This window comes from Somniosus microcephalus, chromosome 20 (genome assembly GCF_052327205.1).
Source record: "Somniosus microcephalus isolate GS21.2 chromosome 20, FLI_Smic_1.0, whole genome shotgun sequence".
NCBI classification, from domain to species: Eukaryota; Metazoa; Chordata; class Chondrichthyes; order Squaliformes; family Somniosidae; genus Somniosus; species Somniosus microcephalus.
Window position 1 is genome coordinate 52,476,963 of NC_141006.1, and position 72,089 is coordinate 52,549,051.

The 72,089-nt window shown below is 41.5% G+C and overlaps 2 protein-coding genes across 2 annotated transcripts in view; both read right to left on the bottom strand.

Moving 5' to 3' along the window:
• Positions 1–12,739: 12,739 nt before the first annotated feature.
• LOC147103241 (14-3-3 protein beta/alpha-1-like) lies at positions 12,740–45,256 on the bottom strand. Its single transcript, XM_085962682.1, has 5 exons — positions 44,748–45,256; positions 24,256–24,379; positions 23,592–23,755; positions 15,643–15,738; positions 12,740–14,467 (listed from the first exon to the last, which is right to left on the bottom strand). The coding sequence occupies exons 1-5, from the start codon at positions 45,048–45,050 to the stop codon at positions 14,408–14,410; spliced, it is 747 nt and encodes a 248-aa protein (XP_085818808.1). The 5' UTR covers positions 45,051–45,256; the 3' UTR covers positions 12,740–14,407.
• Positions 45,257–63,941: 18,685 nt separating this feature from the next.
• The window catches only part of LOC147103242 (transcriptional regulator ZNF706), a 14,328-nt gene continuing 6,180 nt past the window's right edge, over positions 63,942–72,089 (bottom strand). Inside the window, exons 3-4 of the mRNA XM_085962683.1 lie at positions 70,655–70,773; positions 63,942–65,364 (exon numbers count right to left, since the gene is read on the bottom strand). Of these exons, the coding sequence (XP_085818809.1) occupies positions 70,678–70,773 (96 nt within the window). The 3' untranslated portion in view covers positions 63,942–65,364; positions 70,655–70,677. The remainder of the gene's footprint in view (positions 65,365–70,654; positions 70,774–72,089) is intronic.

Here is a 72,089-nt window from a genome sequence, read left to right on the forward strand (position 1 = left end):
AGGTATTTGGGAATTATGTCCGGTAAGTAAGGGACACTCGGTAGTACCGCTACACCTTTAAGATTGTTTCACCCTAATACCTTTTTGCTGCTATTTCCACCTCTTCTGTTGCTGCTATATTATTCTTTATCAATATTGCAACTCCTCTGCCTCGCTTTGTAGGTCTATCTTTGCAAAACATTTTCTCATGCACCAGTGGTGCAAACATATGCTCGGCGACGGTGGAGGGGAATTGAGAACCAAGGCTGAATGCAAGAAATACACCAGGAGCATGATGCCTGGTATTTTCTGACCAAGAAGCACTACGGGAGCAGGAAGGTTGTGCCACTGGTGTGTACAAGTCTCATTAGACCATCAAAAACCGGTTAGTGAGAATGTGTCCTCCCTGCCTCTCATTCTGGGTGGTTTGTTCCAATACATGATCATTGTTGTGCAAAAAGTGACCTGTTTTTTGCTCTCTTGGTTAATTTTATCCAGGTGCATTTTATTTTGTATTTTAGTTTAAAGGTTTGAATCTTTTACCACCTATCAACAACAACAAATATCTCCTTACCACCTATCCCATCATTCAAAGGAATGTTACTGTGATTTGCAACAGCTGGTAGGATGGGCATTCCTTCTGGAATTCTTCTCCCCCTCAGCAAGCTAGAGGACAAGGATGATTTCCCAAAGAGGATCAGAGGGAGGTCTACCTGTGCCTGAGGTGGGTTGCATAGGGCCCATCAGAGCTACTTGAGCATATCAAAGGAGAGTACTTTCACCGCCTATGCTTGACCAGGGAGTCTTTTATCCAGATTGGGATTGTACCTCAAAGTGTCATCTTGTTGTACCAGTAGAGTGGTCTTGAGATACTGCAAGTTGAAGGAGCACTTGCACTGTGAGATACATGTGCATAAGCTGCATGGTAACCTCGGTGTCCGTAAGTGACTGAGCAGCATGCAGCTAGGCTGTTTTATGAAGACCTGAGGTGTTAGGGCTTGGAAGATGTGAATGGTTGTATGTTGCATTTTGAAAGTGCGCCCAACTGAGGTATGGGTATAGATAAGGTGCAGTGAAAGAGCTGTAAGGTTGTATGAAAGCTTGGAATGGACGAGCAGTAAATGTAGCTCAGGTTGACAGGCAACACTTTGTGATATGCAATCTTGCACAGTCTATGAAAGACACGGTATTGCTGAGTAGTCTTATCTTGCCACATTCCTTTAAGTGTGCCATTTTCTTGCACATCTGTTGCTAATCCTGACGGTCGCATGCAGTGTTGAGCCTGACTACTACCTTTGGTCAGGAATAATGTATTATGTCCTTTGGGGAGGATGCCCTAAAGTGGTGAATAAAGTGCAACCCTGCTTGCTCCCAGTTGATACAATTGCATATTCAATTGGTCAACCATCGTAAGAATATAAGAATTAGGAGCAGGAGTCGGCCATACGGCCCTTCGAGCCTGCTCCGCCATTCAATAAGATCATGGCTGATCTTCAACCTCAACTCCACTTTCCTGCCTGATCCCCATATCCCTTGATTCATCTAGCATCCAAAAATCTATCTCCACCTTGAATATACTCAACGACTCAGCTTCTACAGCCCTTTGGGGTAGAGAATTCCAAAGATTCACCACCCTCTGAGTGAAGAAATTCCTCCTCATCTCAGTCTTAAATGGCCGACCCCTTATCCTGAGACTTTGCCCCCTAGTTCTAGACTCTCCAGCCAGGGGAAACAACCTCTCAGCATCTACCCTGTCAATCTTCTTCAGTATCTTATATGTTTCAATCTAGATCACCTCTCATTCTTCTATATTCCAGAGAGTATCGGCCCAATCTACTCAATCTCTCCTCATAGGACAGCCCTCTCATCTCAGGGATCTTTCTAGTGAACCTTCGTTGCACCGCCTCTAAGCCAAGTATGTCCTTCCTCAGATAAGGAGACCAAAACTGTGCACAGTACTCCAGGTGTGGTCTCACCAAAGCCCTGTACAATTGTAGTAAGACTTCCTTACTCTTGTACTCCAACCCCCTTGCAATAAAGGCCAACATGCCATTTGCCTTCCTAATTGCTTGCTGTATCTGCATGCTAACTCTCTGTTTCCTGTACGAGGACACCCAAATCTCTCTGAACACCGACATTTAATAATTTCTCACCATTTAAAAATATTCTGTTTTTCTATTCTTCCTACCAAATTGAATAACCTCACATTTCCCCACATTATACTCCATCTGCCGCCTTATTGCCCACTTACTTAACCTGTCTATATCCCGTTGCAGGCTCTTTTTGTCTTCCTCACAGCTTACTTTCCCACCTAGCTTTGTATCATCAGCAAACTTGGATACATTGCACTCGGTCCCTTCATCTAAGTCATTAATATAGATTGTAATTAGCTAGTGCCCTGAAGTGCCATCGATAACTCAAAGACAAGGAGTTTAAAGATTCAACTAAAGGCTTTTAATCACTGAGAACTTTGCAGGTCTTTACACATCGGGTTCGCCTGCTAGAATGACTCATACAGCTCTTGAGACCTTTTATATGGCAAGAGACAGGGGCGTAGCCAATACACACAATAGGAAAAAGGGGGCGGTACACGCACAATACAAAGCAGGTAAAACACGGGGGGTGATGAAGACATATATTTCATCACATGCCCAAGCACTGATCGTTGCAGCACCCCACTAGTTACAGCCTGACCCATTTATCCCTACCTTCTGTTTTCTGTCCATTAACAAATCCTCTATCCATGCTACTATATTACCCCCAACCCCATGAGCCCTTATCTTGCGTAACAACCTTTTATGTGGCACCTTATCGAATGCCTTTTGGAAATCCAAATATACTTCATCCATTGGTTCCCCTTTATCTACCCTGCTAGTTACATCCTCAAAAAATTCTAATAAATTTGTTAAACACGATTTCCCTTTCATAAAACCATGTTGACTCTGCCTGATCGTATTATGATTTTCTAAGTGCCCTGTTACCACTTCCTTGATTATGGATTCCAGAATTTTCCCAATGACTGATGTCAGGCTAACTGGCCTGTAATTTCCTGTTTTCCCTCTCCCTCCTTTCTTGGATAGCAGGGTTACATTTGCTACCTCCCAATGCGCTGGGACCATTCCTGAATCTGGGGAATTTCGGAAGAGCACAACCAATGCATCCACTATCTCTGCAGCCACCTCTTTTAGAACCCTAGGATATAGGTCATCAGGTCCAGGGGATTTGTTGGCTTTTAGTCCCATTAGTTTCTCAAGTACTTTTTCTCTACTGATATTAATTACTTTAAGTTACTCACTCTTATTAGCCCCCATGGCTCTCCACTATTTTTGGTGTGCTTTTTGTGTCTTCTACTGTGAAGACAGATACAAAACATTTGTTTAAGGTCTCTGCCATTTCCTTATTCTCCATTATAATTCCACCTGTCTCAGCCTCTAAGGGACCAATGTTTACTTTAGCTACTCTTTTTTACATACTTGTAGAAGCTCTTACAATCTGTTTTTACATTTCTTGCTAGTTTACTCTCATTCTATTTTCTCCTTTTTTATAAAGGATTTCTAAAGCTCTCCAAATCCTCGGGCTTACTACTATTCTTCGCAACATTATAAGCCTCTTCTTTTAATCTAATACTATCCTTAACTTCTTTAGTTAGCCACGGATGGATCACTTCTCCTGTGGAGTTATTATTTTTCAATGGAATGTATATTTGTTGAGAATTTTGGAATATTTCTTTAAATGTCTGCTACTGCTTATCTACCATTATACCTTTTAATCTAATTTCCCAATCTACCTTAGCCAACTCGCCCCTCATACATATGTAATTGGCTTTATTTAAGTTTAAGACTCTCGTCTTGGATTTTAGTATTTCACTCTCAAACTCAATATTAAACCTGTCTCACTACACAATACAAGATCTGAAATAGCCTGTTCCCTGGTTGGTTCCATGCTGTATTGTTCTAGGAAACTGTCTCAAATGCATTCCATGAACTCATCCTCCAGACTACCTTTGCCAATTTGATTTGTCCAGTCTATATGAAGATTAAAGTCTCCCATGATTATTGTATTACCTTTGTTACAAGCTCCTATTATTTCTTGATTTATACTCTGTGCAATGGTATAGCTACTGTTTGGAGGCCTATAAACTACTCCCACCAGTGATTTATGCCCCTTGTTATTTCTTAACTCCACCCATACTGATTCTACTTCCTGATCTTCCAAGCCACGATCCTTTCTCACTAGTGCATAGGTTTGGGTGCTGTACCATTTCATGACTCGCCTACAGAATCGGTTTTGTGCCTCCACACTGATTTAATGTGAAAATGATTTAGATGGTCCAGTGACATTGTGCATTGATGTAACAAACTCCATTCATTACATAGGATTACATACGATATACGGCACAGAAACAGGCCATTCAAGGTTCAATACAGGTTTAGCATAACTTCCCTACTTTTCAATTCTATCCCTCTAGAAATAAACCCTAGTGCTTGGTTTGCTTTTTTTATGGCCTTGCTAACCTGTGTCACAATTTTTAGTGATTTGTGTATTTGTACTCCTAGATCCCTTTGTTCCTCTACCCCACCTAGACTTGCACCCTCCAAGTGATAAGTGACCTCCCTATTCTACCAAAATGTAATACCTCACATTTATCTGTGTTGAACTTCATTTGCCAATTATATGCCCATTCTGCAAGGTTATTAATAGAGTCATAGAGTTTTACAGCACAGAAAGAGGCCCTTCGGCCCATCGTGTCTGCGCCGCCCATCCATCCCTGTCCAGTCTAATCCCATTTTCCAGCATTTGGTCCATAGCCTTGTATGCAATGGCATTTCAAGTGCTCATCCAAATGCTTCTTGAATGTTGTGAGGGTTCCTGCCTCCACCACCCTTTCAGGCATTGAGTTCCACATTCCAACCACCCTCTGGGTGAAAAAGTTCCTCCTCAAATCCCCTCTAAATCTCCTGCCCCTTACCCTGAATCTATGTCCCCTTGTTATTGACCCCCCCACTAAGGGGAAAAGTTCCTCTTTATCTACCCTATCTATGCCCCTCATTATTTTGTACACCTCAATCAGGTCCCCCCTCAGCCTTCTCTGCTCCAAGGAAAACAACTCCAGCCTGTCCAGCCTCTCTTCATAGCTGAGGCGCTCCATCCCAGGTAACATCCTGGTGAATCTTCTCTGCACCCTCTCCAAAGCAATCACATCCTTCCTATAGTGAGGCGACCAGAACTGCACACAGTACTCCAGCTGTGGCCTCACCAGCGTTTTGTACAGCTCCATCATAACCTCCCTGCTCTTATATTCTATGCCTCGGCTAATGAAGGCAAGTATCCCATATGCCTTTTTAACCACCTTATCTACCTGCTCCGCTGCCTTCAGGGATCTATGTACATGTACACCAAGGTCCCTCTGACCCTCTGTACTTCCTAGGGTCCTACCACTCATTGTGTATTCCCTTGCCTTATGTCCTCCTGTAACTTGTTGCAGTCCTCCTCAGTATTGACTCCCCCAATTTGGTGTCATGTGCAAATTTTGAAATTCTGTTTTTGATTCCTAAGTCTAAATCGTTAATGTAAATTGTGAACAGCAGTGGTCCCAGCATTGATCCTTGTGGAACACCACTACCCACCTTCTGCCACTGCGAATAGCTACCCTTTACTCCTACTCTCTGCTTTCTGCCCTGAAGCCAGCCAGCTATCCATCCATTACATAAGAACATAAGAACTAGGAGCTGGAGTAGGTCATTCGGCCCTTCGAGCCTGCTCCGCCATTCAATGAGATCATGGCTGATCTCCTGCCTCAACTCCATTCACCGGCCCTATCGCCATATCCCTTGATGCCCTTACTAGTCAGAAATCTATTGATTTCTGTTTTGAATATACCCAATGACTGAGCCTCCACAGCCCTCTGAAGTAGAGGACTCCAAAGATTCACCATCCTCTGTGTGAAGAAATGTCTTCTCATCTCAGTCCTGAATGGCCTACCCTGTATCTTGAGGCTGTGGCCCTTGGTTCTAGACTCCCCAGCCAAGGGAAACATTCTCCCAGCATCCATCCTATCAAGCCCTGTAATAATTTTGTATGCTTCAATGAGATCCCCTCTCATTCTTCTGAATTCAAGAGAATACAGGCCTAGTTTACTCAATCTCTTCTCATACGATAGTCCCACCATCCCAGGAATCAATCTCATGAACCTTTGTTGCACTCTTTCTATGGCAAGTATATTCTTCCTTGGGTAAGGCGACCAAAATTGTACACACAATTGTCTCACCAAGGCCCTATATAATTGGAGTAAGACTTCTTTACTCCTGTACTCAAATCCTCTTGTAATGAAGGCCAGCATACCATTTGCCTTCCTAATGGCTTGCTGCACCTGCACAGTCAATTTCAGTGACTCATGTACAAGGACACCTAGGTCCCTTTGAGCATCTGCATTCCCCAATCTTTCACCATTTAGGAAATACTCTGCCTTTCTGTTTTTTCTACCAAAGTGGATAACTTCACATTTATCCACATTATATTCCATCTGCCATGTTCTCGCCCACTCACTGAGCCTGTCGAGATCCCCTTGAAGCCTCTTCACATCCTCTTCCCAACTGACACTGCCATCTAGCTTTGTATCATCAGCAAATTTGGAAATGTTACATTTAGTCCCCTCATCCAAATCATTGATATAGATTGTGAATAGCTGGGGCCCAAGCACCGATCCTTGCAGTACCCCACTAGACACAGCCTGCCATCCTGAAAAAGATCCGTTTATCCCTACTCTTTGTTTTCTGACTGTTAACTAATTCTCAATCCATGGTAGTATATTACCCCCAATTCCATGTGCCCTAATTTTGTTCACCAACCTCTTGTGTGGGACCTTATCGAAGGCCTTCTGAAAATCCTGATACACCACATCTACCGGTTCCCCTTTGTTTACTCCACTAGTTACATCCTCAAAAAACTCCAATAGGTTTGTCAAGCAGGATTTCCCTTTCATAAATCCATGTTCACTCTGCCCAATCTTACTATTAATTTCTAAGTGCCCAGTTATTGCATCCTTTATAATAGATTCCAGCATTTTCCCAACTACTGATGTGAGGCTAACAGGTCTGTAGTTCCCCATTTTCTCTCTCCCTCCTTTCTTAAATAGCAGGGTTACATTTGCTATCCTCCAATCTGCAGGAACCGTTCCAGAATCTATAGAATTTTGGAAGGTGACAACCAATGTGTCCACTATCCCAATGGCCACCTCTTTCAAAACCCTAGGATGTAGATCATCCAGTCCTTGGGATTTATCAACTTTTAGTCCCATTAGTTTTGCTAGTACTTTTTTTTACTAATAATAATTTCTTTAAGTTTCTCATTCTTGTCACACCCTTGGTTTTCTCATATTTCTGGGAGGTTTTTTGTGTCTTCCTCCATGAAGACAGAAACAAAGTATTTATTTAATTTCTCTGCCATTTCCTCATTCCCCATTATAAATTCTCCCGTCTCTGGCTGTAAAGGACCTTTACCTTCACCAGTCTTTTCCTTTTCACATACCTATAGAAGCTTTTACAATCCATTTTTATATTTTTCGCTAGTTTGTGCTCATATTCCATTTTCCCTTTCTTTATCAATTTCTTGGTCCCCCTTTTCTGGTTTCTAAAAAGATCCCAATCCTCAGGCTGACCGCTTTTTCTGGCAACTTTATAAGCTCCCTCCTTTGACTTAATACTAGCTTTAATTTCTTTTGTTAGCCATGGTTGGATCACTTTTCCTTTTGGGTTTTTATGCCCTAGAGGAATATATGTTTGTTGCAAATTATGCATTATTTCCTTGAATGTTAGCCATTGTATGTCCACCTTCATCTCTTTTAGTGTAGTCTCCCAATCTACCATGGCCAACTTGTCTCTCAGACCCTTGTAGATTCCTCTGTTTAGATTGAAGACCTTAGTCTCAGATTGGACTACATCACTCTCAAACTTAATGTAAAATTCAATCATATTATGGTCACTTGTCCCTAAAGACCCCTTTACCACAAGATTATTGATTAGCCCTTTCTCATTACACAGTACCAGATCCAGAATAGCCTGTTCCCTGGTTGGTTCCTCCACATACTGATCCAGGAAACCATCTCGCATGCATTCCAAGAATTAGTCCTCCACACCATTAGTGGTAATTTGATTTGTCCAGTCAATATATAGATTAAAGTCCCCCATGATTACCGTATTGCCCTTGTTACATGCACTTCTACTCTCTTGATACTGTGCCCTACATTGCCATTACTGTTTGGTGGCCTATACACAACTCCCACCAATGTTTTCCGCCCTTTGCTGTTTCTTAGCTCCACCCAAACTGATTCCAGTTCTACATCACGATCTGCCAAGCCAAGATCTTTTATCTCTACCGTACCGATCTCATCCCTTATTAACGGCGCTATGCCACCTCCTTTTCCTTTCCATTCGGCTACTTGTCCCGACTCTGCATTCTCTAACCTTGTTCATCAGTCTATTATGGGGTACCTTATCGAAGGCCTTTTGAAAATCCAGATAAATTATATCTACTGCATTACCATTGTCTACTCTATTACCTCTTGAAAAAATTCAATAAGGTTGGTCAAGCAAGACTTTCCCTTTTGAAATCCATGTTGAATATTCATTATTATATTTTTGGTTTCTAGATGTTCTATTTTCTCCTTTAGTAGGGATTCCATTATTTTTCCTACCACCAATGTTAAGCTGACTGGTCTATAATTCCCTTGACATGTTCTTAAATATCGGTATTATGTTAGCTATCCACCAGTCCTCTGGCACTATACCTTTTCCTAATGAATTACTAAATATGCGTAGTAATGCCTCTGCTATCTCTTCTAGATTTTTTTATAATGCATGGATGCAATCCATCCGGACCAGGGGTTTCATCCTCTGAGTTTGATTAATTTATTTAATATATCCCCTTTTTTTATTTTAAATGCACTTTTCTCATTACTAATCGTATCATCCAATGTCATGTCCACCTGCTCTATCTCCCTGATACTGAAGCAAAATAATTGTTTAATATTTCTGCCATCCCTCTATTGTTACCTGTTGTATTATCCTGACTATCCCTTAAAGGCCCTATTCCCATCCCAACCTTCCTTTTTTTTAAAAAATTAATGTGTCTATAAAATATTTTAGTATTTTGTTTCATGTTCCTTGAGAATTTAATTTCATAGTTCCTCTTTGCCCAATTGTTTTTTTGACTTCTCTCCTAATCTTTTCTTATTCTCTCTTATCATGCACGCTCCTGCTGTCTATGTACATTATTCTCCATATGCCAAATTTTCAATCTCAGCCAGGCCATCAGGATGAAGTATCATGCAGAGGGGAAGCAGTTCTCTCCAGTAGTAGTGAGCTAATTGGAGTATGAGGTCATCTAGGAAATTGTCAGGCACATTCTAATGTTCAATAGGAGAATAGCATCATCTGGGAGGAAGTTGCAGAACAGCAGCAGTGGAATGAATCTATGCCTAGTAAGCCAACATACTGGACCACATTATGCCATCTCGTAAAATATGTTTTTGTTAACAGCACTCTCAGATTTTAAGGTAATTATTCTTTAATTTAAAAAGTTAGGAAAATATAAAGCATATTGTTCCTTTTAATTTTCCCAATAGAAAAAGTATTAAACACAAATGTTAGCTTTGTTGTTAAACTCATCTGCCCTGATTGGACAAGTTCCAGTAGTTCTCAGGCACAGCACCCGAACTCAAAAGAGGAAACTAGTCGAATCCGTCATATCCTGCACAAGTGTGACAACTCTCAAAGATATGAATTGTCAGAGTTTATAAAATATTATTGAAAGTCTGGTGTTTGACTCAATTACTTATATAGGCCATATTTGGCACACAGAACAAGGGGGGAAAGATTGTTTTCAGAATAGTTAGTAAATTCAAGTATAGCTTAAAAGATTTTTATTTTGAATTCCAGATAAAGACATTGGTTAATTTCCTCAAGCAGAGGCAGTTAATTTTAGATGCAAAGGACAACATAGCATAATCAGACCTCCCAAGTGAAAAGTTCATGTTGAGGTTGTGCAGAGAAATTGCAGGTTTCAGATGAGCAGTTGCATGTTTCTGGAATGCAAGTGTTGATATGTTCATGACTAACCAGTAGGTGTCACTATTGTATTGTTTCTATCCATGATCAGGAGCCTGGCATTTAAATTGATAGTTGTAGCACATCTTTCCTTTGCTTATTTTTTAAAATATATTGTCATAATGTAATCATATTTTGGTGCACATAATTTTTGATATGGCATACTTTAATCATTCCTATTGAGATTTTTTGACTTGCATCATGGTGCAGTCTGAATTACCCCATACACACACACACACAAACTAAAAATAGCTTGCCATATCCATCTAAAAGTTGCCCCCATTTTTTTTTTACTCAAATGGAGATGTAACTAAAATTTGATGAACCAAGATTGTTGGAGCATGCATGAGATTCTGGGAAATCTGTTGTTTGCTATCTAGTGCAATTTCTTCAGGTTTTTATGTCCTCAGCAACCAACAAGATTTTTAACGGGCTAGACATCAACCTATATCAGCATCGTACAGCAAAATAAAACAATCTGGTATAATTCATATTATACACCTGCAAATTAAAAAAGAAAAATGGGGAAATGAAATAAAAGGGGCTCTGCTCTGCCCTTGGCTGGACCTTTGAAGAGAGATTCAGTCCTGAACTAATACAAGGGAAGAATTCTCCTTCCCCCTCCAGCAAAAAACCTCAAATTATCCCTTGTACAAATATCTATAATCTCTTGTACAAGACCTCTACAATTTACAAATTATAGAGGTTAGTAAATGCAGATAAGCCTAAATGCCATTTCTTTAAATGAAGCATCAAGAACTGAATTTGTTACAAGTCCCATTTAAAACCTAGAGACTAGCTAAAGCTGGTTTTGGAAGCCATGATAGTTTGTCAAGATTCTGATAAAGGGTCCTACAGGGAGCATAAAGTTTAGTATTTTGATATTAGTGGTGTTTTTGTTTAACTATGACTAGTAGAAAGGGATGAGGAGCACGGATACCCATCCTTTGAATCGAGAATCCTGCCTGAACCAGAACAGATTTGTTATTCACAGGTGCCTTTATATGCAGTTATTACTAGTGATATGTATTGATGTTACTTACAGCCTACCTACCCACTTGATTCAATTCTGCAGTTTAGGGGGGGGGGGGGGGGGGGAAAAGAGATAAGATTTTGTCCTTCAGCCAGATGGAATGTCAAATTTCACACGAGATTTGGTTGGATGTAATCCATTCATAAGATATATTGTGTGCACATTTCAGACATGGTTTGTGCTTATATTTTTAAGATAATTGTACTTTTGCACAATAAAGAACACTCACACTGAGCCTACACTTGGAATATGCTACATGCATGAAGGGAATTCCAGCATTACTGTCTTGGCATTAATGTAGCTGGTCTACATTTTCCTACAACTTACCTGTGGCAATTCAGAGATAAGCATTAGGTGGTTTTGGAAGCCTACTGAAAACCTTACCTGCAAGAGTATCACCTATACCATGTGCAATATAATATGTCATGAAGTGTAATAAACATATTAATCTAGTGAAATGGCATCTGATTGATGTCCACCCTAGACACAGAATTAAAACTGGTACCTTTTGAGGGATCACTCAAGTGACTACCATGTTAATCATAACAAATTTTGGCTAACTGGCCTGAGTTGCCTAAATTATAAAAATAGTGAGGCTTAAAATGTTCACCACTTCCCTTTGTGAAGTTACACCACCTTAGTCATTGATACTGAGCTAATTGAAAGGTTTAGGAGGGGGAAAAAGTCACTGATGAATTGTAAGAGCTGTCCCTGTAATTTCTCCTGTTTGCAGCCTTATCCAATCCTACAGGGAGCATAAAGTTTAGTATTTTGATATTAGTGGTGTTTTTGTTTAACTATGACTAGTAGAAAGGGATGAGGAGCACAGATTTCTAAGATAGCAAAGAGAACCAACTCCATTTTTAAAGTGATGGGTTTAGTGCAGCAGTTTTCTATATGGCACATTGACTGGATATTGGTCTGGTCATCAATTGACAGAAATACTGTTTGTGGTAACAGTGGGAATTCAGCAATCCAACAGTCAACCAGTGAATTTGATAAGTTTCACAGTCGCATTTCATATTCCCGCTCTCCATGCAGACACTATTTTGGGTCAAATATTATGCTCATTAAAGTAAGAGTTGTTAACATTGGAAAATGAAAACACTACTGTTTCTTGCACTCGGTGTAAGCATCAAGCATTAAAGTACAGCACAGACAGACAGCAAAGCTCCTTCTACTCTGCCTTCACCCAGTCTCTGAACAATTTGGGGGCAAATTTGTGCTGTACATTTACATACACTAGGAACTGGATTGAGACTGCTAGAACTCATTTCACACAAGTCCTTACAACAAGCAAAGAGCAGCCTGCATCTTTGCTAAATTCAAACACAAATGTCAGATTTGGAAGGTTGGGCGAGTGTTCTAACTCCGCACATCACCGGTTTCTCTTCTCTCCTACACACCCAATAGTTTCTTATTTGTATAACGGTAGTACTGCTAAAGAAATTGTATCTGACCTTTATCCAACTAGTACAGAGATCAGAACCATGGTAGAAGCGTACCGTAATAAATTTTTGTTCCATATAACAGTACTATTTGCTATGACTGCCTTACTATGATTGTGAAAGGTTAACAGTTTCAAGAATGAATATGACCAGAACTAAATAGAAAAACAAATCCATTTGTGAAGAATGTTTTATTTGCATTGCATATTACTTTCAGTTACCAGCTTCAAACTTTAAAAACAAAATAGGGTAAATCCTTCATTAAAATTTTACATACATATACATATATTTTATATATATATGTATATATTAAAATACAGCAGAGTGCTGGATTAAATACTGCCAATATTTTCATAATGACAAAACTACTGTCAAACCTGACATACCATAGGTCCCTTCAAGTTCTTTTAGTCCAATTTGTTTTGTCAGTTTTCGCCTCAAATATTTCATAGTAGAAAATAACAGCACTTTATAGATCTTGAACTGAATCAATAACTAATAAAACAAGTTACTTTTTAAAATAAAGGGCACAGAGTATCTAACACTGCATGAGCCAGTAAGAAATATACCAAACTACTGTAAGCTACAGGAAAAGGTTCAGTTAACATTTTGCATTTTTACCAAAACACCACAGATTTTGACAGGAGTCAGGTATTCAACAGTAATTTCTCCCTTTCATAAACCTAGCTGAAATTGGATTTCATTCTTCCATTATTCCTCTCTGGTCTATCCTTAGTCCTAAACTGGTCAAGTTTACTGATGGACAGATCTGGAGTACAAGAAGGGTGACAGATTTAGTAGGATTGGAAGAGAAAATCAAACGGTTTTGGCTGGTTTAAGAATGAGACTAGAAATCGACTCAGCTGGGTTAGGAAAGATCACTAACCTACACAGTTAGGATTACAAGGTCCGTTATTACCAGAAAGGAGGGGTGGAGTTACTTAGAATTCTATTTCATTGACACTTGCTTTTAATGTACAGTTTTTAAACAAACATTCCCCATTTCTCCAATTCTTCACCCCCCCCCACCCCTCAAACCAATCCCACCCAACAAAAACAAGACTAGTAGCTGCCATGCAACTTCCTTTTAGTAGGAATGAAAAGCAGTACAAAATTTTACTATAATGGGGTTCCAACAAGGCATTAAAACAATAGAGAAAACTCATTGTACAATGAACTCAGAGCAACAGACAGCTCTGGGACTTGAACCTTGATCAGCCAGCTCAGAACCCAAAACTTAAAATGCTAGATTACCAAGCAGCTCCAAAAACCTCGTTTTAATAAATATTGATCCACCTTCAGGACCATGACACTCAAAACTGAATACACAATTTCTTTGGGCAACAATGTGCTTATATCTGGCATACACCATCTGGTGTATGTCAAAGTATGCACATACCAAACTCGAAATGCCAAGCAACAGTCTTTAAGAGTCAATGGCCATATATAAAGTGCTACTCAAACACTTTCCATTTTGTGTTTTGGATTTTAGTAATTTTCCAGTCTCCGTTCATTAAAAATAGCTGCTCTTGGCAATCATGAACTTCCTTTGCAAACCAAAAAGGGCCTACGTCAACTTATTCACAAATGCGCCGCAAATTTAATCTCTGCTGTCTGTGTAGCAGGTGCCCAACTGCACACTACAAAGTCAGAACAATTAGCAAAAGAAAGCTAAGGAATGGCATTTGTTCCAAGCTGCAGATTTTCATAGGCTAAATTGTGGCATTCACATGTGCATCTATTCAGTATTGGTGATTGAGAAATTCCTTTTTTGGAATGGTCAGTGGAACACTAAGGAATGAAGACATGTAAAAGAGGATTGGACAGCAGGTCCCTCTGTGCAGTTAGTTCTCGCCCCCTTCTCCACCATCAGCATCATCTGCCGCGTTATCGGATGTCCATAACTGCAAGAAAAGAATCAACATGTTAACAATCTTTTAAGGCTACATTAAAAAAGTACTTTCACACAGTACTGTATATACAACTAGAATTCAAACTAACTGCTTCTTGTCCCAGGTGATTAATTCTGTGAATACCAAATGTCCTTTTTAATTGTCGGGAAACATATCTCCAAGGCTGCAAAAAGAATACATACACTTTGCAATAGTTCAATACTTGGGGCCTTCAATAGACCTAGGAAGTCAAGTCTGTTTTTATAATTTATTATGGATATCTTGCAGTGTTCTGATTTCTGATAATGCTCATGTATTTAAAATAGAAGGGATAGGGTGTACCATGAAAACCAAACAGTACATGAAGAATACATTTTAATAATAAGTATATCTGTTGCAACTTACATTCATATAGTGCCATTAACAGAGTAACTTCTCAAGGCACTTTAGAGGAAAAAGAGGAGCAGGAGGATTAGAAGAGGTAATTGAAGGTTTAGTCAATGAGAAGGGTTTGGAGAAGACTTCTAAATATGTGAGGAAGGAGATAAAGAGTCAGCTTTGGGTCAAACAGAACAGCAAGTTTGCACGCAGTCCAGTTCGATGTGAGCGAGCTGGCAGGAGGCGAATGGAGTCAATGGCGAGGGTGCAGATTTTTTGGTGGGAGCTAAAAACCCTTTTTGGTTTTTCCAATGTTCAATTCAAGGAAATTCTACCATGCTCAACCGTGCCAAACACCAGAGAGAGAGAGAGAGGTTATAGGTACTTTATATATAGGACCAGGCAAAAAAAAGTTTTAAAAAATTTAAAAGATGCTTAAGTATATGTTTATGCACTTCTACTTCTTCTACTCCTCCTTGCATTAGATTTCTGACCAAGAATTTACAAGAACTGAATTGTACCATTCTTCCAGAAACTGTCCAATGTTCCAAACTGCTGTAAAAGCTAGATCAGTTTGGATAACATCCTGTTGGAGATTTTCCATTCCTTAGAATGGTTCAAAAATGTAAACATTTCTACCAGTATTCTTAACAATACTACTCTTAGTTACATAAAAATATTGAAAAACAGGAGCATGTCTTACTGGTTTTTAAAGACAGACAGTCTAGATTTTATATGCCTCATTCTTCATTGTAAGCTTAATAACCATACTTTGAAATATTGCTCCATTGTTGCACCATTTTACTCACCGTCAGGTTATCTCTGAGTAATTGCATAATGAGTGTACTGTCTTTATAAGAGTCTTCATTCAGTGAATCCAGCTCTGCAATAGCTTCATCGAATGCCTGAAGACACCACAGAACAAAAAATAATTAGATCTATTGGAACACCACAATCAGTTATAGAAGTTCAATATATCTTTGCAAAAAAGTTGATGAAAAAGGACATTACAACTTAATGGCCTAGAAATTGCGGTCGGAGGCGTACCTCTGGAGTATACTTCCGACCCGCGAAACATTTACGAAATTACCTGCTGGCGCCAGGCTGCAAAGAGTTGCAGTCTCAGGCCTCGAGGTGGAGGGCAGCGTGATGGCCCACGGCTCCCAGGGACGTAGGCGTTCGGAAGCTTACCTGGGATCACGTGGGCCTGGTCCTCCAATGAGAAAGGAGAATTCCATTGCAATCATTTACAAAGGGAATTCCATAATGATATGCAATGGAATCCCCAAGTCTAATGATTAGACAATGTACAGAATTGCAATTTTATTCATAAGTTCCTTCACTGCACCAACCGCAATAATAATTTATTACGACTGTAATCCGGGCCAATATTTGCATAAACTCATTTAATAAAGTGTATGTGCATAACTTTGGATCTTTAAATGTTTTATTTAAGCCTTAGATATCCCCTTACGCTGATGCAAGCAGGCCCTACTCCTGCTTGCATCAACTGCAAGACTTACGTGGGCAATTGCTGACCAGTCGCTGGGCAAATAGCCCAACTCTATGCCAGCGATTGCTTTTGCGGAGTCCCCGTGGATTGCGTACGTTGACAGGCCGCAAATTTCGGATTTCGCACATGCGCAAGCAGAAATCCAGAACTTGCGGGGCATTTCAAAAGGATTACAACGGCGTACTCTGAGTACGCTGTCGCAGACACCACAATTTCAGGGCCAATAAGTGGAAGAATAAGCCATTTTGGAGTGAAATGCTGTGCTTTGGGATGCACACTGAAAAAGAAACATCACAATGTAAAACATTGGAATTCTATATTTAATTACTTCAGTGAAAATTCCTGGACTTTTAAGTAATGTGGAAGGGGAACACCCAGAAGTCATGGTCCATGTAGGAACTAATGACATAGGAAGGGAAATGGCTGAGGTCCTGCAGTCAAGAGTTTCAGGAGCTAGGGAGCAAGTTAAATAGCAGGACCTCAAAAGGTAGTAATCTCTGGAATACTTCCAGTGCCACATACTAGTGAGTATAGGAATAGTAGGATAAAACAGGTCAATATGTGGCTGGAGAAATGGTGCAGGAGGCAGGGCTTCAAATTCCTGGGGCATTAGAACCCTTCCAAAGGGACCGCTCCCTCCGCGACACCCTGGTCCACTCCTTAATCACCCCTAACAGCCCTTCTCCTTCGCCTGGCACCTTCCCGTGCAAGCGCAGGAGATGCAACACATGCCCTTTTACCTCCTCCCTTCCCACTGTCCAGGGCCCCAAACACCCCTTCCAGGTGAAACAGCGATTTACTTGTACTTGTTGCAATTTAATATACTGTATTCGTTGCTCACTTAACTTGAGGAGAGCTAATTTCAGTGAGTTAAAAAGGGATCTGGCCCAGGGGATTGGAATCAAAAATTGGTAGGCAAAACAGTAACTGAACAATGGGAGGCCTTCAAAGAGGTGATGGTTCAGAATAGGCACATTCCTACAAGGGAGAAAGGAAGGGCATCCAAAGCTTCAGCTCTCTAGATGACTAAAGATACAGAAATTAAAATGAAACAGGAAAAAAATGATAAATGTAAGGTTCATAATACAGTAGAGAACCAAGCAGAATACAAAGTACAGAGGAGATCTACAAAAGGGAATCAGAGGAGCAAAGAGTGTATGAGAATAGAATAATAACCAACATAAAAAGGGAACCCAAAAGTCTTTTATAAACATATAAATAGTAAAAAGGGTCATCAAAGGAAGGGTGGGGTCAATTAGGAACCAAAAAGGAAGTCTTCTTGTAGAGGCAGAGGGCATGACTTAGGTACTAAATGAGCACTTTGCATCTGTCTTCACTAAAGAGGATGCTGCCAATGTAGCAGTAAAGGAGGAAGCAGTAGCGATGATGGATAGGATTAAAATAGATAAAGAGAAGCTACTTAAAAGGTTGGCAGTACTCAAAAGTAGAAAAGTCACCCGGTTCGGATGGGATGCATCCTAGGTTACTGATGGAAGCAAGGGTGGAAATTGCAGAGGCTCTGGCCACAATCTTCCAATCCTCCTTGGGCATGGCGGTGGTGCCAGAGAATTGGAGAATTGCAATGTTACACCTCTGTTCAAAAAAGACGAATAAACGCAGCAATTACAGGCCAGTCAGTCCAACGTTGGTGGTGGGAAAATTTGAGTCAATAATCCAGGACAAAATTAATTGGGCTAATAAATGAAAGCCAGCATGGATTTGTTAAAGGCAAATCATATTTGACCATCTTGAACGAATTCTTTGATGAAGTAACAGAAATGGTTGATGAGGGTAGTGCAGTTGATGTTGTGTATATGGACTTTCAAAAGGTGTTTGACAAAGTACCACAAAATAGACTTGTTAGTAAAATTAAAAAGGGACAGTGGCAGCATGGTACAAATTTGGCTACGGGACAGAAAGTAGAGAGTTGTGAATGGTTGTTTCTCAGACTGGAGGGAAGAATACAGTAGACACCCCCCAGGGGTCAGTATTAGGACCACTGCTCTTTTTGATATATATTAATGAGCTGGACTTGGGTATACAGGGCATAATTTCAAAGTTTGCAGATGATAAGCAACTCCAAAATGCAGTAAACAATGAGGAGGATAGTAACAGACTTCAGGAGGACAGATAAGACTGGTAAAATGGGCAGGCACATGGCAGATAAAATGCAGAGAAGTATGAAGTGATGCATTTTGGTAGGAAGAATGAGACGAGGCAATATTAACTAAATGGTACAATTTCAAAGGGGGTGCAGGAAGAGAGACCTGGGGATGTATGTACACAAATCTTTGAAGGTGGTAGGGCAAGTGGAGAAGGCCGTTAAAAAAAATACACAAGATCCTTGGCTTTATTAATAGAGGCATAGTACAAAAGCAAGGAAGTTATACTAAACCATTATAAAACACTGGTTAGGCCTCAGCTGGGAGTATAATGTTCAATTCTGTGTACTGCACTTTAGAAAGGATGTCAAAGCCTTAGAGTGCAGAAGAGATTTACTAGAATGGTACCAGTGATGAGGGACTCATATGTCAAGAGATTGGAGAAGCTGGGGTAGTTCTCCTTATAGCAGAGAAGGTTAATAGGTGGTTTTGCGAGAGCAATAAGGAGAAACTGTTTCCAGTGGCAGAGGATCGGCAACCAGAGAACACAGATTTAAGGCAAAAGAACCAGAGGCAACAGGAGGGAATAAAATTTTGCAGCGAGTTGTTGTGATCTGGAATGCACTGCCTGAATGGGTGGTGGAGCAGATTCGACAGCAACTTGCAATGGGGAATTGGATAAATACTTGAAGGGAAAAAATTTACAGGGCTATGGGGAAAGAGCAAGTGAGTGGAACTAATTGGATAGCTCTACGTGAGTGGGACTAATTGGATAGCTCTACCAAAGAGCCGGCAAAGGCACGATGGGCCAAATGGCCTCCTTCAGTTCCATATGATTCTAAGATAAACTACTAAACTTACCAACACTGACACACAGGAACTTTTCTAATGAAAATAGTTTACTACAAATTTCATAGCACATGCTGTTCATAAATAGCAAACAATCTGCTTGAAACAGGAGTAAGCAGCTGTTTGTGCACATCAGTGGCAATGATAATCACCATCAAATGTTAATCCTGACTCAGTCAACTGAAACTGAACCAAGCTCACAAACAAAGGCATGCTAGGAGAAAAGACATTTGGTTCATTATTACCACTCCTTCAAAAGAGGCAGTGTATAATTTGTACTGCCACATGATCGACACGTTATTTTATCTCCTGAAGGGAGATAACTGACAAAAACAAACTCTGAAACTTCTTTAACCCCCCCCCCCACAATTGACAAACGCTATTTTGTGTCAGCATTGGCAAATTTGTGAGTTTACCTTGTCCCATAATTATAATCCATTTAAATTCAAGAACCTCAAATATTACTATTTGGCTCAGCTGGTCGCACTCACAGTCAGAAAATCATGGGTTCAAGCCCCACTCCCGGACTTGCGCACTGAATCTAGGCCGACACTTCGGTACAAAAATGAGGAAAGTGCTACACTGTTTGAGGTTGAATCTTTCAGACAAGACCTTAAACCAAAGGCCTGCCAGTTCACGTGAATGCAAAACATTTCAAGGCACTGTTCAAAGAAGAGCAGTGCACTCTGATGCCCTAGACAAAATTCCTCCTTCAACCACCCCCACACACAAAAAATGTAACTGGCAATTCATCCAATTTATTGCTTGTGGAACCTTGCTGAAGGCAGTCAGTTGCTGCAGAACAGTGACTACAATTCAAAAGTAATTCACTCAATGTGAAGCATTTGTAGGACATGGTGTTATATAAATGTAAGCTCTTTCTGTCTTGCATTATTCAATTGTGATTGATTACATTCTGTAGCTGTCTTTTCCATAGCCCTAACCATAGAATTTGACCAATTATTACAAATACCTTTAATAATAATAATCGATCTCCTCTTAGTCAGGTATTTATCTAGTTCCTTTTTTAAGAGTTAAATAGCATTAACTATTTTTATCAAAGGAAATATATTGTACAGATCTACAACCCAATGGGAAACAGACAAAAAATTCTAAGCTTGCTTGAAGTTTGCCACTTATGTAGTTATTTTCTACTGAGATTATCACACGGTCAACTTACCCATGTCTTCCAGAGGACCCAAATCAACCATGACAGAACTGGACAAAATAGCAAAGCAAGCAAAACGCTTAAAATGAATTAACATCTAAATTTTTGTTAAGTACATCTCTGCTCCAGCAAGTTAAAATTTCAATATTCCCTACCTCCATCTCAAACCACATACCATAGTCAGTTTGTCTAAACAGGAAAAAGTCAGAAGCCCTCTCTCGATTTTTATTCAGATTGATACGAAAGGGTTGGGCATATATAGGTATTATTAAAATTGGTATGTCCCTTCGGTCTATTGTTGATCCTAAATTTGAAGCCCAAGAAACAAAAGTTCGCCTTGAAAATGATAGGATTTAAGATTAAAAATCAATATGCAGACAGCATCGTATGCTCAGAGAACTTAGTTGCTTTGCCCAATTATTTCTTTCAAATCAGACGATCATAAAATTGAATGGCGATTATGAAGGGGGGGGGGGGGGGGGGGGGAAAGACGATCCAATTAAAACCAGTTAGATTTTTCTCAAGTGAGGCAGAGAAATGTTCCAGACTTGATACATAAACCTTTCTACACTCCAAAGATAGGGTTTCTAACATGTTCAATTAACCAGAGATTTAAAATTTAAACTGGGCAGATAACAAGAAATTCAATTAAGTTAAAACTAATATTACTACCCAAATTGAAATACAATTAATCCACCTGAAGATTCTGCATAGAGCCTAAATGAGCAAAGAGAAGGTCACTACATGGATTTTCAACAAGCATGCTGTGGAGGTGGGAGGAAACTAGTACATAGCATTTGCAAATGTCCCAGAATCCAAGATTTTTGGACTGTAGTCTATAAATCAATCTCCAATGCTGGCCCTGTACACATTCCAGGAAATATTAACTAGCTTTGAGTAAATCAGCAAATCACTATTGCTGCAATATTGCTAAAAGATTAGTTACTTCCAAGTGGATATTGACAAATTACCATGTGTAATGGAATAGCTGGCTTTTAGTACACAATGTCAGCTAGAAAAGGATAACAACAAAGTTACATTGCATCTACAGCACAGAAACAGGCCAGTCAGCCCAAGTGGCCTATGTCGGTGTTTATACTCCACACGAGCCTCCTCCCACCTATCTTCATCTAACCCCATCAGCTTACTCTTCTATTCTTTTCTCCCTCATGACTTCCCCTTAAATGCATCTATGCTATTTGCCTCAACTACTCCTTGTGGTAGCACATTCCACATTTTTACCAATCTTTGGGTAAAGAAGTTTCTCCTGAATTCTTTATTGAATTTATTAGTGACTATCTTATATTTATGGCCGATAGTTTTCGAATCCCCTACAAGTGAAAACATCATCTCTATGTCTACCCTATCAAACCCCTTCTTCATTTTAAAGACCTTATCAGGTCACCTCTCAGCCTTCTCTTTTCTAGAGAAAAGAGCCCCAGCCTGTTCAGTCTTTCCTGATAGTTATAACCTCAGTGTTCTGGTATCATCCTTGTAGATATTTTTTGTACCTTCTCTAAAGCCTCCGCCACCTTTTTAGAATATGGACACCAGAACTGTGCACAGTACTCCGTGTGGTCTAACCAAGGTTCTATACAAGTTTAACATGACTTCCCTGCTTTTCAATTCTATCCCTCTAGAAATAAACCCCAGTGCTTGGTTTGCTTTTTTTTTTTTTTTTTAAAATGGCCTTATTACCTGCATTGCTACTTTTAGTGATGTGCATCTGTACCCCTAGATCCCTTTGCTTCTCTACCCCATTTAGACGATCATCCAAGCAGTATGTGGCCTCCTCATTCTTCCTACCAAAATGCACCACCTCACATTTATCTATATTGAAATTAATTTGCCAATTAAAACGCCCATTCTGCAAATTTAGTAACATCTTCCTTTGTATTTACACCCCCCCCCCCCCCAAAATTTGGTGTCATCTGCAAATTTACAAATTTTACTTCCAATTCTAGAGTCCAAATCGTTAATGTAAATTATGAACAACAATGGCCCAGCACTAATCCCAGCGGAACATCACTTCCCACCTTTTGCCAGTCTGAGTAGTTGCCCTTAACCCCCTACTGTTTTCTACTTTGTAGCCAGCTTGCTACCTGTCCCTTGACGCCACATGCTCCGATCTTAGTCATGAGTCTACTATGCAGTACCTTATCGAAGACCTTTTGAAAATCCAAATATATTACATCTACTACATTACCCTTGTCTACTCTTGGAGCCAATAACTTTAAATATGGGCTTTGTTCAAACATTACACAACAACAACCTCCATTTATAGAACACCTTCAACACAAGAAATGTCCCAAAGAAACAGCATATGGAAAACAAATGCGGAGACAAAAAAGGAGAAATTGAGGTGTGACTGAATGTTTAGTCAAAGAGAGGGGTTTTGAGGATTTATTTAAAGGGAGAAAGAGAATTGGCAAGGAGGAAGTCCAGGTGGGAGGACCCAGGAGGCTAAAAGCCCTAGTACCAATGGCGAAGGGATAGAGGCTAGAGTTGGAGGAAATGAGCGCTCAACATGGATAAATGGATGGAGGAAGTAGCAGGGTAGGGTGGAGCAGGGCCAGAGAGGAATTTAAAGACAATATCAAAGATTCTAAATTTAAGGCTTTGGGAGACGGAGCGAGAACAGGCGATGGGCAAGCAGGACAGGATTCAAGTAGCAGTTTGACCAGGTGGAATTTATGGAGCGTGGAAGATGGCAGATCAGCAAAGAGCGTGTCGTAATAGTGGAGTCTGTAGGCAATGAAGACAAGTTATGAGTGTTTCAGCAACACAGGGTTGAAGTGGGCGCAGAGGTAGGCAATTTTGCAGAAGTGGAAGTAGGCAGTTGATGCAGATACGAGTTCTGAAACTAAGCTTCGGGTCAAACGGGTCTGTCATTTCTCAGACTTTCTTAGATAAATCATATTTGAAATATTAGTTATTTCTCATGCCATTTTAAGGTGAGGGAGAAGAAAACTAAAGAGTACTAAAGTCTTTTCCAAAATCAGTTTGGCTTTGATGTAACAGTTTATCAAACACTCATCCATCCTAACTAAAAGAGGTAGTATACCCAATGTACAAGATAACAAAGAAGAATATTTAAGAAAGTTAGTCCCTGTCTTTACTGCTTACCGTCTTGGCCAGTGCACAGGCTTGCTCTGGAGAGTTGAGAATTTCATAGTAGAATACGGAGAAGTTCAGGGCAAGACCTAATCGGATAGGTTGCGTTGGTTGCATGTCCGTCTTACTGATATCAAACGCTTCTTGATATGATGTCTGGGAGTTCTCAACAGTTTCTGTAACAAGACAAAATAAAAGGCTGAAAATAACATCTCTTGTTTGAGCAGCAGTGTCCTCACTTGGGATTTAAAAGAATACTCTGCAATTACCAAACGAGTATTCCCTGTCTACCATTGTAGTCTCTCTCACTCACACACCATTGCAGCCAATAGGTCATCTTCACAACCCACTCCTTAGAATCTACCAAAGCTGTCTTTATCCATCATACATATAAACAAAAGACATATTCATTGGATGGTGCAGCCACATGCACAGACATTCCCCGCTAACTCACAGGAGGCGCGAAATACCAGAAAGGTTTGTGCACCGCACCCTTTGATTTTCCATCTTCCTCCACTGACAGCCATGATGAGATTAGCAACTCAGCATATAAAGAAATCATGGATACAAGCTCTACCATTCTACAGCACAGCACACTGGCAAGTAAACACGCAGTACCACAAATACCTTCTCTAGATGTTATTTGCACAAAATACACCAAAAACAGGAAACTTACGTTTTTTGCTTTCTGCTATAGCTACTTCTGCAAGATATCGGTAATAATCTCCTTTCATCTTAAGGTAGAAGACTTTGCTCTCTGAATTGGTAGAATTTGCTATTAGATATTTATCCAGCAAACCCTGCAAGAAATAAAGTCATTTGAGTTACATTAGACTCTTTTTAAAGTATCTAAAAATCCATTATAAAAACTATAGGAGTGATTAATAAAATCAACATAGGCATTATGTTTAGATTAGTTACAAATTTTATGAAACTTTTGCAAAAATACATTACAATTATATATTTGATGTAAAACATATGTACATTACAGACAAAACTCTAGCATTCTATTACAAATGTACAATATTTGAGTTGCTGTGTAAATTATGATGGATTCATTTTAAGAATATCAGGAGTTGCAAGCCCAATCAAACATCTGGTGAGGAGTACAAAATAAATTTTAAATAAGCTCTCATAATACATGTACTCTTCCGAACACAACCATTAGACTTAACGATTTATCGTACAATTATTAAGTACCAAAATATAGCGTTATATCAAGATGCATGCCTGGAAGAATGAATGTTCAAAAACAGTACAGTATATTGAAAATATAACTATCTTGTACAGATGTACAAAATGCTCCCTTCATATGCTAGCGTTGGTGAATACCAGTGCTGATAAAAAATAAGGGAAGAATTTCTAGCATAAAGCATTTAAAAGCACATGGTCATCAAAATCATGTAATTGCAACTTCCCCTCCAACACCATCTCTTCTGTAGCTTACAGCGTGGCGGGGAAAGTGACACAAACATACGCCAGCTACACGTACTGCTCTCTCCCTTTAAGATAATCATTTTCCACAACATATCGCCGAAGGATGGAAGCTTTTTTTTTTTTAAAAAAAGCATAGCCTCATAAGCCTTGAAACATTTGTGATTATGCTAAAGGGACAGAATATGATAAACCTCTCAATAGAGTCAGAGTTATACAGCTCAGAAAGAGGCCCATCGTGTCTGCGCGGCCATCAAGCCCCGTCTATTCTAATCCCATTTTCCAGCACTTGGTCCGTAGCCTTGTATGCTATGGCGTTTCAAGTGCTCATCCAAATGCTTCTTGAATGTTGTGAGGGTTCCTGCCTCTACCACCCTTTCAGGCAGTGAGTTCCAGATTCCAACCACCCTCTGGGTGAAAAAGTTTTTCCTTAAATCCCCTCTAAACCTCCTGCCCCTTACCTTGAAACTATGCCCCCTGGTTATTGACCCCTCTACTACAGGGGAAAAGTTCCTTTCTATCTACCCTATCTATGCCCCTCATAATTTTGTACACCTCAATCAGGTCCCCCCTCAGCCTTCTCTGCTCCAAGGAAAACAACCCCAGCCTGTCCAGTCTCTCCTCATAGCTAAAGCGCTCCAGTCCAGGTAACATCCTGGTGAATCTCCTCTGCACCCTCTCTAATGCAATCACATCCTTCCTATAATAATAATAATAATAAATCAACTTTATTGTCATTGTTAGTGCACAAGTGCAGTACAACGAAATGTAGGCTTGCGGCTCCCGAGAGTGTACCAGAACTGCACACAGTATTCCAGCTGTGGCCTAACTAGCGTTTTGTGCAGCTCCATCATAACCTCCCTGGCTCTTATATTCTATGCCTCGGCTAATGAAGGCAAGTATCCCATATGCCTTCTTAACCACCTTATCTACCTGACCTGCTGCCTTCAGGGATCTATGTATATGCACACCAAGGTCCCTCTGTTCCTCTGTCCTTCCTAGGGTCCTACCATTCATTGTGTATTCCCTTGCCTTGTTAGTCCTCCCAAAATGCATCACCTCACACTTTTCAGGGTTAAATTCTATTTGCCACTGTTCTGCCCATCTGACCAACCAGTCTATATCGTCCTGTAGCCCGAGGCTTCTCTCCTCGCTATTTACCACTCCACCAATTTTCGTATCATCTGCGAACTTACTGATCATACTTCCTACATTCAGATCTAAATCATTAATGTACACTACAAACAGCAAGGAACCCAGCACCGATCCCTGCGGTACACCACTGGACACAGGCTTCCAGTCATAAAAACAACCTTCACCCTCTGCCTCCTGCCACTAAGCCAATTTTGGATCCAATGTGCCAAATTGCCCTGGATCCCATGGGCTCTTACCTTCTTGACCAGTCTCCCATGCAGGACTTTGTCAAAAGCCTTACTGAAGTCCACGTAGACTACATCAACTGCACTACCCTCATCCACACACCTAGTCACCCCCTCGAAAAATTAAATCAAATTGGTAGACATGATCTCCCCCTGACAAAGCTATGCTGACTATCCTTGATTAATCCTTGCCTCTCCAAGTGGAGACTAATTCTGTCCCTCAGAATTTTTTCCAATAATTTCCCTACCACTGATGTTAGGCTCACTGACCTGTAATTCCCTGGTTTATCCCTACTACCCGTCTTGAACAATGGTACTACATTAGCTGTCCTCCAATCCTCTGGCACCTCCCCTGTGGCCAGAGAGGTTCTAAAAATGTGTGTCAGAGCCCCTGCAATCTCCTCCCTTGCCTCACACAGCAGCCTGGGATACATCTCATCTGGGCCTGGGAATTGATCCACTTTTAAGCCTGCTAAAACCACTAGTACAGGAAACTTTGGTTTATCTGGAGGTTGTATGTCCGGAAACCTCGATCTACCGGCAGAAATCGGGAGCCGTTTGGTTAGGGTTTTTTTTCTTCTCGTGGCTTTTTTTTTTCCCCAACAGTTAGGCTCTGCAAAGTCTCTCTGAAGCTGCTGCTAAGCTACAGAGACGCTTCTAAGGTACGGCCGACTGTTTAGAAGCTGTTGCTAAGCAACAGTGTTTGTTGCCAGATACGGAGCTGCAAATCTCCGTATGCTTCAACATTAACGCTGGTATGTCCGGCAGTTTTGATAGATCGGCAACAGCTCGGTCCCGGATATAACAAAGTTTCCTGTACCTCCTCCCTCTCAATGCTAATTTGTTCAAGTATATCACAATCCCCCTGCCTGATTTCTATGCCTACATCATCCTTCTCCATAGTGAACACAGATGCAAAATATTCATTTAAAACCTCACCAACATCTTCCAGCTCTACACAAAGATTGACACTTTGGTCCCTAATGGGCCCTACTCTTTCCCTGGTTATCCTCTTGCCCTTAATATACTTAAAAAACACCTTGGGATTTTCCTTTATTTTGCCCGCCAGTGTTTTTTCATGCCCCCTCTTCGCTCTCCTAATTTCATTTTTTTAGGTACCCCCCCCTGCACTTTCTATACTCCTCTAGGGCTTCCACTGTTTTTAAGCCAATGTAAGCTATAGGTTTTTTTATTTGAAAAGAAAAGGAAAATATAGTGCAAAGTATCAGAATTCTTAGTTCTAAAAAGTTCAAAGATATGGAAATCATCAAAAGAATGAAGGCTACATTTACTCTTCACTTGATATCCTCCACATACATGCTATGGTCACCAAACAACACCACCTAAACAGACTAACTGGTCATTTACCTCATTGCTGTTTGTGGGACCTTGAAATGCTCAAATTGTTTTCTACAGAACAAGTGACTACATTTCAAAATGGTTCACTGGCTCTGGGACATCCTGAGGATGTGAAAAGTGCTATGTAAATGCAAGTTTGTTCCTTTGGGCTAATGAGAACCTAATGCAGTGGTGCTGATACGACCTGGGAACAACTTGCGGTCCCCCTTCACCTGTAACTATTAGCATACTTAATTCCCCACATCTCCAGGTCTCTCTCTTGTGGAATGCTGACCAAACTAGAATCCAGCACTGCTCCTTCTCCTTTTCTTATTCCTATTCCTAAGCAGGAGTGTTTGGCCTCTACATGAAAACTATCCATAATGGCATGATTGAAATCTAGAACTCTAAATGTGGTGATATCACAGTTCCACATCTTATCATTCCACAATATAGCTTGTTGCAGGATTCTGGAGTATGCCCATCATGAAAGAATTTAGGGTTGAAATTGTGACCCTCACCATAATGGTTACCAAATACCCCTGACTCAATGGATTAAGAGATATAGAAACTAAAAAGTTCAGGTTTGGAAAATCCAGTTTTTTTTTAAAAATAGGGAAGGTGATTCCACACAAAAGCCTTACAAATATCCTCAGAAAGCACATGTTTGAAAGGGCATCAATTCTTCAAATAAAAATGAAACAGGATACAGGAAACTGTGTGTTATCTGGAGGCGAACCGTCCGGCAAGCTCGAGCCACCAGCAAAAATCAGGAGCCGTTTTTTTTCTTTGTTTCTTTCCTTTGCTTTTTTTGAACAGTCAAGCTCTGCAACATCTGTAGCTAAGCAACAGCTTCAGCTAGAGATGCTACAGAGACGCTTGCCGACTGTTTAGAGGCTGTTGCTAAGCAACAGGGTTTGTTGATTCTCCGTATGTTTCAACATTAGCTCTGGAGTGTACGGCAGTTTTGAGGGAATGGCAGCAGCTCGGTCCCGTCGGTGCCGGATAGCACAAAGTTTCCTGTACGTGGGACATCAGAAATTAACTTTCTAGTCAAGATTGTTGGTAGTAGATTAATACTGTAGCTATCAAGACATGTCTCATTTAAACTCCTTGCCTTTGCTAATTTTGTTCAAATTGTGAGTACTGATGAGATCGAGGAATCTAGTTTAGGAGAGTTACTGGGCCCAGAAGCATGAAAGCCAAAATCTAACAAATGTGGCCATTAACCTTGAATATTTCATTGAGATTAATCTAGAACATTTGAAATTACATATCGCTCAATCATCGACAGGATTTCCGTTTGTCTCTTTAACCTCGTTACATCTCTAGCCTTTTCCAGTTCTGAAGAAGGGTCCCAGACCTGAAACGTTAACTCGGTTTCTCTCTCCACGGATGCTGCCTGGCCTGCTGAATATTTCCAGCATTTTCTGTTGTTATCCTAAATATCTGCCTCCTTTTATAAAAACAGTGGAAGCATGCCCGAGCACAAATACTTGGAGTCAAAAGTACTTCAGCCCAAGAGACTATTCTTGGATGGCACCTAGTAACATCATGCTATTTCACCGCGGCGGCATCACAGGTGAATCTAATCCTGACCTTGGCCGTTCATATTTCCACACATCCAGCAGAGATAACTGGATGGTGAGGAGCAAGAAAATAGCTGATTTTCCTCTTTCTCCCAAGTCAAGAGACACTATGTCAATTGAAGCACCCATATAGCTGTCCTGGATGATATTAGCCAACACCACAGGCCAAAGGTCAAACTTGGAACCTTCCTTGTCTGCAGGCTCAGTTTCACACTTTCATTTACGTGCTGAACCAGATAACCATAACTCACTGCGACCATTTGGATTTTAAATCGTGGGTACTTTGATGATGCCATTATCTCTCATGATGACAGATGTTTCAGTTCATGGTCTGTTCCAGGAAGGTTCCTGCCCACTGGTTGATGGCAAGAGTGACTACATGTCATCAGTTTTCTCTTTATGATAGGTGCACCCAATGTCCCCAAAGGTGGCAATTTCTAGGGCAGCTCCAGTTGTCTTCACTTTAATGGAGTTCCTACATGCATCCATATAGTTGAATCTATGCTTACTCTCCAAAAATATACAATACTACAGACAAAATTCACATCTCATGCTATGCAACTGACAATACCAAGAGAAAAGCAGGTGACAGCCATGTCAAAAAAAGTAGTATGGTAAGTTCCGACACAAAGCATTTTAAAACGCAGGCATCTCCAATCTTCCAGCAGCATGGCTAGTCTTACCCACAGAAAAGACAATGAATGAAGAATTCTCTTTTCCAGTAACAAAATCACATTTCAGTATGTAAAATAAGTCCAATATGGTGTAAAAGTACAGTATTCCACTTAGCTTTGAAAAAAAAATTGACAAAATACTATGATTCGTTAAAGTCTTTCCAGGCTTATATTTTGGGCTTGTTTGGAAACTGAGTAATTTAAAATTACTTCTCTATGGTTAAATAACTGACGATCTTGAGCCAGGTACAAAAATGGGTAATTGTTGGGGGGGGGGGGGGGGGGGGGGGGAGGGAAAGAGGAAAAAGGCTTTTTAAAAATTGACATTAGTCAGCTATAATCTTGAAGATCAGTGCACCAAATGTAGACTGTGTTAAGATTGCCTCTTCTCCTCCCCAACTGCAATCAAGCAGGATCAGTTAAATCAATAATGCAGTCATTTTTACTGCTCAATGATACTGCAATATCACCCATCAATCCCATCCCTACTGCAGCACCCAGAGCTTAACGCTAGTGCGAAAATCCATTCTTCATTCTTTTTTAGTACTAAAAGAGCCTGGCTCCTTTCTAAAGACAACATTTTATCCCGAGTACTTCTCTGCACTGCTCCACAATTAAATCATTTAGGACAGTCATTAAATAATTATGAAACAGTGATTTAAAGTGCGGAGTAATTTTTTAAAATCTGTTTTTAAATCAAGTTTAACATTTCAGAGTCTGTATCCTATTTGTGAATTCACAGAGCAAATCTTCAAATTGCATTTCTCCTTTCCCCAACCCCTTAACTAAGAAACTAATTTCAAAGCCTTGGATCATGGGGGAAAAAATAAATGAGCCGCTTCAGGTCACACTCACACACTGTCTAACCTTAGCAGTTAACGCAACTGCATCAGCAGATACCAAAGAGCCCTTAGTCGGGGAAATATACACTGCTTAAATCAGGTAAATTAAATTAACAAAAACAAATATGCCAGAAACACAGCAGGTAAATCATAGAACAGGTATGTTATTGTTTCAGGTGATAGAGGGCCCCTTCTTCAGAAGGGAGAGATTTTGTGTGCTTTTACACCTGAACCAGTAAATGACAAATGCCAGTGGTTCACAACAAAAAACGTGATTTTTAAAAGGCATTGTTGTGCTGAGAACTGGAGGCACCAACAAGGTTTCTAACACAATGCTGCACCACAGCTGCAGGTCCAATAAACAGTTGGACCCATTCCATGTGCGCGTGTGCTGCTACCACCTGCACAAGTATCTTCCTTTAAGTGAAACTTTTTCAGAAATGCAAGCAGCTCCATTAAATTTTTACTGCAAAGGATACATTAAATGTTGGTTTTAAAAAATCCTGGTTATTGCTTAGAAGTGTGGCTGCAGAAAGTAGATGGCAAGATGTTGGGAGAGATAAGCAAATCCAAGTGCTACTTTTATCAGGAGTGAAATTAGATTTTTTTTTAATAATTGAAAATTCTGTAAAAGTGATATTGCTGGTAATAAACTGGAGGCAACAAAGGGGAACATACAATATTAAAAAAAAAAAAAATCAGCAAAAATAAAATTGCTAATAATCCCAACATATCTGCAACTCATTGAGGCAATAAGTATTGTTGGCATGGGAAATAGAAACGTTCATATTGGCAGAGAGAGATACACAAACTGCAACAAAGGTACAGAGTTAGAACATTGTACATGAAACTTCGCATACGCCCTACCCCGTACTGAAAGCTGACAATGGGCATTAAAAATGGAAAGGTATTCCATTCTCAGCATTATCATTCCCCCTTTCCATAAAGCTGAAAGAAAAATTACAACTGGAAATGGGAGAGAGAATAAAATGACTTCTCAGAAACTAGTGAAGGCAATTTAAGATGCCACTTCATCTTGCCAGATGGCTTAATGGGTAAATACGTATCATACAGCACTAAACCATGTGGCTTGTGCTAAGTTAGCTGATCTCAGCTGGGTATAGCAGTTAGGATACAACATTGGCTTCAGTGTCCTTAGAGTAGAGAGAGGAAAAACAGGCAGGGTCCCTGCTCTTGTCTGTCTGGTGGAAAGAGTGAATCTGTGGATATTGAGTGAGAACAGGTTTACACTCCACTGTACTGCCTTCCATGGTAAAATACCCTGCCAACACCCACAATCTAGGTTCACACATTAGTGTAAAATACCAGTATATATCAACTAAGGTGTATTCAATAAATAGCAAACTGTATAATGTATGAAATTAGTAACATGCACACCCATATTAGGGTTAACATGGGTGGAGCACCCTGTATCTATATCTATCCAGCATTCTCACAATGGCCAGTTGGACAAAGTACCATGGAACTGTATCCCAGCAGAAGTCAGTACCTTAGAGAAAAATATAATGGGGAAGGAGAATCATTTCATTGCAAAATTCTCAGAACTGGGCACATCTTTTGCCCTCATAACATCCAAGATGTACCTTGATTTTCACCCCTCTTTTTATTCTCCTCCTCCCCATAGGATTACCCAACATATGCCACTGAATGATTTCTATTTACTAAATTGGAACACTTGGGCAATGTATGCACTTTATTCAATCTGATGAAGATTTTGCTATTTAATGTTGCATGCTCCTTATTCACTACTACCTGGTGTACAATGCTGGATAGATATAGTCACGGGGTGCTCCACCCATGTTAACCCTAATATGGGGGTGCATGTTACGGATTTCATACATTATACAGTTTGCTATTTATTGAATACACCTTAGTTGATATATACTGGTATTTTACACTTATTTATGGTTACAAACTCTTTTTTGTAGATTCATTGTACCTTTATTTATGAATGATACTCTACTTATATTTTCCAGTTACTTTCATATTTGGGAGGTCAGAATTAGCTGGCAAACCTAGAGTGTGTAATATGAATTCTCTTACCAGTACAAATACCTCAGATTCTGCCTTCAGTCTGCCACTAACATTGCTCACTTATACTTAGAATAAAATCACCGCTACCACCTTGCATACATATCTCTGCAATTACAAGTTACTTGTTTTAATAATTCAACACTTAATTCTGGAGGAGATTTATGCAACTGCCTCAGTTTCAGAAGCTCTTCAGTTGGTCATCAACTCCATTATCATTGTATCATGCAACTACCGGGATGGACCGTGGTCTTTTTCACCTAGCAATTCCTATGTTCCTTTGTCAAGTTGTATCCTGTGAACAAAAGCTTGTGTGTGCTATTACTTACTAGAGTTAAACTGCCCCATCTCGATTAACTGGACCAATATCCCTCTGCTCTGTTTGAAACATTACTTGCTCTAATGACTCCGTATGAATTTGAGCCTCGCTAAAAGAGAGAAAAATATAGGGCAAACAATTTTCAAAACACACACAATTTAGATAGAAGTGAAGGCAGGGTATGCATCACAAGTGTTGATTATTCATCAAGTTCCAATCATTTTGATCAGGATTCAATCTTCAATTCTTAACCTCAAATCAAGTCTTCTAACAAGAGGTTTGTAACAGTTATTAAAGAGGATTTACTGCACACTAGAGCACTATATGTGTACTGTTTAAATTAGGACTTGTATAGTAGATACATCAAAAATATAGAACCCACATAATACAAGGACGCAGGCGACCCTGCTTTACACATTAAGAACTGACTTTGCGTAGAATTAGAACAGAATGATACATATTTGGCAAACAGAATCTTACTGAAATAATCAATAGGATCATTTTGCATCCAGATAGCATGTGGCATAGTTGCTTTGTTTTACAGATACCAAGATTTTAAAACAGATGGAACCAAGAGTGAAAAGGCAGCTGATCTGCTTACTTTGCTTGTTATACGTTACAAAGCAATCTTGCATTTCGCAGTGCTGTTTCTGCAGAGATACAGAATGTCGGATAACATTGGAAATGAATTTCCCAAAGGATTTGGCTAATCCATTATGTCCTGACAGTCACAGAAAATACTTCCCATATACTTCTGTTACTGCATCTAATTAAGAAAGCAAAAAGCATTATTCTAAAGCTGAAGGCATGATGCAAGTACATGCTTGTAGCAAAAGCACTAGAAATAAGTTAATCATTTTTATGATTGTTTGATATCTTATGGGAAATATAAACAAGCTACAGAACACTTAGTAAAAAAAAAAAAAGATTTGTTTAACATTATGTTTTTGTTCACAATACAAGTAGCTCAATTAAAAACAAAGATAGGGATTTTTAGTAACAGGAAATGACCATTCGGCCCATCAAGCTAGCACCAGTTACTGACCGGATCTGTCCTTAAAATTGTCAGAACCCCCATTTTGGAAACAAAGCCAAGCTGCCAGACAATCACAGCATATAGCCGATGTAGTAATGATCTACATTTAATTGGGGAAGGGGGGGGGGGGAGAAAGAGACCTTGAAATTATGATATTTTTTTTTTTTTTTTTAATAAAAGTGTTGATTTTGCTTTTAGAAAAAGTGTTATGGGTAAGGAATCCAAAAAATGTCTTCAGTTAAAATTGTCTTGGGCTGCATTCATAGAACACATCATCCTTATTGCAATTGCAAAGTGCTGTTTAAGAATGCGGATTGAGATCACTTAATTTATAGTTGAAAGAGTCCTAGCTTATGATCAAGTATATTAATAAGGTTAGAGAGAGAGTTGACTGAATGATTCAATCAGTATAAGAGGTGGATTATGTATCATTTGTTCTAATTTTGAAATACCATCTGCTTCCTTGTCCCGCAAATTCTCTCCCTTCCTCTACTGAAGCTGCATCTTTCTGGAGAAATAGTTCCTGATGCCAGATGGCCTCTAATACTTCAGCCAAGTAACCACTTTTCATGTGAATCCTGACAGTCAGTGTTGGCAGCCTATTCAACCAAAGGGGGCAAAACTAACCCTGTCCTCACCTAACATCCATGTGCTAGCTCTTCCAGCTAAGGGTCATTAGGTAGGAATCAGGAATCCTGGTCTACCTGCTGCTCACTAACCCAGGGCATGGAGGCCAGTGCAATCCCCCTACTGCAATCCCAGCTAGAACCAGCTAACTCAGCAGTCCCAAGGTCAAATCTGGGTCTACTAGGCTTTGCTACTGGCTGTCTTAAATCGGCTGAGTCAGTGCTTTTGCTTCCATCTTAGCTCGCTGCTGCACTGCCAAGTGAAACATCTAGTCTTGGCAACGGGGTGAGGAGGAAAAACAGAAGTAACTGATCAGCCTCTAACACTGGCACTGATGGTGGTTATCTAGAGGTGTAAAAATGGTAATCAGCAATTTTCTTTTTCAAATCTGCAGTAATGTCAATGAATCCTGCAACATAAACATTGAAACTGATGGACGTAAAGATTCCACAGTAATATTTGAAGAGGAGTGTCCTCCAGGTATCGATGCCAACGTTTATCCCTCCACCAACACAAGTTGACTGGTCATTTATCTCATTGCTGTTTGTTTAACCTTGCTGTGTGCAAATTGGCTGCTGCATTTGCCCACATTATAATGATTACAGCTCAAAAGTAATTAATTGGCTGTGAAGTACATTGGGATATCCAAAGGATATGCAAGGTATTATATAAATGCAAATTCTTTTTTCATGTCTTTCTTTGTTGATGAATGCACCATCCAGTGGGATAATGAGCAATATAGATCAGGAAGGTTTCAGGCCTGATTCCTAGCCTCTGCCGAGTTAACTTGTGTGGGGCAGTACGTGTGGCAGATGCGTCCCAGATTTTTTTTTCCAAGCGGGGGCACGGAGAAAAGGGGAAAAAAACAACCAGGGTTCCCATTCCCAAATCACAATCCAAGAACCCCTGCTGGAAACTAAAAGCAGAATAATGCAGATGCTGAAATAAAAACAAATAGCTGGAAACACTTGGCCGGTCAGGCAACATCTGTGAAGAAAGGAAAAGGGTTAGGTTAACGTTTCAGGTCTAGGGCTCTTCCCCACTTCATAGACTTGAAATCTTAACTTCACCTTTTTCCTTTCTCCGCGGATGCTGCCTGGTCTGCTGAGTGTTTCCAGCATTTTCTGTTTTTATTTCAGACTCCTGCAGTAACGTGGGCATGAGTTATCACTCCAATGGTCAAACAACTTGCTATTCATTTATTATTGTATGAACACAATAACCACCACTTGGGTGAGGTACCAGAGGGCTGCGTATACCTGTGAAACTGTATCCCAGCAGGAGTAACTGCCTCCAGGAAAGGAGAAGGAAAAAGGAGCAAAAGTTGAGGGGAAAAAAAAAAAAAAAAAAAATCACACCAGAAAATTAAACATTCAAAAAAATTATACAACACTACAGAATATCAAAAGGAATTAATCTCAAGGTTCAGATGATATGGTCTTGGTTTAGAATTTTTGGTCTTCATTAGATTTATGGTATGCAGTTAATTGAAACTTGCCACTGTTCTCTACAAATGCATTCCTGACTCCAAATGTGCACTATTGTGATGGGGACCCACTCGCCTAATACAGTCCAGCGTATTAAGGCATACAGTCACAGCCCCACAGGTGTTCCATGTTACATTACAGTGGTATCCTCTCTCAATTGTGCAATGGATACATTTATAGAATAGTCCATAATATTTCCTGGGGTTTGAAACTAGGCAAATAGAATGTGCAGTCAGATGGAAGTGTAAAATGACAGCCGTCAAATATTTGCATGCATCAACACCAATTCAGGTGGTACTGTTCCATTTATTCTTCAAGAGCGTGCCGTTTATAGCCAAACTGTATTCAGTTGAGGATATTTAAACCAACTATTGTAGTTGATCTTTTGTGATGTTGCACATGGGGAATCAAGGCAATGGGTAGTCTTCAGGGGAAGGAGGTTTAGAGGGCAGGAGATAATCAGACCAGGATACAATGTCTAGAGAATAGCTCCCTATTCCTTCACTGCTGCTTTTTCTAACTAAAGTACTTCTTACTTCAGCAAGAATAACAGGACAATCTGGGCCACTGACTTATCCAGAATTACCTACAGGAAACTCTCGTTTAAACAGCACCTAAATATCCGGAATTCTCTAATAACCGGCAAAATTCATACTCCGAAAACAACACCTCAATAACCGGAAATGTTTCCGAGTCTCCCACGGTGGCCGAGTTAGTCAGTGGGGGTAGTTCTCCAAACTGCCACTACTCGGCTTCTTGGCGCTGTCGGAAGTCTCTTCCAATCCACCATCCATTTAACTAACATTCTGTAGAGGAGTACCCAATTATACGGCACATTTCTTGATATTTTTTTTATTTTTGTTTGTTAAAAATAAACCTCTCCGTTATCTGGAATTTTTAATCAACCGGCACCATCCCGGTCCCGTCGATGCCAGATACGAAAGTTTCCTGTACTAGGAAGCGCATTTGTGACAAGGACATGCTGCAAGCACTTTACCGAAGCATCTGGAAATCGCCAAAAATAATCTAATAAGCACAAGTGAGTTTGACATCTTTCAAGAGTGGTATTCAAATTCCTAACTCTGGGGATAGAAATGCATTGCTCCAAGTACTGGGCCTCCCTCTCCTTAGGGAGAGATAAGAGATGGTTTCTCCCCCTACCTCCATAAAGCTAACAGCAATTCCAACACCTTTAACAAACTCTGGAATTACAGACATCTTGAACTGTGTTTTCATGCATTTATGATTAGCTGATAATGATCATTTGAAAGGGCAGGCAAATAGGCGTAGAAAATAGAAAGTAAAGGTTCAAAGGGTAAAATGTGAATGCTATGTAATCAATTGGTATTATCTACTTTATCTGGGAGTGCCAAGCAGCTGCGAAGTACTAACAATTTTGTAGAGTTGATGCGGATTTTTTTTTTTTTGGTTTGGCCATGGAAAAGAAACGCTTGTATGCGATCGTGTTATAAACAGATCTCAGGTGAGTGATATTTTTCCAGCATTACAGATTTAAGAATCAGCCAGATGTTATCTTTATACCAGAAGCGGACAACACAGAACCCGAGTCGGTTTTCCTTGTCTGCACTCAGCTGATTTTAAATTATAGTTTTCTACATCTTTGGTGCCAAAACTAGAAAAGGGAGTAAAACAGCTCTGATCTGCCATCAATCCAGTTACCCTTGCAGTGTGTTGGATCTTTAACATTATGGAAATAGGTCTTGGCCACATGACGGCAGCTTTCTTCCCCCCCAGGTTCTGGCACACTGCATTGTTAAAATATTTTATACACAAGGAGAACATCCACCACTGGGTAAAACTCTTCTCCCCATTAAATATGACCATTAACAGATCAATACATACTTTAGTGAGTACTGCATTTCTTTTAAAGTCTTTTTTCTCTTATTTGTATATTGATCTGTAAATTGCAACTAAATATTTAGTAAACAGTAAAGGAAAAACCTAGTCTTGGAGATTATTCACTTTGTGCAAAGGTATGACAGCAGTCATTGAAGAGTTAAATATAATGTTCTCACTGCTTCTCTGTCTTATTACAAGATCAGCTCAAAGCTCACCAAAACTACCACTACACTCAGCAGAAAAAGCTAAAAATTGTAGACATTCGGTAACTGATGGAAGGAATAAACAATTGTCTTTTAAGAGTACTGTCTTGATGCTGAAGCGGCAGTTTTAAAATGATCTCTCATACACAATATTAAAGATAAAGCGTCAGCCTTGGCTCGGAGTCGGAAGGTCGTAGGTTCAAATCCCCTCTCTAGGACTTGACACTTCAGTGCAGTACTGAGGGAGTGCTGCACTGTCGGAGGTGCCATCTTTTGGATGAGACGTTAAAGCAAGGCCCATCTGCCCTGTCAAGTGGGAGTAAAAGATCCCACGATACAATTCAAAGGGGAGTCGGGGAGCTCTCCCAGTGCCCTGCCTAGCATTTGCTCCTCAACCAACAAAAAACAGATTCACTGGTTATTTATCTCTGCTGTTTGTGGAACCTTGCTGTGCACAAATTGGCTACCGTATTTACCTACATGTGTGACTACATTTCAAAAAGCAATTCATTGGCTGTGAAGTGCTTTGGGGCGTTCTCAGGATGTGAAAGGCACTATATAAATGCAAGTTCTTTCTTTCGTTAAAAAAGCTGCTGATTTCATTTAAACACGTCACAGGAGGAAAGTTCAGTGTTTTGGTAATAACTGGTCCAGAGTTGACATTGAATATTTAAGACATTTGACAATGACATTTGGTATTGTAATGCCGTTGTTTGGAATTTCAGCAACTAAATACACACTCAGCCATATATAGCAACACGACACTTATTGTACATGCTCTATAATGCAGTGCTACTGGAGGTTACTTGTAGACCACATTCTTCCCAATTGTGGCCCCCAACAGACTTGTGTTCCATAGCCTGCCAGCTCAACAGCCAATAAAAATGCATGTCTGAGCTTGTTTTCACAAATAGCAAAATAAACAGACACAGGTAGAACGCCCCGAATCCAGCAACCTCGGGACTGAGGCCAAGCCGGTTTTCCCGGACTTCGGAACGTGTTTCCTGATGGGCGTTTCCGGAAACACCCAAGCCCAGGTTGCGATATTTCCGGACTTCGGACATCAGAAACACATGCCGAGTCCAGAAATGCCCAGGTTCCGGTTTTTGGTAAGCCTCCCTCAGGGTGTCCGGATTCCGCAACATTTTACGGATTCCGGACCCCTGCCACCAATCGTCCCGGAGTCCGGAACTCAACCTGTATTGGGATTGTGGCCCACTACATATACATAAATGTTCAAAACTGGGACACTGGAGTACCAGTTCAAACAAGACCCGAGTACAGGTTCTATGTTAATTATTCAATGTGGTATGTCGATCTATAACTTCTGGGAGCCAGAAAGATCCCAAAGTTTTAAGCTCTGGAGTCTGATATTATAGTAGGGACAAAGAAATGTTAGTCACTTACAATTAAACAATTTAATAAAATTTAAAATCAATTAAATCATCCTAGGCCTCTTGGGAAGACTAATGGTGGATTACAAAGAAGCATTTGTACCATCCCGCTAGTTGATGGTACAAGGATTAGGGGACACAGATTTAAGGTTTTGGGCAAGAGATACAGGGGGGGATGCGAGGGAAAACATATTTATGCAGCGAGTGGCGAGAACCTGGAACTCGCTGCCGATGGAAGTGGTGGAAGCGGGGACACTCAATGTTTTCAAGGGGAGACTGGATAGGCACTTGAGGGAAATAAACTTGCAGGGCTACGGGGAAAGAGCGGGGGAATGGGACTGACTGGATTGCTCTACAGAGAGCCGGCACGGACTCGATGGGCCGAATGGCCTCCTTCTGTGCCGTTATGACTCTATACATTGAAGAAGCACGAGAGTGGGTTATCCACCCACCTCTCGGCCAAGATAAAATATGGCTCAAGGAGACACAAAGCAGAGAAAAAGTTCAAAATGGGAACAAAACAATGTTTCAGGAGTCTACATTATTTTCAGGCACCATACACCCCAAATTCATCCCTAGGAGGGTGCCAGTTACATTGTATTTTCTTTTAAGTATTAAATCTACACTTGAAATCAACATCCAGGTACAAGATAAATATACAATCTGTTGGGGGATTGGCCAGGAAAAGTGCCAGGTTTAGTCCCTAGTTTACGCAGAGCCAACTAGTCTCAGCCTGGACAGCAATAGGGGTGCTCCAATTGGCCTCAATGCCTCAGGCTGGGGAAGGAGTGTCAGCCAAAGTGCTCACTTCTGATCACCATCCAGTATCCCTTGCCGGAAAGTCTGAGAGAGCATGTGTTGGGCGAGGACGGGATCTGGCATGGCTGTAATGCCCCCACAGTTGTACAACTTGTCAGCACTCATGATCTAGGCTCACACGTGAACAAGGGGCTCACACATGAACAACTTGACTGAAATACTAGAGTTAGCTATGAAACTGCAGCCCAACGCTAATGAGAAAAGGTGGGTAAGGAGATTCAAATCGAGGAACCTTAGCCCAGATTAGCAGAATGATTAGACCTGCTAAGTCTCCAAACGTACACATTGTTTGGGCAGAATTCGAGGTGATGGAATTTCATCTTGTTTACCATATTCAATATTTTAAAGCTAGCTTTATAAAATGATAAAATATTGTATTGATTTTTTAAAAACTTTTAGGTGTGCAGTAATTGTACAAAAGAAGTGTTGAACTGGTTCTAAATTAAAGTATGAGCAACAATTTGACACATCTATATAGAGGGGTTACCAATTATCTGATGCCCAAATTCACTCATTCCCCACCTTAAACACAGGTGAACCAATTTTCACAGTATATATTTTAGTCTATATAGTAACAAGGAAGGACAGTCATCTCATTAGCACAGCATTTCAGATGTCCTTACCAACTGCCCTCAACTCACCCCACTAGTGCTGAAAGTCTCTTCCATACCTTTATCACCTCCAGACTTCACTTTTCCAATGCCCCCCTTGCTACCTGCATTCTATACCACTCAAAATCCTACTAAAATCAACCCAATCCTGGCTCCCCATCTTATCAACTTCAAAACTCTCATCCTCGTCTTGAATCTCTACTATAATTCACCCCTCCTGACCGTTGCAACTTCAAGCCCCGAGATTCCTTCCTGCACCCTGTTTTCTTCCAATGCTACTCCATTTTGTGTTCCCCCACTCTGTCTGCTCTACCATCAGTGGCAGAGTCTTCAGCCATATAACAAGAATTCAGAGCAGGAGTAGGCCATACAGCCCGTTGAGCCTGCTCTGCCATTCAATAAGATCATGGCTGATCTTCGACCTCAACTCCACTTTCCTGCCCTATTCGCATATTCCTTGGTTCCTTAAGAGTCCAAACATCTATCTATTGCAGCCTTGAATATACTCAACTATTCAGCATCCACAGCCCTTTGGGGTTGAGAATTCCAAAGATTCACGGCCCGCTGAGTGAAGAAATTTTTCATCACAGCCTTAAATGGCCGACCCCTTATCCTGAGACTATGTCCCCTAGTTGGCCCAACCATCTTCAGCTGCTTCATCAATGACCTTCCCTCCAACATAAGGTCAGAAATGGGGATGTTCACTGATGATTGCACAGTGTTCCGTGCCATTCGCAACTCCTCAGACAATGAAGCAGTCCATGCCCACATGCAACAAGACCTGGACGACATTCAGGCGTGGGCTGAAAAGTGGCAGGTAACATTCGCACCACACAAGTGCCAGGCAATAACTATCTCCAGCAAGTGAGGGTCTGACCACTGCCCCTTGACATTCAACGGCATTACCATCACCGAATCCCCCACCATCAATATCCTGGGGGTCACCGTTGACCCGAAACTTAACTGGACGAGCCACATAAATACTGTGGCAACAAGAGTAGGTCAGAGGCTGAGTATTCTGTGGCGGGTGTCTCACTTCCGTGACTCCCCAAAGCCTTTCCACCATCTACAAGGCACAAGTAAGGAGTGTGATGAATACTCTCCACTTGCCTGGATGAGTGCAGCTCCAACAACACTCAAGAAGCTCGACACCATCCATGACAAAGCAGCCCACTTGATTGGCACCCCATCCACCATGCGTACCGTGGCTGCAGTGTGCACCATCTACAAGATGCACTGCAGTGCAGAAACTCGCCAAGGCTTTTTCGGCGCACCTCCCAACCCCGCGACCTCTACCACCTAGAAGGACAAGGGCAGCAAACGCATGGGAACGCCACCACCTCCAATTTCTCCTCCAAGTCACACACCATCCTGACTTGGAAGTATATCGCCATTCCTTCAATGTCACCGAGTCAATCCTGGAACTCCCTACCTAGCAGCACTGTAGGAGTACATTCACCACATGGAAGGCAGCGGCTCGCCACCACCTTCTCAAGGGCAATTAGGGATGGGCAATAAATTTGCTCAATAATCCCTAAACTCTGTAACTTCCTCTCTCAGCACCTTTGTCTTGCTACATCTCTCCCTACCTTCAAAATTCTATAAATCCTAAGACTTCAACAGCACCTTTGACCACATTGCTTACTCCCTTCCAACGTGGATCTAATCCTAAACTTGGCTATGTTAAAAGTGCTATGCAAGTGCAAGTAGTTGTTGTCCCTGCCAATTTAGCTGGTGTTAATTATTGGAATTTTTTTTTTTTTTTTAATGTTTTAGAAAAAGAGAGCTCTTTATACCCAAAATCTTGCATAAAATATCTTTCCGAAAAAATATTCACAAAGACAGAAAGTCTTGCTTACTACAAATACAATTAATGAGAAATGATAATAAATGGAGCTAAAATTCAAATACTAAGTTTCAAAGTGTGGCCAGCTAGCTAAATAGGGGCATCTCATGATTTAATACAGAGCAAGTCTTCTAACATTGTGCAAATTTACATAAGTGAGGTACTGTCAGTGTGCTTTCACTCCAAGAACAAAGAACTTTTCACTATACAACCGGAAAGTCTGAATGACTAAAAATTTGACAAGAGGTTGGAATTTTCTCAAGAGTAGTCTTGGGCTTGGCTATTCAAACAGTACATTACTGGACAAAAATGCATGCCAGTTTAGTTGGAGACTCGTATATAATATACAATCAATTGCTTGATGTGTATGGCTACTTCTAATAAGCATAATAAAATGTTACTAGTTAATTACAATACAGGATTCCCCACCTGGTAAATTTCTAATCTCAGTAGGTCATTGGGAAGGTACTTAAGTGGTGACTATGCATTTCCCCATAAAAAATGAAAATTACTAAATTAGCAGTTCACCCCCAGGCCCACTCTTGCACACCTCCGAGCGAGCATTGATCTCGGAACAGGTCACCTACATGCGTTGGTAGCCAGTAATGGGAGGATTTGCAAGAAAATGTTCACATAGCTCATCATTCCTATACCATCAGTCACAGTTAACTCCGCCATTTCCACCTTTGCTAAGAAAGCAAGGTGTTCTTTTCCACATAAAAAGATGGCAATTTGCTGATTTAATGCTCAGCCTCCACAATGTTCCCACACTTATAATCTGATAAATATTAGGCAGAGGCAAAGGGTATGTCCTTAACAAGATTGTAATTTCATACAAAAAAACTGTAGCACCATTTAAAATAGTTTTATATTAAAAATACATCCATTCATTTTCAAATGTTTTCATTCATTCATTTGGAATGAAATGTTATGTGCCATGCCTTGACGATTACAAATCCGGTTGAGTGGCGCGGTTGGTGAATCCCAATTTTATTTCTTTATTCGGAATCTATCTTTTCTCTTATAAAGACCGATATGAATACATAGGACATAACAATAGAAAATTCAGTTCTGATGACGGGTCCCAGACCTGAAACGTTAACTCTGTTTCTCTCTCCACGGACGCTGCCTGGCCTGCTGAGCATTTCCAGTTGTTATTTCAGCTTTCCAGCATCCGCAGTATTTTGCTATTGTATGAATACATAGGACGCTGAGCGAAATGGTGTACGTTGGCATTAATAAGCGCCCACCCCGCCCGATACCCGCAGTTCAATGCAGAGGAAAGGTTGTCCTCCTCCATTTTCTACAGGTTACTCGTTCGTGTCTGGTGTAGAGAGATGATGATGGAGAGGGGCCACTTGCAAACAGCAAGATGGTTATTAAAGCAGGTTTCCAGTGTCCTCGGGAGGGGCGGGGCGGGGGGACGGGAGGGGAGGGGAGGGGGCGGGGGGACGGGAGGGGAGGGGACGGGAGGGGAGGGTGACGGGAGGGAGGAGGTGACGGGAGGGAGGGAGGAGGTGACGGGAGGGAGGGAGGAGGAGGGAGGGAGGATGCTGCAGCCCGTTGCCCTCTTTCCATTTATAAAAAAACACAACTGGAGTGACTTGCAGATTTTATGAATTCAAGGCGGCCGCAAACTGCCTCCCCCTTTTCCTTACCAGCACATCATTGCAGATCTCCCGGAGCTCAGCCTCCACCTTCTCCCGATACTCCTTCACCATGTGCAGCTTCTTCTCGCTGCCGCCGCCCTCGCCGGTTTTCTGCTCGATGCTGGAGATGACCCTCCAGGCCGAGCGGCGGGCCCCCACCACGTTCTTGTAGGCCACCGAGAGCAGGTTGCGCTCCTCGTTTGACAGCTCCTCGCCCCACTCGGTTACCGCCTTCATAGCGGCCGCCATGTCCTCGTAGCGCTCCGCCTGCTCCGACAGCTTGGCTTTCTGCACCAGCTCGTTCTTATCCATGGCCCCACCTTGTGCTTTAGCTTGCTTTTTTTCTCTCTTTCTTTCCAGCGAAGCGAACCTCTCGCTTTTATTTCAGCCTCGGCGACTATTCGAGACCAAAGGAGCCGCTTTCTATTTTTCCTCTCCTCGAAATCAAATGGCGGTTGAGGTCTTTTTTTTCCCGTAGCCTGCTCCTGCGCACGCGCGGCTTCACCGCCTCCCCCTCCCAGGCTGACGTCAATGAGTGACCAAAGCTGCAGAAGACTGACCTGACTCATCCAAATGGTTATTGATTTGTACATTTAATCTTCTGATTTTTTTTAAGACTTGCATTTATATAGCGCCTTTCACGACGTCCCAAAGCACTTTGCTCTTTTCTTAGGCAGTCCCTCAGAACCGAGGATGACTTGCTTCCACATTAAAAATGAGTTCTCAGGTGACTGATGAGTCCAATGCGGGACCTACAGTCTCTGTCACAGGTGGGGCAGACGGTGGGTGGGGTGCTTGGGTTGACATGCGCTCCTTCCACTATTTGCACTTGGCTTCCGCTTGCTCCCGGCGAAGAGACTTGAGGTGTTCGGCGCCTTCCCAGATGCTTCTCCTCCACTTTGTGCGGTCTTGGACCAGAGATTCCCAGGTGTCGGTGGGGATGTTGCACTTTTTCAAGGAGGCTTTGAGGGTGTCCTTGAAGCGCTTCCTCTGCCCACCTGGGGCTCTCTTGCCGTGTCGGATCGGGCATGCGGATAATATGGCCCATTCGTCGGAGCTGATCGAGCGTGGTCAGAGCTTCGATGCTGGGGATGTTGGCCTGAGCGAAAACACGAACATTGGTGCATCTATCCTGCCAATGGATTTGCAGGATCTTGCGGAGGCAGCATTGGTGGTACGTCTCTAGTGCTTTGAGGTGCCTGTTGTACATGGTCCATGTCTCTGAAGCATACAGGAGGGCGGGTATCACTACTGCTCTGTAGACCATGAGCTTAATGCCAGGTTTGAGGTCCTGGTCTTCAAACACTCTTCCTCAGGCGACCGAAGGCTGCACTGGCACACTGAAGGTGGTGTTGGACTTAGTCATCGACGTTTGCCCTTGTTGACAGTAGGCTCCCGAGGTATGGAAAGTGGTCCATGTTGTCCAAGGCCTCATCGTGGATTTTGATAATGGGGGGAGGTTGGTAGAGGACTTTTGTCTTGCGGATGTTTAGTGTAAGGCCTATGCTCTCGTACGCTTCGGTGAAGGTGTTGATGATGGTTTGGAGTTCGACCTCTGAGTGTGCGCAAAGGCAAGCGGCGTCTGCATACTGTAATTCGATGACAGAGGATGGGCGACTTTGGATCTGGACTGGAGGCGACGAAGGTTGAACAGTTCCCATTTGTTCTGTAGATTAGCTCCACTCCAGCGGGGAGCTTACTGAGGTTGAGATGGAGCAGCAAGGAAAATCGAGAAGAGAGTTGGTGTGATGACACAGCCTTGCTTGACCCCGATCCATACTGGATCCGTTGGTCAGGATCACAGCTTATATGTCATCATGAAGCAGGTGAATTTGGGGAGGACACTTCATAATCCCTCACGGTTGACAGTGTCGAAGGCCTTTGTGAGGCCAAAGAAGGCCTTCTTTGCATGCACTTTTTGAAATGCAGTCACTGTTCTAATGTAGCAGGTGCTGTGTGCGTGTGTTTTTGTGCAGAGATGCTCAATCAATATCATAAACGCCCCCCCATAGCTCAGTTGGTAAACTTGCAAATAAGTGTGGAACTAAGGCAAACAAGATGCCTATGTTTGATCCTAGGTTCTCAGCCACTGTAGAAGTAGATTTGCAACAATTGACCACTTTGCTTGTGGGGTAGGGAGGGGAACCGATCAGCCAGCTCCTACTCCTAATCATTATTCTGCCAATAAGTGTGTATGTGGATGGTGGCGAAGAACAGAATTGGGCTTCATTTGATGTCTCACACTCAAACAGCCTGCCAATTCTCACTGCCTAGATTCACAGGTGAAACCTGACTGACTTACATAAAATTGAACTAGTCAGGGTAGGTGGGAAAGTATAATACATAAAATGTCATTTATGCATTCAAAATACATCTCTCCAGTCTCACTGATGTTTAGTGAATCATCAAATTCTCATTTGTTCAACTTTCAATGCAATTACTACCCTGAATCCACAGGGAACAAACCTACACTCCTTATTCATAAAGGAATGACACACACTGATGACTAAAGTGAACATATTCAAATATTTTAATCTTGCAAGTATTTTAGTATAGTTGTTTTTTAAACCAAGATGGATATTGTAGCATGTTCTGTTTTTCAACAGGCTACACAGAGAAAATGGAAAGAGGAAATCTGTTCAAAACACATGTCCGAGACCCTTAGGGTCCCAGACCCTTCCTTATTTACATGCTACCCCTTGGCAAAATCATCCAAAGACATGGGATCAGGTTTCACATAGCCGCTGATAACACCCAGGTCTACTATTCCAGGTCTACCATTCCTCAACCCCTCCATGCTTCTGTGTTGGCAGACTGCTCGTCTGGCATGCAGTCCTGGATGAACCCCAATTTCCTCCAGTTAAACATCATCTTCAGTTTCTACCACAAACTGTGCACCAATTCCCTTCCCAGACACTGCCTCAGGTTGAACCAGACTGTTTGCAACCTTGCCATCCCGTTTGGCTCCAAGCTGAACTTCCGACCCACCCCCACCATCACCATCTATATCAGCAAACAGCACCCACTTCCACCTCCATAACATCATCTGTCGCCACCTTTGCCTCAGTCCATCTGCTGCCAAAACCCTCATCTATGCTTTTATTATCTCCAGACTTGACAATTCCAGTGCTCTTCTGGCTAGCCTACCATCTTCTAACAACTTTAGCTCATCCAAAACTCTGTTGTCCATATCCCATCCCACAGCCAAATCCCACACACCCATCACCATCATCCTTGCTGGCCTACATTGGCTCCCAGTCCCCAATGCCTCAAATTTAAAATGCTCATCCTAGTATTTAAATCCCTTCATGGGTTCTCCCCTTCCCTATCTCTAACCCTAGAAGCCGCCGAGAACTCTGCATTTCTCCAAATCTGACCCCTTGTGCATTCACCATTCCTTTTACCCCACCATTGTCAGACGTGCCTTCAACCATCTAGGCCCCAAGCTCTAGCAGTCCATCGCTGTACCTCTCCACCTCGCACTCCACCTTTAAGACCCTCCATAAAACTTAACTTTTTAACCAAGCTTTTAGCCAGTCCTAATATCTACTACTTTGACCCAGTTTTCAATTGCTCTGATTATGCTTCTGTGAAACATCGTGGTAGTTTTTTTTTAAAGGTTAAAGGCACTATATAAATGCAAGTTGTTAACAGAAGATAACACAGTCAGACTCCATAACCACCGATATATTCATTACATATTATGGTACGGTAGTGTAGTGGTTATGTTACTAGACTAGCAATCTAGAGCATCTGAGTTCCAATTCCACCACGGCAGTTTGAAAATTTCAATTTAGTTTTTTAAAAAAGGAAATAAAAGGCTCGTATTAGCAAACAGTGACATAGAAACATAGAAGATAGGAGCAGGAGTCGGCCATTCGAGCCTGCTCCGCCATTCAATGAGATCATGGCTGCTCATCCAAATTCAGTACCCTGTCCCTGCTTTCTCCCCATACCCCTTGATCCCTTTAGCCTTAAGAAATATATCCAACTCCTTCTTGAATATATTTAATGAACTGGCCTCCACCGCCCTCTGTGGCAGAGAATTCCACAGGTTCACCACTCTCTGGGTGAAGAAATTCCTCCTCATCTCAGTACTAAATGGCTTACCCCATATCCTTAGACTATGACCCCTGGTTCTGGACTCCCCGGCCATCGGGAACATCCTTCCTGCATCTAGTCTGTCCAGGCCTGAAAGAATTTTATAGGTTTCGATGAGATCCCCTCTCAATCTTCTAAACTCCAGTGAGTATCAGCCCAATCGACACAATCTCTCCTCATACGTCATTCCTGCCATCCCAGGTATCAGCCTGGTGAATCTTCGCTGCACTCCTTCCATGGCAAGAACATCCAATTAGATTAACTAATTCAGATGTAGTCCGTGGTCAGGGACAGGAGGGTGTGACTATGAGTGAGGCAGGTACGGGGATCCAGGAGGTAGTGTTGGATGAGCCGCAGCCCTTGCTCTTGTCCAACAGGTTCAAGGCTCTTACTCCCTGTGGGGACGGGAATGGGGACTGCAGGGAGGATGAGCAACCTGGCCCCAGCACCGTGGAACGAGAGGCCATTCAAGTGGGGGGAGTAAAAAGAAATGTTGTAGTGGTAGGGGATAGTATCATTAGGGGGATAGATAGGGTTCTTTGCAGCCGAGAGCGAGAGTCCCGAAGGCTGTGTTGCCTGCCCGGTGCCAGGGTTAAGGACATCTCCTCTGGGCTGGAGAGAAACTTGGAGTGGGAGGGGGAGGATCCAGTTGTCATGGTCCATGTTGGTACCAACGACAGATAGGACAAGGAAAGAGGTTCTGCTGAGGGAGTATGAGCAGCTAGGGGCCAAATTAAAAAACAGAACCACAAGGGTAATAATCTCTGGATTACTACCTGAGCCAATAGCAAATTTGGCTAGAGTAAATAAAATCAGAGAGTTAAATGCGTGGCTCAAAGACTGGTGTGAGAGAAATGGGTTTTGCTTCTTGGGACACTGGCACCAGTACTGGGACAGGAGAGAGCTGTTCCGTTGGGATGGACTTCACTTGGCCAGTGCTGGGACTAGAATGCTGGCGAATCGAATAACTAGGGCTGTAGCGAGGGCTTTAAACTAATTAGTGGGGGGGAGGTTTCAAGAGGGCAAAAAATAAAAATGTCAGCGGAGAAGGCAATAGAGCAAGGTAGCAGTGGGGGAAATAAAAACCAGAGCGTGTCAGGAAGGGACAGAATGTATAAAGATAAAGGTAAAGTAGTAAAGGGGGTAAAAGCAGGAATAAATTGTCACAAAACATATTTAAAAGTTCTTTATCTGAATGCACGCAGCATTCGTAACAAAATAGACAAGTTGACGGTACAAATAACTACACATGGGTATGATCTGGTGGCCATTACAGAAACATGGCTGCAAGGTGACCATGACTGGGAACTAAACATCCAGGGGTATTTGACAATTAGGAAGGACAGACAGGAAGGAAAGGGAGTTGGGGTGGCTATGTTAATAAAGGATGGAACCACTGCAATAGTGAGAAATGATATTGGATCAAAGGATCAGGATAGTGAAACAGTTTGGGTGGAGATAAGGAGTAATAAGGGGAAAAAGTCACTAGTGGGCGTAGTCTATAGGCCTCCTAATAGTTGCAACTCTGTTGGTCGGAGTATAAATTAGGAAATAGTTGGGGCTTGTAATAAGGGAACAGCTATAATCATGGGGGATTTTAACTTTCATATTGACTGGACAAATCAAATTGGGCAGGGCAGCCTTGAGGGAGAGTTCATAGAGTGCATTAGGGACGGGTTCCTTGAGCAGTATGTTACTGAACCAACCAGGGGGCAGGCAATCTTAGATCTGGTCCTGTGTAATGAGACAGGATTAATAAAAAATGTCCTAGTAAAGGACCCCCTTGGAATGAGTGACCATAACATCGTTGAATTTCAAATTCAGTTGGAGGGTGAGAGAGTTGGATCTCAAACCAGCGTACTAAGCTTAAATAAAGGAGACTATGAAGGTATGAGAGCAGAGTTGACTAAAGTGGACTGGAAAAATAGATTACGGTGTAAGACGGTACATGAGCAGTGGTGTACATTCAAGGAGATATTTCACAACTTTCAAGAAAAATATATTCCACTGAGGAATAAGGGGCATAAAGGAAAAGACAGCCATCCGTGGCTAAGTAAAGTAATAAAGGATAGTATCCGACTGAAAACAAGAGCATATAAAGTAGCCAAATCTAGTGGGAGGATAGAAGATTGGGAAGCATTTAAAAGCCAGCAAAGAATAACTAAAAGATTAATTAAGAAAGGGAAGATAGATTATGAAAGTAAACTAGCAAAAAATATAAAAACAGATAGCAAGAGTTTCTACAGTTATATAAAAAGAAAAAGGGTGGCTAAAGTGAATGTTGGTCCCTTAGAGGACGAGACCGGGAAATTAGTGGTGGGAAACATGGAGATGGCAAAAACGCTGAACAAATATTTTGTATCAGTCTTTACAGTAGAGGACACTAAAAATATCCCAACACTGGACAAACAGGGGGCTATGGGGGGGGAGGAGCTAAACACGATTAAAATCACTAAGGAGGTGGTACTCGGTAAGATAATGGGACTAAAGGCGGATAAATTGCCTGGACCTGATGGCTTACATCCTAGGGTCTTGAGAGAAGTAGCGGTAGGGATTGCAGATGCATTCGTGGTAATTTTCCAAAACTCCCTGGATTCAGGAAAGGTCCCAGCAGATTGGAAAACTGCTAATGTAACGCCCTTATTTAAAAAGGGAAGTAGACAAAAGGCTGGAAACTATAGACCAGTTAGCCTAACATCTGTGGTTGGTAAAATGTTGGAGTCCATTATTAAGGAAGCAGTAACAGGACATTTGGATAAGCATAATTTAATCGGACAGAGTCAGCATGGTTTTGTGAAGGGGAAGTCATGTTTGACAAATTTGCTCAAATTCTTTGAGGATGTAACAAACAGGGTGGATAAAGGGGTACCAGTGGATGTGGTGTATTTGGACTTCCAAAAGGCATTTGACAAGGTGCCACACAAAAGATTACTGCACAAGATAAAAAATCATGGGATTGGGGGTAATATATTGGCATGGGTGGAAAATTGGCTATCTAACAGAAAACAGAGAGTTGGGATAAATGGTTCATTCTCGGGTTTGCAATCAGTGACTAGTGGTATTCCGCAGGGGTCAGTGCTGGGACCCCAACTCTTTACAATCTATATTAACGATTTGGAGGAAGGGACCAAGTGCAACGTATCCAAGTTTGCCGACGATACAAAGATGGGAGGGAAAGCAGTGAGTGAGGAGGACATAAAAAACATGCAAAAGGACATAGACAGGCTAAGTGAGTGGGCAAAATTTGGCAGATGGAATATAATGTTGGAAAGTGTGAGGTTATGCACTTTGGCAGAAAAAATCAAAAAGCAAGTTATTATCTAAATGGAGAGAAACTGCAAAGTGCTACAGCACAAAGGGATCTGGGGGTCCTGGTGCATGAAACACAGAAGGTTAGTATGCAGGTACAGCAGGTGATCAGGAAGGCCAATGGAATCTTGGCTTTTATTGCAAGGGGGGTGGAGTATAAAAGCAGGGAAGTCTTGCTTCAGTTATACAGGGTACTGGTGAGGCCACACCTGGAATACTGTGTGCAGTTTTGGTTTCCATATTTAAGAAAAGATATACTTGCTCTAGAGGCAGTTCAGAGAAGATTCACTCGGTTGATTCCGGAGATGAGGGGGTTGACTTATGAGGAAAGGTTGAGTAGGTTGGGCCTCTACTCATTGGAATTCAGAAGAATGAGAGGCGATCTTATCGAAACATATAAGATTGTGAGGGGGCTTGATCGGGTGGATGTGGTGAGGATGTTTCCACTGATGGGTGAGACTAGAACTAGGGGGCATAATCTTAGAATAAGGGGCTGCCCTTTCAAAACTGAGATGAGGAGAAACTTCTTCACTCAGAGGGTAGTAAATCTATGGAATTTGCTACCTCAAGAGAGCTGTGGAAGCTGCAACATTAAATAAATTTAAAACGGAGCTAGACAGTTTCCTAGCTGATAAGGGAATTAGGGGTTACGGGGAGCGGGCAGGGAGGTGGACGTGAGTCTAGGTTCGGATCAGCCATGATCCTATTGAATGGCGGAGCAGGCCCGAGAGGCCCTATGGCCTACTCCTGCTCCTACTTCTTATGTTCTTATATCCTTCCTCAGATAAGCGACCAAAACTGCACACAATACTCAAGGTGCGGTCTCACCAAGGCCCTGTACAACTGCAGCAAGACATCTTTGTTCCTGTACTCGAACCCTCTTGCTACGAAGGCCAACATACCATTTGCCTTCGTGACGATGAATCTGTCGGATTGTCGTGAAAACCCAACGTGTTCACTAATACTCTTTAGGGAAGGACATAGGAGTATTACAAGACAAAAAATTTGACACCGAGCCACATAAGGAGAAATTAGGGCAGGTGACCAAAAGCTTGGTCAACGAGGTCGGTTTTAAGGAGCGCCTTAAAGGAGGAAAGAGAGTTAGAGAGGTGGCGAGGCAGAGAGGTTTAAGCAGGGAATTCCAGAGCTTAGGGCCGAGGCAACAGAAGGCACGGCCACCAATGGTTGAGCGATTATAATCAGGGATGCTCAAGAGGGCAGAATTAGAGGAGCGCAGATATCTCGGGAGGGTTGTGGTGCTGGAGGAGATTACAGAGATAGGGAGGGGCGAGGCCATGGAGGGATTTGAAAACAAGGATGAGAATTTTGAAACCGAGGCGCTGCTTAACCGGGTGCCAGATCTGGTCTATAAGAGTCCAATTCCACACCAGCGTGGTTGAAATTAACTTCCCTCTGAAGTGGCCTAGCAAGCCACTCAGTTGTATCACCACCTTCTTAAGCCAACTACTGATGGGCAGTAAATGCCAGATGTGCCAGCAACACGCACATACCGAGAAGGAATAAAAACAATATACCTGACAAAGCAAGTGAGCCTTCCTCTCAAAAAGACCATGAAATACTCTACCCAAATACAACAATAGCCGCCGTCAGCAAGTAAACCACACATTGAAACTAGCTTTCATAAGGCAAGCAAAATAAAAAAATTGCTAAACTACAAGGCTGATCTGTCTATTAAATCAGATAACTTATAGACCAATCAGCCTAACATTAGTGGGTAAGCTTCTAGAGGCCATAATACAGGATAAAATTAATACTATCCTAGAGACACAGGTTAATTAAGGACAGCAAATATGGATTTGTAAAAGGCAAGTCATGAATGAAGAACCTAATGGAGCTCTTGGTAGAAATAAAGGCCCGGAATTTGCGGTCAGCAGCAAAGCAAAGGCATTTGTTGCGGGCCGCAAAGAAAGCTGCTCACAAAGATCTCGTGATCTCTGTAGCGTGAAGTTTGCCTTTTTCGATGTGCAATTGAGATCAGTGTAGTGGGAATCCCATAGCGCGATCTGCAGTGATGTCAACAAGCTGTCTATGTAGTCCATTCCAATGCAGAAATTCTTAGACAGGGAAGCAGGAAGTGAAGAAATTGCTTTTATTCCAACTTTTGAAAAATGTTAGAGAGCAAAACAAAGATTGGGACTCTCACATGGGGAAAAGGTAAACCTGAAATAAAGATGAACGAACTTTTAAAATTTTTTAGGTTTCCTTAAAATTGTAGTTATTATAATGGAGAAATTTGACACTCCACAAAATTTAGTTCTTCAGGGCCATAGCTTTTGTTTAGTAGTCAATACACTGTTAAAACCCCAGTTACACCTAATCCAACAAGGTCTAACTTTTAATGGGACATTTAACAGCGATATTATCGCGGAAAAACCCAAGCTTGTCAGTTAGACTCTGGAACAGTTCCCATGGATTGGAGGGTAGCTAATGTTACCCCACTGTTCAAAAAAGGTGGTAGAGAGAAAACGGGGAATTATAGACCGGTAAGCCTGACATCGGTAGTGGGGAAAATGTTAGAGTCCATTATAAAAGATGTAATAGCAGAGCACTTGGAAAACAGTGACAGGATCGGACAAAGTCAACATGGATTTACAAAAGGTAAATCGTGCTTGACTAATCTACTGGAATTTTTTGAGGATGTAACTGGTAGAATAGATAAGGGAGAACCAGTGGATGTGGTGTATTTGGACTTTCAGAAGGCTTTCGATAAGGTCCCGCATAAGAGATTAGCGTGTAAAGTTAAGGCACATGGGATTGGGGGCAAGGTACTGACTTGGACAGAGAACTGGTTGGCAGACAGGAAGCAAAGAGTTGGAATAAACGGGTCTTTTTCCAAGTGGCAGGCAGTGACTAGTGGGGTCAAGTAATGTGGATAAATGCGAGGTTATCCACTTTGGTGGCAAAAACAGGATGGCAGATTATCGGAACGGCAATAGATTGGGAGAAGGGGAAGTGCAACGAGACCTGGGTGTCCTTGTACACCAGTCGCTGAAGGACAGTATGCAGGTGCAGCAGGCGGTTAAGGCGGCAAATGGTATGTTGGCCTTCGTAGCGAGAGGGTTCGAGTACAGGAACAAGGATGTCTTGCTGCAGTTGTACAGGGCCTTGGTGAGACCACACCTTGAGTATTGTGTGCAGTTTTGGTCGCCTTATCTGAGGAAGGATGTTCTTGCCATGGAGGGAGTGCAGCGAAGATTCACCAGACTGATACCTGGGATGGCAGGAATGACATATGAGGAGAGATTGGGTCGATTGGGCTTATACTCGCTGGAGTTTAGAAGAATGAGAGGGGATCTCATTGAAACTTATAAAATTCTAACAGGACTAGACAGACTAGATGCAGGAAGGATGTTCCCGATGGCCGGGGAGTCCAGAACCAGGGGTCACAGTCTAAGGATAAGGGGTAAGCCATTTAGGACAGAGATGAGGAGGAATTACTTCACCCAGAGAGTGGTGAACCTGTGGAATTCTCTACTACAGAAGGCAGTGGAGGCCAATTCATTAAATATATTCAAGAAGGAGTTGGATATATTTCTTAAGGCTAAAGGGATCAAGGGATATGGGAAGAAGGCAGGGACAGGGTACTGAATTTGGATGATCAGCCATGATCTCATTGAATGGCGGAGCAGGCTCGAGGGGTCGAATGGCCTACTCCTGCTCCTATCTTTTATGTTTCTATGTTTCTATTGCACGCTATTGGGGGGGGGGGGGGTGGGGGGGCACAGCACAGCCAGTGTCGGGGCAGTGAATGACTGACCGCAACTTCAGGATTTCCGTGTTTGTAGCGCATGCGCTGCATCCTGAAGTTGCGGTCAGTTTCAAAGGGGTAATAAGAGCGAACGCTGTTCATTCGCTGTTATCACCCACCGCAAATTCTGGGCCAAAGTGTATTGAAAGGATATGATGTAGAAGCTGTGTGTATGGATTTTCAAAAAGGCAATTGATAAGGTGCCCAAGAAGCATGTTGATAAAATTAAGTCACAGTATTAAAAAAGGTATGTAGCAGCGTGGACAGCAAGTTGGTTAAAGGATTGAAACAGTAGTGGTTAATGAAGGTTTTTCAGATTGGAAAGAGGTCGTTGTTGGGGCAGTCACTTTTAGTAATTATAAATGATCTGGACTTGGGTATGGGGGGCACAAAATCAAAATTTGCAGACAACACAAAAGTAGGGAGCATTGTTAACTGAGAAGAGGACTGCAAGTAATCTTAAGTAGACAGTTTAGCTTGATAGGTGCCAGTTAAACTTTAAGAGGAAAGAACAGACTTGGGGATTCAGATAAGCAAATACAGAAGTGGGAGGAAAAGTTGATTAAAGCCATTAAAAAGCGCTTTTGGGCACATTTATAAATAGGGCATAGAACACAGACATAATGCTAACCCTATACAAGTCATTGGTTAAAACCTTGTGTCCAGTTTTGGGTGCCTTTAAGGAAAATGTCAAGAGGATGGAGAGGGTGTAGAAATGAAATTTACTAAGTTAATACCAAGGATGAGGCTTTAGTTGTGAGTAGAGTCCATGGAAACTGAGGCGCTTTTCATTAGAGCAAAGAAGACCAAGAGAAGATCTGAGAGATGTTCAAAATTGAGGGGCTTTGATAAGATAAAAGCAGGAAAAACCAATTCCACTGGTCAGTGAGTCAAGTAACTAGATGGCATACATACAAGATGATCACCAAAAGAACAAAGAGTGGTTATGAGATTTAAAAAAATATATAAACAGAGCATTGTTAGCATATGGTGTACTCTACCAGAAAGTGATAGGAGAATGGATGAATATTTGAAGAAAAATTTATAGGGAATGGGCAGGAGAACAGGACTAAGTGGATATTTCTTCAGTGAGCTGAGAGAGGCACGATGGGCCAAATTGTCATCTCTTGCCACTGTAATGAATCGTAGAATGCCAACATTTTAAATACACAAAGCGACACCCTAGGACACAAGTCGCCATAGAAGTTAAAGCCATAACCATTCCTTCTGGCTGAATCACAAGATAAATAGATAGGCAAGGCCATTTGGCTCTTCATCCAGAATACTACAATCTGATCACAGCATGTTCTTTAAGTGACTCCCAATTTTTTGTTGTTTCCACTACTGTGCCCAAAAGTCCATTGATCAATCTGACAAGCTTTGACAGCTGTCCTACATTTACCTCATGCCACCTTTAACCTAATCCTACTGTCATGGTTTAGTCTGAAGTAGTGTTCTGGATTTATCATTTACTATCATATACCTCTACAAGGTCAAATCTCAGTTGCCTTCTTTCAAAGATGAAATGCCTGTATTTCTCCAGTCTTTCCCCATAACTTAATCCTCTGATGCTAGGTGGCAGTCTTGCTCTGAACTTTCCCTTGTGTCTCAGTAACCAGACTGAGCACAGCATTCAAGGTATGGTCTGGACAGGGAACTGTACAGTTTAAACAACTTTCCCAAACGTATACTCTACTGTTTTGAATATATATATATTTGCATGTTTTGTCAATTGCTGCTTTGCAGTATTGAACACATTGAACCTATTCACAAAATAGAACCTGACTAAGGCAGCCCTTCAGCCCATTTAATCTCTTATAAATACTAACTCTACCACCTTTCCAGTTGTTTCTCACTCAGGTCCATGTTTTTGACCTCAATTACTTTTCATGGCAACCTGTTCTAAATCTTAAATAACTATGTAAATACTCCAAATTTTGTCTTTCACAACACAAACTACTACTCCTTGTCCAATTTACATATTTTGACCGACCTATTTTGTAGTGCCTAAAATGCCTCCACAAATTCAATTCTCTCTCCTAGTTTGGTTTGTTGAGCTTCTTTATATACAGCTGTTAGTGAATTAGGAGTCCCAACACTGATCCCTGGGACACGCCCCTCAGCTCTTGCCCCAATCATCACCAGAAATACCCCTCAAGCCTACTGTTCATCCATACCTATATTTCATCTCACATTTTTAACACTTCAAGCTTTAGTAGTAGCCTTGTGTGGAATTTTGCAAATGCTTTTGGAAATCAATTCATAAAACCTATTAATAAATTATACCAGTTTGTTTCCACAGCACCATGGCTCCAGCAGCTCAGTTTAAAACTCTTTAATAAACAAACTCCATGATTAGTTTGTACAGAAGTCTGTTGTATGATTTATGCCTCAGTTTACAAGTTCATGTATCGTTTGAATCCTCAAAGTAGGGACAATAAATTAAAACTTTGAGAGAATAAAGAGATAAAGTGATATACATTTTATTCAGGATATAAATTCATACAAGAGCTAATGCTGCGATTGGTAAAATGTTCAGTCCAAGTGTTAGAGGAATATGGGGAGGGCAGAGAAAAGGAAGGAGGGAACAATTCATCACCTTTACAGTGAGGGTATTGATAAAGAGAAGCTAAGTAAGCTATTTGCCAAACCTAAAACCATTTTATTACAGACTCTACACCCAAGAGGGTTACCTCTAGCTTTTGAGGTCAATTGTTCATAAGTGGAAATCGAAGTTGCCTTCCATTATCTGAGAACTACTTTGCAAGGTACTCAACATGAACATTGTCTTGTGGCTACAACCACAGATAAAAATCTGACCCCTTGGTCAGTATAAAAGTTTTTCTTGAAATTTAGAAAAAGGTGAAAAAATGAACCAGAGTCTATTATATTAGGAGATATTTGAAATGAGTTTATCTTCTGTGGAGATCTCAAGGGTTGGTCATTAAGCAGGTCCATAGGAAATCACATCAATTTCATCCTTCCTCATAACTACCCATCAAATGTAAGCATTAGGCCAATAAACCTGGCACTCATCTGGCTTCCTGGTTTGATTGTCAAGGCAGCAATGTTTCAATTTATAATGGATCCATATTACTGGAAAACCATATTAGTACAACCATCTTCAGCCAGGAGTGCCAAGTGGATGATCTACGTCGGCCTCCTCCCGACTTCCCCACCATCACAGAAGCCAGTCTTCAGCCAATTCGATTCACTTCACGTGATATCAATAAATGGCTGAGCGCACGGAATTCAGCAAAGGCTATGGGCCCCGACAACATTCCAGCTGTCATGCTGAAGACTTGCGCTCCAGAACTAGCCACGCCTCTAGCCAAGCTGTTCCAGTACAGCTACAACACTGGCATCCACCCAACAATGTGGAAAATTGCCCAGGTATGTCCCATCCACAAAAAGCAGAACAAATCCAATCCGGCCAATTACCACCCCATCAGTCTATTCTCAATCATCAGCAAAGTGATGGAAGGTGTCGTCGAGAGTACCATCAAGCAGCACTTACTCACCAATAACCTGCTCACCGATGCTCAGTTTGGATTCCACCAGGACCACTCAGCTCCAGACCTCATTACAGCTTTTGTCCATGTTTGGACAAAAGAGCTGAATTCCAGAGGTGAGGAGAGTGACTGCCCTTGACATCAAGGTAGCATTTGACCAAGTGTGGCATCAAGGAGCCCTAGTAAAACTGAAGTCAATGGGAATCAGGGGGAAAACACTCCAGTGGCTGGAGTCATACCTAGCACAAAGGACGATGGTTGTGGTTGTTGGAGGTCAATCATTTCAGCCCCAGGACATTGCTGCAGGACTTCCTCAGGGCAGTGTCCTAGGCCCAACCATCTCCAGCTGCTTCACCAATGACCTTCCCTCCATCATAAAGTCAGAAGTCAGGATGTTTGCAGTGTTCAGTTCCATTTGCAACTCCTCAGATAATGAAGCCATCTGGGCCCGCATGCAGCAAGACCTGGACAACATCAAGTAACATTCATGCCATACAAGTGCCAGGGAATGGCTATCTCTAACAAGAGAGTCTAACCACCACCCCATGACATTCAACAGCATTACCATCACTGAATCCCCCACCAACATCCTGGGGGTCACCATTGACCAGAAATTTAACTGGACCAGCCACATAAATGCTGTGGCTACAAGAGCAAGTCAGAGGCTGGGTATTCTGCGACGAGTATCTCACCGCCTGACTCCCCAAAGCCTTTCCGCCATCCACAAGGCACAAGTCAGGGGTCTGATGGAATACTCTCCACTTGCCTGGATGAGTGCAGCTCCAACACTTAAGCTCAACACCATCCAGGACAAAACAGCCCACTTGATCGGCACCACATCCACCACCTTAAACATTCACTGCCTCCATCACCTGCGCACCATGGCTGCAGTGTGTACCATCTAGAAGATGCACTGCAGCAACTCACCAAGACTTCTTCGACAGTACTTCCCAAACCCGTGACCTCTACCACCTAGAAGGACAAGGTCAGCAGCCGCATGGGAACACCACCACCTGCAAGTTCGACTAAGTTACACACCATCCTGACTTGGAAGTATATTGCCGCTCTGTCAAAATCATGTAACTCCCTCCCTAAGCACTGTGGGAGTATCTTCACCATACAGACTGCAGATGATCAAGAAGGCAGCTCACCACCACCTTCTCAAGGGCAATTAGGGATGGGCAATAAATGCTGGCCTTGCCAGTGATGCCCACACCCCAGGAACAAATATTTTTTTTTTTTTTTTAAATATATAAAAGGCCATCTTAAAACAGAGGTCATACATCCAGTTTTGCTCTCTGGTTCTATTATTTTTGATGTGTAATTGAACATTTTTGGAACTCAACAGTATTATTTTGGTTATCAAGTATTTCCTCACCAATGAAAGCAAGAGTAAATGGAGCTGGTAAATCACATACCACAGTTTTGCCTTAAACTCTAGCTCTAAACATATTGCATAACTTAATTTAGTACTAGCTCTAATTTATTTCAAGAAAGAGTTAAGTAGATTATCACTGTTTAATGAAACAATACTTCATTGGTAATTCTTTGGCTGAAGCACTTTGGGATGGTCAAAGGACATTAAAGGTGCTACAAGTGTGCAAGTTCTTTCTTTACTAAAAGCCATCTGTAAAGATCCCTTTTACCACCAGATGGCTCAATTTGCTGGAATTATATAGAATTTCTAGTTTTGTTACAAGTGTGTTTATGGTCTTTTATAAAAGGTAATGGATGCCTGCAAAAAAACTTAAAACATGCTTTTACAAAATGTCATTAGAACAGTTGTTCTTGTCAATACTTAAATTTCCAATATATATTTAAGGGGCCAAAGCAGTGCAACTTTTTGATAAAAGACCAATAAAGCTCTATAATGCACCAACTGCTCAGTGAAAATTAGCTTTTATAATGTAAATGAAATCTCATTTATTAGGGCCATTTATTACAGTAGTGCCTGATGTATGAAATGCATTGAGTTTGAAGATTTGAGGTTCTCTTTTAAATAGCCAAAAGCACAACACAGAACTCCAGGAATGAGGAAATTTAAATTAGGAACTCACTGCAACTTATAATAGTTAGTTCCTAGAACATTATATCGCTATGGTCACGACAGGAACGCAGTATTTCACAGTATCTGATTGCAACTTATTTTGAATCATGCTCCTAACCAGAGATATAGCTATATGGATATATTTCACATTTTGAAATGAGTCGATGCAGCATAAACTGCTTTTAGTAGGAACACAAACACGCGAAGATCTTCCTATACTCATTAATCACCAGCTGAGCCATTAGGACACTTGTATTTCTAAGGGGTATAAATTCTATTGTTTTTCCCCAGAGAAAAAAAGTATTTTTTCCTGCTACAGTATAGATTTTTTTAGAAACACACAAGACAAAAACTATTGGAGAAGGCACTCTGTAGCCAGCAAAATTACAGTTAAGAAATGAACAGAAAAGCAGAAGATATAAAACAAGCCACTCTTCTGTCAACCATTTGGCAATCTGTGAAGTTAAGGAAATGTAACAAAATTTGAACCATTTGTTTTAAAAGAACTTTAAAACAAAATAAAGTTTTAAAATTATATTCGAAAAATGCAAATGAGGAAAAATGCACAGAAACACAAGTCCTTTTTAAGACGAGGCTCAAAAACACCAGTTTAGAGATTGCTACAACTCAAGGTTTTTTTTATTTTCCCATATTCTAAGATAGGTTATAGGGCAAAACTAATTCCAGACAAATTTCTGTCATGTCCAGCACTTGCCATTCATGTCCATTTACACATTTCTGGAGTTTTCCAAATTTAGCTATTCAGAAACCATGCTAAAAATCAATGTTGTATAGCTTTAACCAAAAAAGATAATTGGCACAAATGGTCACAAGAACCTAAGTGCTGGAAAAAAGTTAAATTGTTGAAATACTATTACTGTGTTATTTATGTGTACTTACCATCAATTTCAGGAAATAGCATACTCTGTTCACCTGCCCACTTTTTTAAAAACGTAGCTTCCCCCACCCCATTTCAGTTGGGCCCCTTCCTGTCTGGTTTTACATGCCAGACTAGGCAGAGATCCAGCATTACAGATCTCCACCAATTTCCAATCAAATTTACACCTGTAATTTGGCAGAAGCAGACTGGAAATCTAAGCCAGTTTCCATTAACTCTTCTATCAACCTTGTAGAAAGAGGGAAAGTATTTCATTCTCCATCCCTTCCCCACTCAAGTGACCTGTATATCCAGATCTTGCTATTTGCACCCACAATTTCCTAACCTGTATCCATTTTGGCACAAAACTATTTAGCCCAACCTACAATGGCACAATATGAAGTTTAACTTCTTTCATAGGCACATCAAACCATTCATTGCTGAAATGTTAAATGGACTCTTGAGGCTACTTTTCTAGAACCAAACCTGCCTGCTTTCAGTCAATTGTATTTTGTTGCCCATTTAGTAGTTCTCTCAAACTAGTTTTCCTTGTATCTGATTTAGCTTCTACTCAAAGTTAATCTTTTAACTGATTTCTTCCTTGAAGCACTGGAAGACAGTACTCAATGTGTGTACTTGACTCATGTGGGTACATTGGCCCAGTAATTCGGGTCCCAACGCGTGAGTACGGACGGGGTACTCACGCGTGGGCCCGATGGAAGTGCTGGTTTTCAGCATGCGTGGAAAACCGGCATTTCCTTTCCTCTGAACCAAGGGGTTCAGAGGTCGAACGCGTGCGCGCTGAAATTCCTTTTTTTTTTAAGCTTTGCCCGTGTGTGAAGGCCTCCGGTTTTTACGCGTGAAAAAAGCAGACGTAAGGACTTAGTTTTAAAAGGTAAGTTGTCTATTAATTAAAGTTAGAATTTTTTTAATTATTTTTTTATTATTTTTAAAGAATTTACAGTAAGTATTTTTAGACCCGATTTCTTAAAATTTTCAAAAATTTGAATAATTGTTTAAAATAGTTTTTTTTACAGTTATTAATAGTTCATTTAATTAGTGGGATTTTAAAAAACTTTTATTTGAAGTTTAAGTGCTGTTTTGGGCACCCGGAGTTTTCATGAGTTTGACAGTTCTTATCATCAAACTCATGAACTTTTGCAACCTCCGATTGGTTGCCCAGTGCTCACGTGATCCCAGCCGGCTCATCGAACTAACTACGCCGCTGGATCATGCAAGCACAGCGCGCCGGGAGCTGAACCGGGCCACTGACAGGAAATCCACGCAGGGCCAGGCTTCAACTGTCGGCGCGCTATGTAAGTGTAGGTCGGGGCCTTGCACCCGCGGGAAGCCCCCCGACACCAATTTCTGGGCTAATGTCTATCTGTACCCACTTGCAGCAACTCCTCTTAACGGCATACCTCAAGATATAAAGACAATTTTACTTAAACCAATTGCCATCACAGCATACCATACACAACAGTAGAAATATTTTTTACTTGTCCATTTTATGTATTTACTATAGCTTATCCTACTTCCATCCAAACCAAAGTACTTACAAGAAACTCTGTTAGACTACACCAAACAGTTTACAGTACAGGTTTACTTTAATCCAGAAATGTTACTGAAGATTAAAATCAAGTGCTACATTTTGTGGAAACAATACATCACATCAGCAGCAATGTTAGACTCAATTTCAGCACGAGGAAGAATAAGGGATTCTGAGCCATTCCATTTACAAGAAAATGTGCTTTTGATATTTATTAAAGAAATTACAATGAGCTCCAGATAAATCACAAAATACTGCACATATGAATATTATGCAAGATTGCTACAGAACTGAGACTTAAAATAGGGCTAAAGGATTAGCAGGACTAGGTGAAATACACAAGCTATTGCAATCCCAGTTATTGTGATTTCAAATAGGAATTTTCAAGTCAATTGGAGAATTAGCTTCCCTCTATTTCTATGAGGAACCCCTTCAACTTAAGTTTTAGACACAAAAACCAAGATTAGTTAATTATATACAAACCTGCCATTTTTGCAAGATGTTAACTCTACAGTTGTAAACTACAAAGCAACAGTTTGAAAACATTAAGTCAGCAAAGCTCAGACACATCCACTTATTAGCATTTATGCATCAAGAGACTGTGCCCTTTCAAGTGTCTGCTTCACATTAATGCATTTTAAACTGTTAGGGATGCTACAATATAATTTGCAATAGAAAAATCACAGAGCTCACATGAAATGTTATTTTCAGGTAATCAAGCACTCTTCATAAAATAAATGGCTTTAAAACAAGAGAAGTGGTCATGAGTTTAAATTGTCCTGCAATCATCTGGAAACATCCACTTTTTGTCCAGTGAGAAAGACCCTATTGACATCTTCAGAATTCTTTATGGATTGATCACAATTATTTTTAAGTTAAAGTTGCAACAGGGGTATGATTTTAATATTGCAACATACCCTCTACAAAGAAGGTGCTAAACACAAGCAGTACAATGGATACATACCCTAATGTAACTTACTGGGCTGTGCTTAGCAAGGTATAGGAATTTTATTAGTGATAGGCCAGTACACTAACCTAACCAAACTTGTAAAAACAACAAAGCATTCACCAATACAGGGGTTCCTGCAAAACCACTGTAGCTGGAAGCCACAGATTCTAACTTCCACATTATAGTTTTGCAATAGTCTCCAGCAGTACCAGTATTACAATGACACCAGTGCTCAATAGTGAATGGAAGAGAGAAGTAAATATTAGTACTGGTCTATCACGGAGGTCAGTACCACTTTCTCACCCAGCACACTTGAAGAATTGGCAGCTTTGTAATGTCTGAACAAAAAAAATCTTCACTCCAATGCTCCCTTGTCCCCAAAACATGAAAAGGAATAAACATCGACAGTTCAGTAGTAAGTAGAAAGTGAAAAGGTTGAAGAATCAAATATTCTTCATCTTTCCCAGGCCTTGTGTAGTAGGTTCAGTGCATCATGTCAGCAGAATTCCAAGTCTAAAAGCAAGCACAAAATAAGTTAGAAAAAAGTGCCATATAAAACCAAACTCTAGCCTTCCACCAGCAAATGTCTATAAAATCTCACTTAATTAACAGTAGTAATTGTTCATTTGATTATTCACTTTGCAAAATTTACATTCACACTGGTAAGTGGACGACAAAATTTTAATTCAACATTGTTGTGCACTAGTCAACAAACAAGCTCAATTCAAAAGCAGAATACTGCGGATGCTGGAAATCTGAAATAAAAACAGAAAATGCTGGAAATACTCAGCAGGTCAGGAAGCATCTGTGGAGAGAAACAAAGTTAACGTTTCAGGTCGACGACCCTTCGTCAGAACTGAGAAAAAGCTGGAGATGGAACAGGTTTTTAAGCAAGTGCAGGGGCAGGGAAAGGGGAGGAAAGAACAAAAGGGAAGGTCTGCAATAGGGTGGAAGGCAGGAGAGATTAAGAGATGGTGCAAGGCAAAAGGAGATGGTAATGGGACAAGAAACAAAAGCTGGCTCTAGATGAAGTGTAAATAGCACTGGCAGAATGAAAGACAGCTGCCATGTGGGAGAGAAAAAATATATAAATGGAAGAAAAAAGAATAGGGGCAGAGGTTATGATCTGAAATTGTTGAACTCTATGTTGAGCCCAGAAGGCTGTAAAGTGCCTAATCGAAAGATGAGGTGCTGTTCCTCAAGCTTACGTTGAGCTTCATTGGAACAGTGTAAGAGGCCGAGGACAGAGATCAGAGTGGGAGTGAAGCAGAGAATTAAAGTGACGGGCGACCGGAAGCTCGGGGTCACCCTTATGGACTGAACGGAGGTGTTCCGCAAAGCATTTGGTCTCCCCAATGTAGAGGAGACCGCTCAATTAAACAAGCTCAATTGTTTGACTTGAATTTAAACATCTAAAAAAATTTCCTTACAATGTGAAATGTAGGCTACAATAACATCCATCCATATATGTGAATCTGGAATTCATTAGCTAGCAAAAGCATTCAATATGGTTACATCAACTACAGCTGTATATGTTGACGGGAGACGAGACAGACCTTCCAGTAAAATATCTGATGTATGACACAAAGCAGTGGCGGAAAAATAGGTTTGATGGAAAGGGTAGTGTATGCATGTGCCAGATTAAAGTACAGGGCCAAACTAACATGTCTATATCCAAGGAAAGTCTGAATTTTAAAAAAGCACAATGACTCAGCATGGACAGAATATCCCAGCACAGTATTGGATTTCTGCCTTCCCAATTTTCAAATCAGCAGTGCCAAATCACAATGTTCTCATTTCCAGAGTGATCAATCAGCCTTAAAGTGGGTACATCTCTTTGCTAAAGTCCATCACATGGAGGGGCTAGATTAAGCAGTTGATGAGTAAGCAGCATTGGACTTCAAATGTCTAGAAGATTCAGGAGGCTGGCATATTACAAAGTGTCCTGTGCAGATCCTTCCACTATACTGAAGGCAGATGTTATTGGGAAGGCATTACCTCAAAGCTGTGTACTAAGCTCATGGTCTACAGAGCATCAGTGATACCCACCCTGCTGTATGCCTCAGAGACATAGATCATGTACAGCAGGCACCTCAAAGCACTGGAGAGGTACCACCAACGCTGCCTCCGCAAGATCCTGCAAATCCATTGGCAGGATAGGCGCACCATCAGTGTTCTTGCTCAGGCCAACATCCCCAGCATCGAAGCTTTGATCACGCTCAATCAGCTCCGATGGACGGGTCACATTGTCCGCATGCCCGATACGAGACTCCCAAAACAACCGCTCTACTCGGAGCTCCGGCACTGCAAGAGAGCCCCAGGTGGGCAGAGGAAACGCTTCAAGGACACCCTCAAAGCCTCCTTGAAAAAGTGTAACATCCCCACCGACACCTGGGAATCCCTGGCCCAAGACCGCACAAAGTGGAGAAGCAGCATCCGGGAAGGCGCCGAACACCGAGTCTCTTCGCCGGGAGCAAGCGGAAGCCAAGCGCAGGCAGCGCACATCAACCCAGGCACCCCACCCACCCCTTCAACCACCGTCTGCCCCACCTGTGACAGAGACTGTAGGTCCCGCATTGGACTCAGTCACCTAAGAACTCATTTTTAATGTGGAAGCAAGTTATCCTCAGTTCTGAGGGACTGCCTAAGGAGAAGAGTAGAAAAAGCTTATTATATCCAGAGTTTGGTTGAATGGTTATCAGAGAAATAAGCACCTTCATCTACAGCAAATTCTATGCAATGGAATACAATATGTGCCCACGATATATTCAGAAGGATGGTGGACACATTCTATGGTAGGTTGTGCTGCTCATCGTGACACTCTCGTAGCTGTTGTCTCTCTAGCAGAGGCCCAATCAATGCCAGTCAGTTGTCCCAGTCCACCTTTGTCTTCCTGCCACATCATTTCACTGCCACCCGTCCTTAAGTTGTCTGCACATTTCCTCCAGCAGTACGCCTCCCACACTTGCATGGTCAACTCTGGCATGCCCCAATGTTTCATTCTTGGCTCCCATCTATTCCTTATCTAGTTGCCACACAGTAACATTATTTGCAAGCTTCTTTATGCATGCTGATGACACCTAGCTTCACCATGAACAATCCGCCTCAACTACACAAGCGTTAAGTGCCGACCCATTGCTGATCCAGTATCAAACAAATGAGCTTTTCCAGCCTCAAGTCATTGTTTGGATATTGTCAAAACTTCACAAGCTGGAAAACCACTCATCCCATCATTCATCTCTCTTCCTGGCTGTTTGCCACTTCAACAGTCGGTTTGATCCCGAGTTGAGCTTCAAACCCCACATCCTATCCATTATGGAGACCTCCCACTCCACCACCCCCCCCCCATTCCCATCAAAACATCACATCTAGCTTGACTTTGCCAATCTCAAAATCCACCCTATACAGACTCATCCTAAACTCCGCTCGCATCCTACCTGCACCTCATCTTGCTTACCATCGCCCCTACCTTAGCATTGATGTCAAAACCCTCACCTACAAATCCCTCCATGACCCTGTGCAAGTGCAACCTCGTTCTGCCCTACATCTCAGCTCACATACCAATAATGGTATGCTATGCATTTTTCCCCTTAGTGGCAAAGCCATCACATCCCAGCACTCAAATTCTTACTTCAACTAGCCCCACCTTCAACTCAAAAAAAAAAAAAAAATCACACCTTGTCATTTCCTCAATGTCCATTACTGTTCCCCAACCCCAATGAAGCACCCAGATATGTCCCCCAACCCCAATGAAGCACCCAGATATGTCCCCCAACCCCAATGAAGCACCCAGATATGTCCCCCAACCCCAATGAAGCACCCAGATATGTTCCCCAACCCCAATGAAGCACCCCGATATGTTCCCCAACCCCAATGAAGCACCCAGATATGTCCCCCAACGAAGCACCCAGATATGTCCCCCAACCCCAATGAAGCACCCCGATATGTCCCCCAACCCCAATGAAGCACCCAGATATGTTCCCCAACCCCAATGAAGCACCCCGATATGTTCCCCAACCCCAATGAAGCACCCAGATATGTCCCCCAACCCCAATGAAGCACCCCGATATGTCCCCCAACCCCAATGAAGCACCCCGATATGTCCCCCAACCCCAATGAAGCACCCCGATATGTTCCCCAACCCCAATGAAGCACCCCGATACGTTTTGCTATGTGAAGCTGCTATATAAGCATTAAAATTGCCTAATGACTAACTAGCATATCCTCAGAGAATTGGTAACTAAAATAAAAAGGTTAGACAGGATTACTAGAGTCAAGCTGGATTCAAGAAGGCATGCCTGATGGCTTCATGAAGGCACGTCTGATGATGCAAAATTGGAACTAAGTCACTCCCAATGGCAGAATCTATAAACAGAAGCAGAAAGTGAAGGGATTTTTTAGTAGCGTGGATTTTTTTAAATAGCTTTGGAGATTCTTGAGCAGTGTGGTGGGCTTCCATGCAGACACACAGCTGACAAAGTGAAAGGGTTACCTAGCTCCATATCTCAGCTCCTTAATCAGCTGGCTTTGTAGAAGCTGAACACAGCCTGAGCCCGAGCCCGATGCTCTGCTTGGCCTTAAGTACCCGATTTTTAAACAATGTCCTAATATGAAAAGCTGTTTCCAGCATTTTTTTTTATTTTTATATAAAAACATTCAAAATTACAATAACGTATTTCCTAGTTTGAATGTTGAGATAATTATAGATTGCTTAATGCAACATCAACCCGTTACTGTCCCTCAACTGGGTTCATCAGCACTTTGAATTGGGAATTCAATTAATTTGAAACTGGAACACAGTTTGAACAGCACTTTTAGTGCTCTGGCTCTATACTGCACCATACAGTAGCGTTGTAAATAGCAGCCCTGTAAAACAAAACACCAAGAGCCTGGCCAGTTACTGCTCAACACCTAGCTGCCTCACCTGGATAGGTGAACAGGCAAGTTTGGCAGCTAGCTATTCAGTGGCAGCTAATTGAACAGCAAGTTAGTTTTAAATTGAACAGTTTAAAATACCTATTTTCTAACCATGAACATTTCTGTCTAAAATTATACTGATGGAGCATTTTAAAAACCTACCACAGACTACATTTGTGCTGCAAAATGTCAACTTCACTATAAAAATTAGTATTTAACTGCTGCAGAATTCTAGGGACCCTGTTTGTAACTGCAAAAATCTGCTATGTGACAGGGTGCAGGTCTTCCAGCAATTGCTTGTACCCAAACTTCTAACCCTGTTGCAGTAAAGAGGCTCTAAGGAGAAGCAAGGTATTTCCTATTGGAGGAGAAAAGAATGGCAAAGATATGCCAAGCCACATTCATTCACAATTCCTAGTGATGTATTGGTTGCATGTCCCAGGGGAAGTCACCTTCCAGCCTCTTAGCTAGGCATGTACAAGGAGATTTTAAATGAAGAAAAAAACACACTTCAAAATTGACAAAAGTGTAGTGTAAAATGACAAGCCAGTTCTTCATTAAAGCTGCAAAACTTAGAATTTAAAAAAAAATCCAGTTTAATTCTGATGCTGAAACTGCATATAGTGTTTTTATATAAATGTAGAAATATTAAGCTGAACCTAAAGCAGAAAAGGACTAACTTCTAACAGCTAGAATGTTTTATAACTCAAATAATTGTGACTGCACAAGTTCTTGAACATGCCCCTCATCTGATCATTCAGCAAAATTAGCAAAGACATAGAAATGACAGCTCAGCCATTCTCTGAAGCCCAAAGGCTGCACACACAAGATTTTTTTTCTCGTTGTGGGTAGTTAGAGAAGTGATGAACTTCGAAAAGTAACTCACCCAAATCCAAGTTGTGCTTTTTTTTATGCCTGTACATCTACCAATTCAGGAGGCAAAGGAGATTTAGGGTGTTTACTCTCAAAATGCTGTTTGAAAGTTTTAGGATCTGGCATCTGTGTCTGAAAGAAAAGAAAATAAGACCATTATATCAGTGTTAAGTAACTAGTACCACAATCATTGCACTGCCTAGTAACTTCAAAAAGAAAACAGAATTACCCAATGGCTCTGAGTAATTGCACTGCACAGTGTGACATCAGACATATAGAGCAGTTCAGATTGAATCCCTAATCTGTGTTGAAATTAACTGGTCTGAGCCAGGGTAGTAGTACAGGTGTAACCATTTTTTTTATCCTGTGTTAGATTCAAACCCAAGATTCAAACCCAAGAATCAGAGTTGAAAGATATAACGCACTATGGCTCATAGATGTGATTTCTCTCAACCTGCATCCCCAATTTTCCATCAAGTCACGTACTGTGATAAGGAACAGTTCCACAGGCGTTGGCCATCATTCACTACCTTGTCCAAGTATCTATTTCCCACGTGCAAGCGTAAACAGTGGCAATTCCTCATGCAAAAGACCACACAGCTGGCAGGCTACTTAACCTCAAGCAGCACCACAGCAGGCCCAGAAATTCCCTCCATTGACATTCATGGTACACTACCAGCTTTAAGGAGAAGAAACATTGACTATTTCACCCCCCCCCCTCAATGAACCCGGATACTGAAATCATTCATAGACCCTTATTGCATCCCTGGTTGTGATCACTTAACTATCAACAGAGGCATAAACCAGAGATCTCCCTGGTCTGTATGGCTCAGCTATTCACCATCTTAATCAGCTGAATTATTAATGAAGCTCTTGATATTACAATTAAGCACTATAGAAATACAAGTTGTCAAATTGGCAACCTGTGAATATAATTAAGTAGTCTGGTGTAAATATTGTAATTAACTCTTTATACTGTTGGAATGAGTCTGGCAAATTTGCCTCAATTTAAAAAACTCAAGACCTGACACAATTAGAACACAGCAGCTCACAGCCGTTGTTCTAAACAGCACGACAGGTACTGCAGTATAATATTCTTCCAAAATACAGGAAACTTTGCGATATCCGGCACCAACGGGACCGAGCTGTTACCGTCCCATCAAAACTGCCGGACAAACCAGCGCTAATGTTAAAACATATGGAGCTTTTGAGCTCCGTATCTAGCAACAAACCCTGTTGCTTAGCAACAGCTTCTAAACAGTCGGCCGTAGCTTGCAAGCATCTCTAGCTAAGCAACAGCTTTAGCTAGACCTTGCAGAGCCTGACTGGTGAAAAAAAACGCAACGAAAAGAAAAAAAACTTACTGAACCGACTCCTGAATTTTGCCGGTGGATCGAGCATTCCGGACAGTTAACCTCCAGATAAACCAAAGTTTCCTGTACCATGTT

Coding starts and splice junctions, on each gene's coding strand:
- LOC147103241 (XM_085962682.1), bottom strand. CDS start 45,050: ATGGATAAGAACGAGCTGGTGCAGAAAGCCAAGCTGTCGGAGCAGGCG. Junction 24,380..44,747: donor AGATCTGCAATGATGTGCTG/GTAAGGAAAAGG, acceptor TATTTCTTGCAG/GGTTTGCTGGATAAATATCT. Junction 15,739..23,591: donor CCTGTGCACTGGCCAAGACG/GTAAGCAGTAAA, acceptor TGGTGTCTTCAG/GCATTCGATGAAGCTATTGC.